This window comes from Bufo gargarizans, chromosome 4, assembly GCF_014858855.1.
Source record: "Bufo gargarizans isolate SCDJY-AF-19 chromosome 4, ASM1485885v1, whole genome shotgun sequence".
Lineage (NCBI taxonomy): Eukaryota > Metazoa > Chordata > Amphibia > Anura > Bufonidae > Bufo > Bufo gargarizans.
This window is the reverse complement of record NC_058083.1, coordinates 242,847,154-242,919,242: the sequence shown is the minus strand read 5'-3', so window position 1 is coordinate 242,919,242 and position 72,089 is coordinate 242,847,154.

Here is a 72,089-nt window from a genome sequence, read left to right as displayed (position 1 = left end):
TCTACTGTCTGGGCATTGTAGAACCTCAGGAAACAGGACAGGTGCTCAGAAAGTCAGAGCTGCTTCAAAAAGCGGAAATTCACATTTTTGTACCATAGTTTGTAAACGCTATGACTTTTACCCAAACCATTTTTTTTTTTACCCAAACATTTTTTATTTATTCTTTTATCAAAGACATATAGAACAATAAATTTGGCAAAAAATTTATATATGGATGTCGTTTTTTAAAAAAATTTTACAACTGAAAGTGCAAAATGTCATTTTTAACAAAAATGAAAAAATGTCAGCAGCAATGAAATACCACCAAATGAAAGCTCTATTAGTGAGAAGAAAAGGAGGTAAAATTCATTTGGGTGGTAAGTTGCATGACCGAGCGATAAACGGTGAAAGCAGTGTAGTGCAGAAGTGTAAAAAGTGCTCTGGTCATTATGGGTGTTTCTGCTAGGGGGGCTGAGGTGGTTAAACAGGCATAGAAAATGGTAAATGCGACGGGCCTACCCGCCCGCCCCTTCCCCTCCCACTTCATGCCCACTTTTTTTTAGACCTGACGTAAGCAGAGAAAGGTTGCATATTGTGACCGACCATTGTATAAAAATCAGCACCAGAAATATGCCCAATTTAGGCGAATTTCTGTTTCATAAATGACCCCGTATATATACTGTATATATTGCAGACCTTCTCATGGGATCACTTACATAATCATGGAAATGTACATACTGTATATTGTACTTTTGTTGGTTGCTGGATTTCTGCATGGAATCCCCTTGAAAAATGTGTCACGTCTGCATCACGTAGCATTATGTAGTAGGAGTAATGAAATAAGCAGGTTTGGATTATTGTGTCTTGCCAGGATAAAGACACCTATTGTAAGGTGGGTTGAATACTACTTAAAGTAAGGAACAAAACACAAATTGCAATTTATTGACAGTTTTTGCAGATATAGTGCGTCTAGTATGTGCTGCTTTTTTGTTGATATATGTAAATGATTCCCGGTTTCATAAATGGCTAGATGTATAGGTGGAGATGTTTCATACACCTGTCCTAAACTGAATGTGCCAAATTTATTAAGAGGCGTATGTCTCTTACCAAATTTCATGCACCTTTTGCTGTCTGGAAGAAAATGAAGTCTAGATTTGCTCTGCTTTTTGTGACATTTTCTGGCTTAATACTTTTTCAAAAGTGGCGAGAGGAATGAAAAGTCACAAATTACTGCACCAATAAGACATGTGCCATAATTGGAACATAATTGGATCAAAACACTTGATAAATGCCCCCACCGTTTATGTACCTAAAAGATTAGCTGACAGTGTCCAGTGTCATGGATTAATAATTAACAGAGCGGAATACTGTTTATGAAGGGTCAGAATGGGCCTGTATGACTCCACACATAATGATCATGTCATTTATCCTGTAAACTATTACCGGAGCCTGAACATGCTCTAGAGCGCCAACATTGCAAGTTTGACATTGCTCTATATTTATGTTAACCTCTCAGAGAACAATATGCAGCAAAGAGAATACTCCACAATATCCCAAAATAAAAAGTAGAGTATTGGATATTTGCTTATATATCATTTTCCTTCATTAGGCTACCTGCCAGTTCATAAAGAACCAAAGTAATAGGTACAACTCTGTTCACACTTTTATAAGGCTGAGTTTTGTTGGGTTTCCGCCGCTTTTGTACGGCAAGAACGTGTCCCATAGATGTTAGGGGGATCCGTTACACAACAGATCATGCATATCTGTCATGACACCCATGGCAAAATAGTGTGAACAGAGGTGAAGTTCTAGTGCTGCAGAGCCCCAGTGTTATATACAGTGTCCTATGTACAGTGCCAGCTACTATATGCCTCCATCCATGATTAGCAGAAGTGGTTTGTGACAGAAAGAAAAGACAAGAGGAAACCTGAAGTAGACAGGATTAAAATATGAAACACAATTGAGTATTTTTCTGACTTAAAGTAAAGTAATCAGAGCATTAAACACCTTAGATGAGTGAAGTATGACATTTGCTTTAGTGTGCCTCCAAAATTCTAATAATTCTAATTTACTTTGAATCTTGAAGCTAGCAGATCAATTCTACCATCTCTGAATAATTTCAGCATTTTAATATTTATACAAATACAGCTACAGATTTTATTTCATGAATATTTAAATAAAATACACCATCTAGTGGTGATATGCACATATAGCAAGTAAGTTGTTTTTACAATTATTCATTACTACTTGCATTGGTACATGTAGTTCTCTAAAGAAGAGGTCACATATTACGGTGGCCTTTGTCACCTATAGGATACTATGTTAAGAAAGTATACTTTTTATTTACTCTACCTTATAAAATGGCACATTGTAGTCCACTATGTTGTTTCAACCTATAATTGCCTGAGGCAGGGGCGTTGCAAGGGTCTCAAAAGATCCAGGGCCCAAGCCCCAATGAATATGGCCCAATTCTCGCTGCTGCTTATCCCTGTACACGGATGAAAACATCCAGTGTCGGGGGGAGCAGCCAATGGCAGGCGGGGACAGGGACGAGCCTACCTAGCATCACCACCATCACCATCCATGTAAAGGGAGAAGCAGCAGCAGCGGTGCCAGGACCAGGAGCGGCGCTAGGAGCGGGGTAGGTATATTACCTGTGAGGGGCCCGGCACATGGGGGGGTCTGATTGAGAACTTGGATAACCCCTTTAAGAATTATGGAGTCCACTGTGCTCTTGGGAACATTTAGTGCAGCAGGAATGTTTTGTACCCTTAGGGTCCATTCATACATCGGTGTGTGTTTTGTGGATCCGTGGATCCGCAAAACGCGGACACCGGCAATGTGCGTTCCACATTTTGCGGACCGCACATCGCCGGCACTTAATAGAAAATGCCTAATCTTGTCTGCAATTGCGGACAAGAATAGGACATGTTCTATTTTTTTCGGGATCAGAATTGTGGACCCGGAAGTGCAGGTCCACATTTCCGGATCCGGACAGCACATCGTGCGGCCCCATAGAAATGAATGGGTCCGTAATTTCATTCCGCAAAATGCAGAACAGAATTGCGGACGTGTGAATGGACCCTTAGGGTCCATTCACACGTCCCGATTTTTTCCTTTCCAGATATACGTTCTGTTTTTTTGGGGATCCGTGTTTCTGCAAAAAACGTTTGTACCAAAGTGCTTCTGAATCCGTTCGGTTTTTCTGTGTTTCCGTTTAAATAAAAAAAAAGGGAGGAGGAATAGTTGTTGCTATAGGGTACCACAGAAAAAAATAATACATTTGTTAAAACAGAGGACAAGTGATATAACAGGCGCCATTTAATTGTGCTTTTGGTGTCGTTTGGAGCTGTGTAAGAAACCTCTGCTTGGCTGGCATAGTTTTCTACCATTTTCTCAGCGATCATCATGGCAGAAGACCTGAGGAATAATGTACTACTTCACTGGTTTATTTCTTGGTGATTCGGATTGCAATCAGCAATGCTGGACGAAGAAACGGGGAGGAAGACGAGACGGCAGTGGGTCCATCCGATAGTTGCTCAGCGCCTTCAGAAAGGACAATTCCACACCTTGTTTAATGATCTGCGACAGGACCAGATTCCTTGCTACTGGGAACTAATTCACTTCTTTGCATTTTGAGTTTCTCCTTGGAATCTCTACAATCTCTGGGATTGTCTGCCATACCTGCAAAGTTATATGGCAGCGTCTCAGAGAAGCGGTGATGCCCACCCCCAAGGCGGAAGATTGGCTACATATCGTTGAAAGAAACCACCTCACTCAGGTCCCAGTACTTCAAATACAAACAATATTTTTTCTGTAGTGCTGATGGCCCTTGCTGACAGTAACTACAGGTTTGTAATTGTGGATATCGGGGCCTATGGGAGCACATCAGATGCCCGTATCTTTAGTGCTTCCAGAATGGGTGAGCAGCTTCAGACAAACCAGCTTGCCCTGCCAGAGCCCAGTAGACTTCCCGTATCTGCAGGTCCGCCAGCTCCATTTGTGATCGTGGCAGAGGAATGATATGCATTGTCACCCCACATGATGCGGCTCTTCCCTAGACGCGATCTGGATGACCGGAAGCGCATCTTCAACTATCGATTGACTCGCACCCGTCGGTATGTGGAGTGCGAATTGGGCCTAAATACGACATCTCCTGTCAGTTTAGACCTCAGCCGGCCTGGAACAGGTGGATTAGATGTTCGGGAACTCTATGCCGACTACTTCTGCAGCCCTAAGGGAGCATTGTCGTGGCAGTTGGATGCCATCCGTGGAAGCCGTTGATTTCCGCTGGAATCTGGTTTCAATTTTTATTTTATTTTTTATTTTATTAGTTTTGTTAGATCCCCTGTTGTTAGTTTAGATTAGAGACTCGCAAGAGAATGAGGACCCTTGACGTGGGCTTGCGGGCTGAGGTATTTTGTAATATCCAAATTTTTGGTGTAAATACCTTCTAATACCTTATTTCTAAATACATCTTAATAAAAAAAAAGTTCGATTTTTAATTTAAATTTACTTCTTGTCCAGGTTCCGAGCTGAACTTAAATATGTCCAATATCTAATAATTTTTTAATGGGATATGTCTGGGTTCATCTTTGAAGTTGAACAACACATGACGTAATCAGACCCACAATCCACAAAGAATTAACAAGGTAAGTATAGAACATCAGCATTTAAAGGAGACAGCACGTGATGATTTTTATTGTTTGTATTAGGCTAAATTCTGTACATGCATTGTAGTGATTTAAACATTGCAAGCCATCATGTACTGTATCATTTAAGGGTACTTTCACACTTGCGTTGTTTGATTCCGGTAGACAGTTCCGTTGCATGTCATTTTTCTGACTGATCAGGCATTTTTCAGACTGATCAGGATCCTGATCAGTCTAAAAAATGCCTGATCAGTCAGAAAAATGCATTGCAATACCGGATCCGTTTTTCCGGTGTCATCAGGCAAAACAGATCCAGTATTTTTTTCTTCTCATTTTTAAAGGTCTGCGCATGCGCAGACCGGAAGGACGGATCCGTCATTCCGGTATTTTGAATGCTACGGTTTTCTCTTTTGCCTGATCAGTCAAAGTGACTGAACTGAAGACATCCTGATGCATCCTGAACGGATTGCTCTCCATTCAGAATGTGTGGGGATAAAACTGATCAGTTCTTTTCCGGTATAGAGCCCCTAGGACGGAACTCTATGCCGGAAAAGAAAGACGCAAGTGTGAAAGTAGCCTAAAGCTGATATTTCGTCTAGAATACATTAAACATTTTATTTTTCATTTTATGTTATTGACCTACACAAATAGTAGTTCATTAATATAAAATGTAGTCCCAAATATTTATTAAAATTTGAAAATTTACCGTCAGCTGCATGTTCCAGCGGTGGTACAGCCAGCCGAATCCATGCAGAATCTATACAACTGTGCTGCTAGATTTTTGCTCCAGCCCTATTCACTGTAATGGAATAGTGCTGGAGTGAATGGGGCCAGTGCAGAAATCAAACACCACATTGATCTACCTTAATGGATACAGAAAGCTGATCCCCCACAGGAACACGGATCCTGTTCCCGCCATTGTGAAAGTTAATTAAAATATAAAAAAAAAGGATGTTAGATATCAGATATTTTTTTTTATTAAACATAAAACTTTAACAATATATTAATTTAAGATAATAATATCTTGAAATATAATTTTTTAAACAAATATTTAACTAACAGACAATTCCCTGGTAAAAGGGCCCGAAGTCTTCATAACAGGGGTTCTGGCCTATTCAATCTGTATATTGGTGTCTCGATATTAAGACTTTGATCTCTCAAAAGTTCCATTCTATGGACTATGTCAATAGGTTCCTTATTGTTTCTATAAAGATCAATTGCTGACAGACAATGTGTTTGCCGTTCTTCAGGCACACTACCGAGACTTGCTGCAAGACTTCTTAATGCTTTTTCTTCTATACTGTCTGACCGATTCTGATTTGGAAATTGGAGAACCCGAGCATCAATCAGGTTCCTAATCTCTAAATCAGAATTGGCCACGGGTCTGCGCCGTCATCAGGTTGTTCTGGAAACGGAGTACTAAACACGTTAGCAGAAATTTCTTGCGATGTCCTTGTCATGGGTTCGGTAGTATTCTCCGGAATTTCCTCTCTAGTATCTTTAGGTGGCGCTTGAGAGGTCTCTCAGGAAAGATTCCCTGTCGCTTTTGGAATTGGAGTGGAATCTGATGAAAGATTATCGACAGTTCTATAAAGAATTTTTTTCAATTATAATTCTATATAAATATACATATAAATCAGTTCAAATAACGTGCTAAAATTGAACAGTAGTAGCACAGCTTTTTGACTGGACAGTGCATAGCGCGTGCACAATAAAATAATATAAACAAACTTACGAAACCTGAAAAAAAAGATGGTAAACTATAATTTTTTAATTTATAAAATATGTAAATAACAGTGAAGCTCTATTCTTCATCATTTTCTGCCTCGCTGCAGCAGTGGTCTTCCTATAGGGCAGTCATGTCCAACCTGCGGCCCCTCCTGCTGCAGTAAAACTACAACTCCCAGCTTTCCTGGATAGCTTACAGCTATTAAGCCATGCTTGGAGTTTTGCTGCAGTTCGAGGGCCGCAGGTTGGACATGACTGCTATAGGGGCTTTGTGGTATATACGGGAAGTCAGGCTCAGTGGCGTCTCTAGCTTTCAATTTTTTTTGGGGGGGGGGGCACACTGGGGGCCAGGACAAAAGTAGGGGGGCAGCTATAGCAACGATACATTTACACAAGTACGCTTAGAAATGCTGCGATACTTTACCCAATACCTAAAACCGCAACAGGAAAGAAAGGCCCTGCTGTCTGTGGTTAAAAAAAAATAATATAAAATATCACTCAGATTTCAACATGTCCTAGCTGCCTGTGGATGACACTTTTATAGGGAGCGGGATCTGTGGATGACTCTGCTATGGGGGGATCTGTTTATGACACATACCGTATATAGCATCTTATGCTATATGTGTCATCCACAGATACACCCCATGACAGTGTCATCCCCATTTCCCTCTCCCCCGCCTCTCACAGGAGTGTACATTTGACATTTCTAAACTGTAATCCATATCCTGCAGTAACTTAAACTTTAAATCAGGATTAAGCGGCCACTCATCTCTACTAGTGCCTTAACCTTACACCACTCGGCTAGCTTCGGTAACAGGGCCAGGCTACAGTCTACAGGTACTGCCTGTTAGTTGTTACTGAGCGAGTGCCGATTTCTGCAGGTCAGAGGAGACGGATTACAGTTTAGAAGAAATGTACACTCCTGTGAGTGGTCCAGAGCTTGGTCTCGGGAGGGGCACTTCCAGATTATTTTCTGTCCGCCGCCACAAAACAAGGGTGCTTTTAGAACTATGAAAACTTACAGTTACTTGGAGTGGCTCTTGGGGATCTCGGACACCACTTCAACACTTTGGCCGGGGGCTCGGCGGAGCTGATGTTGTGTTTCATCCTAATGAGAAAGATTTCATAATAAGGATTTGGAGAAGGGGCAGAGGGATAGCAGAGCAGGGAGAGGCTGGTGCTGCTACTAGGGGGTCATATCATGGGGAGTAATAAAGCCCACCATAATGCCCCCCCAGTAGAAATAATTCTCCTTATAATGTGACAGTGCAAAAAATACCCCTTGTAATGCCCCTAGTTGAGCTAATGTCACCCATAATGTGCCAGTATAAAATACCCCTATATAGTGCTCCCAGTAAATGCCCCCATAGTGCTCCTCTCCCCCCTTCCTCCTAGTGCCCCCCATAATGTACCAGTATAAAATGCCCCATATATCGTGCCCCAGTAGATGCCCTCAGTGTCCCCATAATTTGCAAGTATAAAATACCCCTTCTTAGTGCCCCCCGTAGATGACCCTATAGTACTCCTCTCCCACCTTCCCCATAGTACCCACCATGTGTCCCAGTATAAAATTCTACTGTACAGAGCCCCCCATATAAAATACCCCTTCTTTGTGGCCTCAGTAGATGTCCCTATAGTGCCCACCAATAATGTGCCAGTAATAAGTGCCCCCAATAACGTGCCAGTAATAAGTGCCCCCATCACGTGCCAGTAACACGAGCGCCCCAATGTGCCAGTAATAAGAGCCCAGTCCCCATCACGTGCCAGTAATGAGCCCCCCATCACGTGCCAGTAACAAGACCCCCATCATGTGCCAGTAATAAGCCCCCCATCATGTGCCAGTAATAAGCCCCCATCATGTGCCAGTAATAAGCCCCCCATCATGTGCCAGTAATAAACCCCCCATCATGTGCCAGTAATAAGCCCCCCCATCATGTGCCAGTAATAAGCCCCCCATCATGTGCCAGTAATAAGCCCCCCATCATGTGCCAGTAATAAGCCCCCCAATGTGCCAGTAATAAGCCCCCCAATGTGCCAGTAACAAGAGCCCCTCCTAATGTGCCTGTAAAACTATTGTAAAAATAACAAAAAACACTTATACTTACCTCCATGTCTGCGATGCGGTGCAGCCTCTTCCGGCCCTCAGTGTAAACTGTTCTAGTGACTCACTGTTCTTTTAACTCAAAGAATCGAATGAGTCTCTAACTAGTTCGGATCTTTAGATGACTCATTCGATTCGTAGACTCCCTCCTGTACAGTGTGTGACTCAGAGCTGCTTGCCTGAGCTCTGATTGGTTGCAGGCCGGGGTGGGCGGGGCTGGCTTCCACTCTAGGATCAGATTACACTCCTCCCTGCTGCAGCGTCTCTCTGCTCTGCTATCTGACTGAGCTGTTTACACGGATCGGCTCAGTCAGGTGAATCGACTCAGGAACCGGACATCACTAATCTCCCTGTGCCCGACTGCGGCGGCTCACTTTGGGGGCCATTTTAGTTGGGGGGGGCACATGGGGGGGCACAGCATGATGTAGAGGGGGCCGTGGCCCCCCCTGGCGATGCCACTGGTCAGGCTGCTGACACCCTGCTATTGAACTTGTGTGGCCCTGTTCACATATCAGTTTTTTGATCACTTATTTCTATATTGAACCAAAACCAGGTGTGGGTCAAAAACACAGAACAGGTGCAATTCTTTTCATTAATCCTAATCTCTGAGTAGCCTCCACTCCTGGTTTTGGCTCACAAAAACAGATGAAAATAACCGATCAATTTAATGATTAGTGTTGATCACGAATATTCAAATTGCGAATTTTAATCGGGAATATTGGCACTTCGAGAATTCGCGAATATTTCGAATATCGCAATATAAATATTCGGAATTGCGAATATTCGATTTTTGGGAAAATACCAGTTCATGCAAATTTGTATGCGAAAATTTGTATGCAAATTTTTGCAATCAAGAAAATAATGCCTGGAGATCATGAATTTGTGAATTCTCGAATATATGGCGAATATTCGCAATATATTGCAAATTTGAATATTGCCCCTGCCGCTCATCACTATTAATGATGTGTGAACAAGGCCTGTCTGAAGCGCTATGTCCGTATAGGTCGCCCGCTGTGCATGACCAGTGTAAAACTGGGTACACATACACGGACACAGCGCTTTCACACAGAAATTTTATTACATTGGATATATAATTAAAAAAATAATTATAAACTCTTACCTCCTTAATTCCATAATGGGTTTTAAAAAATCCAGTTGACGTGTATATAAATAGGTTGGTTTTTTTAATGACCCATCGCCACTGCGTTGCTTTAGATTTAGTTCTCTCCGATATTGGTCTCGGCAAGAGTACCACCTTTTTTTCAAGTCTTTGACTGTAAAAAATAAAAATAAAATTGTTGTTAAAAAATGTATAAGAGACACAATCAATTCAAAAACAATTTTGCTATAATGCATCCATGAGCCATCTAAATAAATGATAAAATCCATATGACCCTATCAGCGCCTATACCACATATGTCCAACCTGCGGCTCTCCTACTGTTGAAAAACTACTACACTCTGCATGCCCTGTCTTCCTACAGCAGTCAGCCTACTTTAGGGCATGGTGGGAGTAGTAGTTTTACAACTGCTGGATAGCCCCATGTTGGCCAGCCCTAACCAATACTATCACAGACATCATTCTATATAAATCCAGAAAAAGGCCTATATTAAAATTTATTTTAAACCTGAAATTTAAATGTATGCTATAATAAGGATTTTATGTATTTGAGAATAATTTAGACCACGGTTGCTATGCAACTTCTGGTTTTAATGCATTGCACACAAGGAAAAATCTATGTATGCAAAGCAATAAAGACTAGGCCTTGTACAATAAAATCTAAACCAGGGATGCTCAACCTGTGTTCCTCCAGCTTTTGCAAAACTACTACTCCCATCATTGCCATATAGCCTACAGAAGGGCATGGTGGGAGTAGTAGTTTTACAACAACTGGAGGTCCGCAGGTTGAACATCTCTGATCTACAAATCGCTATGATTGTCCATGTCCTGAAGCAGCATAGAAAATGTTCAAATGAGCTCCCAGATATCACTGACACTCAAATGTATACTATCTATGCTGTTCCAGGACGGATGCGACACTAAAAAACTGACCTTATATCTGAATCTGTACCCAAAAATTACACATTACATATTATATACAGTATATACTCACTAATTTTGTCACGTTTGGCGATGTTAGCGGACTCCCAGGAAGAGGTCATCAATTCTTTTGCTATCTCTTCCCAACAGCGGTCCTTCAAAGCACGCTTTTGATATTCTTCCTTCCTTGTATCCCACAAGGATTGGCGCTCCTGGATCAGGATGATCAACTTTTCAACCTCATATGCCATGTTTTTGGAGACACTTAGCAGAGCAGGCAGGATACAGCTTTCCTTGGTACTGAGAGCACATGGTACAGGGGCCTGGCCCTGGCCTTTTTTTTCTTTATTTATTTCCTGTCAACGGATCTGCAAATGCGGATGCTTTTAGCATGTCTTCCGCATTTTTTGCGGATCCATTGACTACAATGGGATGACGGAAAGGATATAAGGATATAAGGAAAAACGGCTTCAGATTCAATGTAAGTCCTCTAAAACTTCTCCTTTATTTTGGTAATAAATAGTACAGCAGACACATCCACTTTGCATACAGTGATTGTTAACGCATTGTCTCCACATTTGGGTTTCCAGATTCTGGCTAAACAAAAACCGCACTGTGTGAACAGCACACTACCTTATAAAACATATGGTAACTTACACTTATATGGCCTAAACCGTACACCATAGAGAACCATCAGAGATCCATTTGACCAGCTTGGGAAAGACATCTATTCACTAGCATTCGCCACATATTATTGATAAATATTCATGAGCTCCTTTTTCAAATTCAGACCTGCAGGAACTCTGCTGTTAAGCCTAAATATCCAATACGCCTCACGAAGGAGGAGTTTTTTATGGAGGAGTTTTTTACGCGTTAACAATCACTGTATGCAAAGTGGATGTGTCTGCTGTACTATTTATTACCAAAATAAAGGAGAAGTTTTAGAGGACTTTCATTGAATCTGAAGCCGTTTTTCCTTATATCTTCTGCGCTGCCTTAACTGGGACTAACCCAAGGCTTCAGCAGTCGTGCGCAATACAGACCGGACAGATGAGCTGGAAAAAGTATGTGTGCTACCCAAGAGTTTGTAATAGTCCAGGGAGTACCGGCAGGAGCAGCAATGTGCGCTCCTGCCCGTACTCACAGCACTGCTGCTGCCCATTGAGAAAATGTACTCCGTACGCCGCTGACAGCTCAGCAGTGTACAGAGAACAGAGTTTTAAGCGCACCAGTGAATGGTGCGCTTTAGGTAGGAAAAAAGCAGTAAAAATAGAAAAATCATTAATAAAGTATAATAGAGTTAGCATTATTAAGGCATTAGGGAGAACATATTAAAAGTTTAGATAAATTCCCTTTGTTTAATTTTACACCACCTATTGGTTGGTAAACTTTACTCCAAAGTTTTGCACAGAATGTTGGCATGTCAGTGTAAGCCATGCAGCTTTTCCTACTGTTCTATGCCATTTCTGGATCCTTTCCTGGTAAGCCATGCCCCCATGTTCTTCTGACAAAAAGTAAGCCAGAATTTTGATGCATTTAGCTCAGGGCCGTCTTTAATATTGATTGGACCCTGGGCAAAAATTTACTTGGGCCCCCTGGATCCCGCCTTCCCACACCTTAGCAGGCAATCACGCCCTCCACCACAACACACACACAAAAAATCCACACATCTCGTAGAGTCCAGTGAATGACTGTAAATACTTCCAGTTCTGAAGACTCCAGCGGCTCAGGATCAGTGCTCTGGGCTGGAAGTGGGCACCGCTCTGCAGGAAGGAGACCAGGGCTCGTCTCACCCTAGTGTTACAGTGCACCCCAGCACCCCACCGTATGCATTATAGCACCCTATAGTATACAGCACCACACAGTATGCAGTTTAGCACCCCACACTATACAGTACCCCACAGTATATAGTAGAGCAGTATAGCACCCCACAGTATACAGCACCTCACGGTATACAACACCTCACTGTATACAGCACCCCAAACTATACACGATACAGCCCCCCACACTATACAGTACAGCAGTTTAGCACTCCCCCCCACTATACAGGCCCCCCACAGTATACAGGCCCCCCACAGTATACAGCCCACCACACAGTATACAGCCCACCACACAGTATACAGGCCCCCACACAGTATACAGGCCACCCCCCCCCCCCCACAATATACAGCACCCCACTATACAGTAGTTTACAGTATATTAGCATAACAGCCCCTGTCACCTTTTTCTGATGTAATCTTTACACAAAAAAGCTCCACAGTTAACTTCTGCAACACTCAGTAGGACCTGTGATGACCTCATAGCCATGTGACCAGTAATTGCTAGGTTACTGGTCACATGGTAATGATGTCATTAAGGTCCTAGAGCAAAACTCATTAAGGTCCTAGAATTAAGATCATTAACACAGTACGATCATGATGCCTGTGTAGCCGACAGCCTGACACCTGGGGCAGTAGCTAGCAGGGCTCAAGAGGCAGCTGCCTTGGGCCCCCCAGGAGCAACTGGGCCCAGGGCAGCTGCCCCTTTTGCCCCTTGGTAAAGACGGCCCTGATTTAGCTTACTAAATCTCCATCAATCTCCCTCTCCTGACATGCCTGTTTTAATAACTGCTGACATTCAACATGAAATAACAATTTTGGAGCATCTATTCTTATAACTATATGTTGTGTCATTCATCTATTATTCCTACTAGAAGTTTAAATGAATGAATGAAATCCAATCAGTTTGCAATAAGGTCTATCTGGGTCTTACACTTTGGGCTGTGTCTCTACATAGTCTGGCACTGTCCAGTTAGTGTTGGCAGTGGCAGACTGGGCATGGACACAAACCCAACAGGTGAAACCAATGTGGACCTTTATTGCAATTCATTAATAAATATTCTAGTAGAAATAATAGAGGAATGGTAAAACATAGATAAAAAGAGGCTCCGGAATTGATATTACATGGGGAATGCAAGAAGTTGCTAAAACAAACTTGTCAGGAGCGGATATAGGTCCTCTGTAAATGAATTCAGGGCATTATCATGTGTTTGCATATACACCGTTCTTTTGGATTAACAGTAACATTCATGTTTGGTTAAAGTATATATTCTAACGTACATTTAAAACGACAGCTTTGATAAAATGATTGCTGCGCATTTTATTCAGTTTTCAACAGCTATTGTTACTGACCTATATTTTCAATGAATCAATCACCTGCAGAGAAGGTTTGGATGACAAAAAAAGGAAAGGCCGAGAGCATTTTGTTGATTTACATTCTATTTCAAGGTAAAATAACGTGTAGATTGAAAGCTTTTTGTGTGCGCTTTCTATTGTATGCTGTTCTCTGTGTTAGTAGCTGAAATGTGAAAATTAATTACAAATAATTATCAACATGGAAATTAAGGAGTGTAATAGAAAAACCTCTGTACAAAACCATCAATGATTGATCTGAATTGCAACCATTATTTTCTACAATAACTCATAAAAAGAGGTCTAAAAGCCTCGCATATTCCTGTCATTTCCAAGAAAAATTGCAGTGAGTATAATTAGAACTGTCTTATGGTGCACAGCTCCCTAACAAAAACAAAACAAAAAAAAAAAGTGCCGTATAACAATAAGCTCAATTAAGTCATCACGGCAGTAGGGCATCGAAATGTAAAAGGAAAGCACATTTCTCTTGTGAACACAGCACGGCCTGCAGTGCACCACCAAAATTGCTGACTCTTATTCCTTTTGGTCAGAGAAAATGATTATAATTGTTATAAATAAAGCTCTGCAAAATACGCACAGCAGGCATGACAGTTGAAAAAAAAATATTATTAAATTAATATAATATAAAATTTATGAGTATTGGAGGGGAATATTACTGTTATATATACCATAATATTCGAGGTGTTAGTACTTTGTATACAGCACTTAACCACATGTACTTTACATGGCTGTATAACATTAGGGCTGGGGCTACATGGCGACATGTGTCGCAGAAAAGTCGCGCAACAGAAAAATCTGTGCAACTTGTCTGCAACTTACTGTTGCGTGAATATTCTGGAGCTGTTATTGGGCTGTCAAAACACCGACGAGTCACAAAAAAGTTGTAGGCAAATCATATGTTGGCTTACTTTAAAAAGGACCTGTCACCGATCCAAAAAAGTAAGATGTTTATATCTTCTAGCTGGCCATGCTTTCCTGAGTATGGCATACTTTAACTTATGAATATGTGTCCCCCCCCACAAACACACACACTCTCCCCCCATGTCCATTGAGATTTCTGGCACCACACGTCAATCTGAACACACCACAGGTGTGTGGCTAGTCAACCCTCTTCTTCTATAGGTTTCTCCCCACTGTGACAATCTCCGTCCCACATCCTCATGATGCAGCATGATCTCGCAAGAACTGGGACTTCTTGCGAGACCACTCTGTACCATACCTTTTGACAGGACAGTGTCTCACTGAGACCTGAGTGAGAAGGTCGCTGCAGGCAAGAGTCCAACCACTGCAGAGAGGGTCCTTTTCTGTGGCGGCGTCTCACTCCGGTATAAGTGAGGCGCTGCCCTGTCCGAAGCTATCCTACAGCTTGGTCTTGTGAGAATTTGCAAGATCTCTCAGCATCAGGAGGCTGTGCGATAGAGAACCTCACAGCAGGGAGAAACCTCCTCTAGCAAAGAAGAGAAGTGACTAGCCACACCTTTCTGTCCACACAATCTATCATCAAGTCTGCTGCCCAGTTGATCATCTCTCCCCTTGTTTCTCCTCTGCCTCTCCCCTCTGCCAGTCTCTTCACTGTCTTCCCATTGCAGAAATTTCTAACTGTTAATCTATTTCAAACATCTGTGGCCTTATTCACACAGTCAGTGCTGGTCAATTAATTTCATCAGTCAAAACAAGAGGTAGGTCAAAACCACAGAACAGGTGAAATTCTATCCATTATACCTTATTTCTCTGTACACTCCACACCTGGTTTTGGCTGACATTGACTGATGGAAATCATTGGCCATTGGAGGTTGTACAGTATGTGCATAAGCTTGAATATCCCCATTCAGATAAATGGGACAGATTTTTTTCAGTTACAGAAATCTCAGCAAAAACTGTGCCACATATCAACACACCCCATGCTGCGGTACATGGCATTTCTTTAGGTACACAATCCTGCATTAGTAGTCAGATATAGCCAGAACCAGTGAAACACATGGTAATTGATGTGTGAACACCTGTTAATCCGGTTTCTAAATAAAGACTTGCGTTCAAATCATCCAAATGTGTAATTGTTGGGGAGGGGAACAATGCACTGCCAGACAGATGTGGCAGCACTATCTCTCGGTGGAAGAGTGAATCGGGCTTATTGATATCAAACATGCTAGATCCTTCTTATAGTGAACCATCTGGACACTCCCCCATACACATTAGTTCAGGGGTTCACAACTATCTTGTTGTCTGAGGGCCATATTTTGCAACTTCAAGGCTGCCTAAAACTCTATTTTTTATGCAACCTATTAAACATAGTTTATAAGGTTGAAAAACGACATCTGTCCATCCAGTTCAGCTTTTATAGCAGGCATCCTCAAACTGCGGCCCTCCAGCTGTTGTAAAACTACAACTCCCACAATACCCTGCTGTAGATTGATACCTGTAGGCTGTTCGGGCATGCTGGGAGTTGTAGTTTTGCAACAGCTGGAGGGCCGCAGTTTGAGGATGCCTGCTTTATAAGGTAGAAGAAAATTTTCCATATTTTAGGGGGAAAATTCCTTCCCGACTCCAATCAGGCAATCAGAATAACTCCCTGGATCAATGGGAAAAATTCCTTTTCGACTCCAATCAGGCAATCAGAATAACTCCCTGGATCAATGGGAAAAATTCCTTCCCGACTCCAATCAGGCAATCAGAATAACTCCCTGGATCAACGACCCCTCTCTAGTAGCTATAGCCTGTAATATTATTACACTCCAGAAATACATCTAGGCCCCTTCTTTTAGTGAACTCACCTTCGCCACCTCCTCAGGCAGAGAGTTCCATAGTCTCACTACTCTTACCATAAAGAATCCTCTTGTAATGGGGAGTCGGCGCCGCGCTTCCTCCTTGCGGCGCCGCCAGCATCCCGCAACTGTGCAGGAGCGAGGAGCGCAGCCTGTGTCCTTGTCTCCATGGGGACCAGGGGCAGTGAGGACCCGGCCGCGCACGCCTCCTCAACATGGCCGAAATCCTCCTAGCTGAAAGAGGTACTGAGCGCCGATCGCAATTTATCGGCGCTCAGATGTTTTGGGCTGGACTTCGGTCACGTGATGCTGGCCACGTCATGTGACCCACTTATTCTGCTAATTAAACAGGCAGCGTGCTGGCCACAGGTTGCCTGTGACTGGTCTTGCTACCCTCACCAGCATTTTTGTATTGTGCCTTCTGTGCGTTTTTGACCTCGGCTCTGTTTTTGACCTCGACCTTGTGACCTCCCTGGAATTGACGTGACCTCTTGGCTTCAGACTCCATATTGTGTTTTGACTTTGTTGTGTACCTGCGTGACCTCCTGGCTTTGACTTTGGCTTGTCTGACTCTGTTACAGTACTTCTGTTATCTTCTTAGGCCCCTGCACATATCTAAGCGAGGGACTGCCACCAAGGCAGGGACAGAGGTGGGGTGGAGTTTAGGGCTGCACTTATCCCTACCCTCTGTCATGAGTCCTCTTCCATGTTTGTGTACAAACTTTTTTTTATCCAGAAGCAGAGAGTGTCCCCTCATCACAGTCACAGTCCTGGGGATAAATAGATGATAGGAGAGATCTCAGTATTGGCCCCTGATATATTTATACATAGTTATTACATCTCCCCTCTGTTGTCTTTTTTCTTAACTAAATAACTCTAATTTTGACAATCTTTCTGGGTACTATAGTCCACCCATTCCAGTTATTACTTTAGTTGCCCTCCTCTGAACCCTCTCCAGCTCTGCTATGTCTTGAGCACAGGAGCACAGAATTGTACACAGTACTCCATGTGTGGTCTGACTAGTGAGGACTATGGGGCAGATTTACTAATAGTATTGTACTTCACACTGTCTAACAATATGAATCACAGTCTTAATTATGTCTCTGCATCCTTCTAGTCTAAGTTTATACCACGTGGACACTTATTGGTACCCCTCTATTCAATAAAACACCACAATGGTCACTAAAATAGTTTGAAACTGACAAAAGTAATAATAACTAAAAATTTAATATAAATCAACTAATAAAAATTAGAAATTGCTTTCGAACTGTGGTTTAACAGAATAATTTAGAAAACAAACTAATGAAACTAGCCTGGGCCCTGGACCTGTAATTTTATATTTTGTTACACAACCTTTTGAGGCAATCACTGCAATTAAGCCATTTCTGTTACTCTCAATGAGACTTCTGCACCTGTCCACAGGTATTTGGCCCACTCTTCAGGAGGAAACTGCTCCTCAGGTTTGAAGGGTGCTTTCTCCAGACTGCATGTTTAAGCTCCTTCCACAGATGCTCGATAGGATTTAGCTCATGGCTCATAAAAGGCCACATTCAGAATAGTCCAATGCTTTGCTCCTAGTCATTCTTGGATGTTTTTAGCTGTGTGTTTTGGGTCATTATCCTGTTGGAGAAGCCATGATTTGTGACTGAGACCAAGCTTTCTGACACTGGGCAGCACATTTTGCTCCAGAATGCCTTGATATTTCATTGTATCCTGCACAGATTCAAGACACCCTGTGCCAGATGCAGCAAAGCAACCCCAAAGCATAACTGTTTTTTTCTTTGTATGCTTCATTTTTGAGTCTGTGAACATAGAGCTGATATGACTTGCCAAAACACTCCAGTTTTGTCTCATCTGTCCAAAGAACATTCTTGCAGAAGCTTTGTGGCAGTTGTCTGTCATTAAAGGGAACCTGTCACCTGGATTTTGTGTATAGAACTGAGGACATGGGTTGCTAGATGGCCGCTAGCACATCCGCAATATCCAGTCCCTATAGCTCTGTGTGCTTTTATTGTGTAAAAAAAGCGATTTGATACATATGCAAATTAACCTGAGATGAGTCCTGTCCCTGACTCATCTCACGTACAGGACTCATCTCTGGTTAATTTGCATATGTATCAAATCGCTTTTTTTACACAATAAAAGCACACAGAGCTATGGGGACTGGGTATTGCGGATGTGCTAGCGGCCATCTAGCAACCCATGTCCTCAGCTTTATACACAAAATCCCGGTGACAGGTTCCCTTTAAGTCCACTTTGGCTGAGACAGCGACGGATGGTGCGATCTGACACCTATGTACCTCGACCTTGGAGTTCACCTCTAATCTCTTTGGAAGTTGTTCTTGGCTCTTTGGTTATCATTTGTATTATTAGTTTCTTCAATTTGTCATCAATTTTCCTCTTGCAGCCATCCAGGGAGGTTGTCTACAGTCCAGTAGACCTTAAACTTCTGAATAATATGTTAAACTTTAGTAACAGGAACATCAAGCTGTTTGGAGATGGTCTTATAACCTTATCCTTTAACATGTTTGTCTATAATTTTCTTTCTAATCTAAGACAACTCTTTCCTTAGCTTTCTTTGGTCCATGTTTAGTCTGGTACACACCATGATACCAAACAGCACAGTGACTACTTTTCATCCTTTAACCACTTCCAGACTGGGCCTTTTGCTCCCTTCCTGACCAGGCCTAATTTTGCAAATCTGACTTGTGTCACTCTTTTTGGAAATAACTTTGGAATGCTTTTACTTATCCAAGCAATTCAGAAACTGTTTTCTCGTGACACTTTGTACTTCATGTTAATGGTAAATTTAAGTCAATATGTTTTACCTTTATTTATAATATAAAAAAATCCAAAAGTTAACGAAAATTTGGAAAAATTCACAGTTTTCTAAATTTGAATCTCTCTGCTTTCAAAACAGAAAGTGATACCTTATAAAATATTTATTACTTAACATTCCCCATATGTCTACTTTATGTTGGCATCATTTTGTAAATGTCATTTTTTATTTTAAAGATGTTAGAAGGTTTAAAATTTTAGAAGCAAAATTTCCAAAACCCACTTTTTAAGGACCAGTTCAGATCTGAAGTCACTTTGTGGGGCTTACATAGTGGAAACCCCCCATAAAGGTGTAGAAAATACACCCCTGAAGTTACTCAAAACTGATTTTACAAACTTTGTTAACGGTTTAGGTATTCCACAAAGAATTAAAGGAAAATGGCAGATTTTTTATTTTAATCCAAGTTTTCTTTAACACATCGAGGGTTAACAGCCAAACAAAACTCAATATTTATTACCCTGATTCTGCGGTTTACATAAACACCCCACATGTGGTTGTAAACTGATGTACAGGCACACGGCAGGGCGCAGACGAAAAAGAGCGCCATATGGTTTTTGGAAGGCAGATTTTGCTGAACTGGTTTTTAGATGCCATGTCCCATTTGAAGCCCCCCTGAGGCACCCTTACAGTAGAAAGTCCCAAAAATTTACCCCATTTAGGAAACTAGGGGAGAAGGTGGCAGTTTTATTGGTACTATTTTTAGGTACATATGATTTTTAATTGCTCTATATTATGTTTTTTTTAGGCAAGGTAATAATAAAAATTTAGTTTTGGCACAGCTTTTATTTTTTTACAACATTCAAGACAGGGTAGATCCTGTTCTATTTTTATAGATTTTTATGATATCAAATATGTCTGCTTTCTTTGTTTTACATAATAAAGATTTTTTTTATTTTTTTTATTATGATTTTTTTGCAAATTATTTTCAAGCTTTTCTAGGGGTACCATCATTTTTGCCTAGGCCAGTTTCATTAGTTTGTTTTATAAATTATTCTGTTGAATCACAATTTAAATGCAATGTCTGATTTTCATTAGCTGATTATTAGTAAACTTTTATTTATTACTACTTGTCAGTTTCAAGTTACATCAGCAACCATTGTGTTTTCTCTTTTTTTCTTTAACAGAAGTGTAGCAACAATTTTGTCCACTTATGTAAGGTGGCATAGTTTTACTTTAAAAAATACCCTCAAATTTTGGTGCACGTGAACATGTTTAGGGCTCGCCTCCTTTATACTAAAACCACACCCCTTTCTAGTGATGTCCTGCCCTCCTGTCAGTTTAGGCAGAAAAAGCTTAGAAATGTGTGCAAAACGGTTAGTAAATGCGATGCAAAGGATGCATGCATAAAAAGTGGTGCATTTTCATTAGTAAATCTGCCCCTATGTTCTCTTCACATGCATCTATCCCCTTTTTGATAGACCCTATAATCTTATTGGCCTTGGCAGCAGCTGTCTGACACTGGTTGCTACAGTTAAAGGAATTGACAAGTTTCCTCAGTATACATCATCAATATCTTCTTGGCAGGGGTCCAACTCCCGGCATCCTTACCGATCAGCTCCACTGTCCACATTCATTTCAATGGGAAGTAGCAAATGGTAACTGCGCCTTCCCATTGAAGTGAATGGGACAGAGGAGCTGCAATTACACCTGCTTGCCGCTGTGATGTTGACAGCAGTGAAGAGAAGACAGCGCTCATACAAGTGCTATGTTCTTTTCTCACAGCAGATCTGTGGGGGTGCCCGTAGTCGGCCCATGTCGATCTGATATTAATGACCTTTCCTGAGGATGGTGTGAACTGTTCCTTTAAAATTACAATTCCATTATTGGTGGCCTCTCTGACAAATGTAAAGTTATCATGTAACACAGTGGGGGGATGCATTCTCTTTCTACACCACTCGCATACAAAAGTAAACATTTTGGTGCAAGTGCTATTTTGCTGCAAAATTTGCAACATTTTAGTACACCCTAGAGCAGAAATCTTTTTCCAGTGCATAGGACTCCAGACAGTGCTCTAGAATTATTACCTCTTACCACTAGACTTCTTATGATGCTTTCCTAATTTTCCTGGTCTTGATAAATAAAAAATCATGATTATAGTCTTGATAAATGATTTCTGAGTGTATTCCAATTTCCCAAATCTTAAACCAATTTGCTGTATAACTAGCACAACATTTTAAATGTTAATATATAACTCCTTTCATGTTCTGCAAAGCAGCATCTGACTTGTCACTGCCTACTAATCACAGCATCCCCACAGTATTAAAGGCTGTGTGCGCCAAATAAACACTTCTACAGGCTTCATCACGAGGAGTGGGCTGTTTGAAGGAATTTTACAAAAACAAACCATTCATTACTCAACATACTTGAAATTAAAAATGCATTTTTTACTTAAAGGATTTTATATGTTTTAGCTTTTATAAATTTTAGGTGTCCAGCGACGCCTTTTGCATAAATGTAAGGTAGTCAGTTTGGTTAAGAAATGTAGATTCATAGAATATAAGGAGTTCCACGGGAAACAGATTTCTACAATGCTCAACTAAATACGGAAGCTAAAAACAGAAGTATATTGAATTGTATCATTTTTAAAATCATTAGGAGACCTTTTTTTTACTAGTTTAGAAAGCCTTATTAAACACATCATAGGCTATCATGTTTGTTTGGACTCCATGAGCATTGCAAATTATGTTTAGATACTATTATAACATTGCATACTAAGAGAATTCAGTCAAAGCATACCTCTGGTTACAGAAAACGTATGTTTAAAAGAGGCAAAAATGATGGTGCAATGCCAGATTTGCAGCAATATTTTGTGACTTTCTTATCTCTTTTTGAAAAGTCATGAGAAAAGTGGGTTGGGATTAGCAGCAACAGGCATGGCCACCCACATCTAGTCAGATTTACTATAATTTAGGGCAGCAGCTGTATATGCAACAAGGGTGGGGGGTACACAGGAGGAGTTCCTATTGTTAAAACATACAGGGATTTTTTTAAATTGATTGTTTTTGTGTCACTTTAAAGTCTGTCTTTGGGTTCATTTCTTGCGCCATATTTATGAACAAGGAGCACAAGTTTTATAAATTCAGCACACAGTCTTCCCATCGGACATCATATGGCAGTGGCCATTTTCTGTTAATAGTGTTCTCCTTATAAGGGGGAACATCCGCCCACTATAGGGGCTTGACCACAGAATCGGCTGTTCAGAATGAAGAGGTCCTGGCAACTAAGCTCAATCTTTTTGTACTGTACAGACCACCAGGGGAGTGTCCTGAGTGTGACGTAGTGTAACCATAGGAATCTCATAGTGCGTCCCCTATTTAGCAATCATCAGGGTATATTGATCAATCTCTCATATTATCACATGTGATCAGCACTTGGCGTATCCTGAATTATGCTTGTGCTCGTAGATCAGGGAGGGGGAAGGTTATTTCTGCTGCAGGTGAGTCAACACTAAAATCTCAGGTGACTCAACACTAAAATCTCGCAAGTCCAGAGACTCCCCATATAATAATTAGATCAGTAGTACTAAGAAATAATAGGTGTATATCAATGTATAGCCTAATAATCCTAAATATGCAATCTGTTATAAGTGGCATCCAGTCAAGGGTAAGAGATGCAAGTCACCAAAATATAACTGATGTTACAGCCATAACAAAGAGGAATGGAAAAATATAAATGGCTATCTGGGCCAAACAAAACTGACTGGATATGCAATAAAAGTATCACAGTGTAATGGGGGTAACACAAGAGGCATAGGTGAATGACTGGCTGCAATGCGTAGCTGAATCACAAGGATATCAACATATTACAGAGTGACCACAAGCACTGTACTTACAAGCATTTAAGGAAGTGACCAGTAATAATACTGCACATTAGGAATGGCACAGGCATGCCATAAAAAAGCACATAGGTCCTGATTTATCATGCCTTCACTCCAGAATACAGTGGTCCCTCGAGTAAAAATATTAATTAGTTCCAGGACAACCATTGTATGTTGAAACCATTGTAACTTGAGTTCCAGAGCCCAAAATGTCACTGGAATATATTAGCCAGATCTCATCCCAAAATTGAGGAGTTTCAATCACCCATTCTTTCATGTACTCGAAGCTCTAGGAACCTCCGTGATCAACTTGTTAGGGCTGATATAGGCTCAAATACAAAAAAATTAAGACAACAACTCCTAGAGACCACAAAGAAAGGCACCTTTCCCTGTCTGCATTGTGCACAATGTTCTAATATACAGAAGGGAGATAAGATAAGTCATCCAAACACAGGTAAAGAATATCCCATTAAAGGCTACTTTACTTGCAATACAAGCTATGTAGTCTACATTCTCAAATGCCCGTGCGGTCTATTATATGTGGGGGAAACTACAGAAACCATTTGCGGCAGAGTTTGTCAACATAAATCAACCATACGTTGCCAAAATGTATTACTTCCAGTGCCAGCTCATTTTCACAAACACAAGCATAACATATCACAACTATGCTTCCAGATCATTGAAGATATAGCGACTCCAAGACGAGGGGCAGACAGACAGAAAAAATTTAAACAAAGGGAGTCTTTTTGGATTCACACACTCCAAACACTTGAACCAAGGGGCCTCAATAGGGATGACAAATTATTATCTTTTATTTAATTTAAGGTTTATGTGTTTGATACTACCTCATAAGTATAACTTTATATCTCTGTTTTAAAGCAACGATAATTATTAACCTGATCCCCAGCACCATTGCCATTCTTTAATATCCCTTTTCCCCCATTTATTTCCTCTGTAAGTATACACTCTCCCAAAGTATTTTACCTTGTTTATTATTATCTGTTTTACCCTTGTACCTATTTCACCTTTTTACCTCTCCTCCCCCCTTTTCCTCCATGGCCACCACATACAGTGGATATAAAAAGCTACACATCCCTGTTAAAATGTCAGGTTTCTGTGCAGTAAAAAAATGAGACAAACATAAATAATTTCATTTTCCACCTTTAATGTGACCTATAAACTGTACCACTTAATTGAAAAACAAACTGAAATCTTTTAGGTGGAGGGAAGAAAACAAAAAAAACTAAAATAACGTGGTTGCATATATAATAACTGGGGATGTAGCTGTGTTCAGAATTAAGCAATCACATGCAAAATCATGTTAAATAGGAGTCAGCATGCATCTGCCATCATTTAAAGTGCCTCTGATTAGCCCAAATAAAGTTGGGAGTCAGGAGAAGGGTACAAAATAATTTCCAAGGCATTAGATATACCATGGAACACAGTTAAGACAGTCATCATCAAGTGAAGAAAATAAGGCACAACAGTGACATTACCAAGAACTGGACGTCCCTCCAAAATTGATGAAAAGACAAGAAGAAAACTGGTCTGGGAGGCTACCAAGAGGCCTACAGCAACATTAAAGGAGCTGCAGGAATATCTGGAAAATACTGGCTGTGTGGTACATGTGACAACAATCTCCCGTATTCTGGGCTGTGGGGTAGAGTGGCAAGACGAAAGCCTTTTCTTACGAAGAAAAACATCCAATCCGGGCTACATTTTGCAAAAACACATCTGAAGTCTCCCAAAAGCATGTGGGAAAAGGTGTTATGGTCTGATGAAACCAAGGTTGAACTTTTTGGCCATAATTCCAAAAGATATGTTTGGCGCAAAAACAACACTACACATCACCAAAAAAAACACCATACCCACAGTGAAGCATGGTGGTGGCAGCATCATACTTTGGGGCTGTTTTTCTTCAGCTGCAACTGGGGCCTTAGTTAAGCTAGAGGGAATTATTAACAGTTCCAAATACCAGTCAATAATGGCACCAAACCTTCAGGCTTCTGCTAGAAAGCTGAACATGAAGAGAAACTTCATCTTGCAGCATGACAACGACCCAAAGCATACACCCAAATCAACAAAGGAATGGCTTCACCAGAAGAAGATTAAAGTTTTGGAATAGCCCAGCCAGAGCCCAGACCTTAATCTGATTGAAAATCTGTGGGGTGATTTGAAGAGGGTTGTGCACAGGAGATGCCCTCGCAATCTGACAGATTTGGAGTGTTTTTGCAAAGAAGAGTGGGCAAATCTTGCCAAGTGAAAATGTGTCATGTTGATAGACTCATACCCAAAAAAACTGAGTGCTGTAATAAAATCAAAAGGTGCTTCAACAAAGTATTAGTTTAAGGGTGTGCACACTTATGCAACCATATTATTTTATTTTTATATTTTTTCTTCTATCTACCTAAAAGATTTCAGTTTGTTTTTCAATTGAGTTATACAGTGTTTAGGTCACATTAAAGGTGGAAAAGTCCTGAAATGATTTATCTTAAGTATTCTTGCTCACCATACTAGGCCATCCTATGGTTATATCCAATATGACACAGATAGTGTCACGGCTGAGGATGGGGAAAAACCCTCAGCCGTGCGATGCCGGAAGATGTTGGTGGCTGCTCGACCAGAGAGACAGAATTAGGGAGCAGGTCACCTCCTAGAGCTTCCCTAATCTGACCCTGACTCCTAGCTGCATGAGCCAACCTTGAAGGTAGGAGGGCTCATGCTCAGGAACCTCGGATCCCTACTGACCCTCTGCTGATCCCTGAACTAGGAGCTGGGTAGACTACCTGTTCCTCCTGGATGCGGAGAAACAGGAGTCTAAACTGGCAAGGGGATATAAACATGAACAGCCTATGGATATGGCAGGAGGATGAAAAGTACTTCCATACCTACCTGCCACAGACACACAGACTGGATCCCATGCAATACAAGCTAGTGTACACACCCCAACATAAATGGACACAGCAAACACACAAACACACAGGAACCCAGATCCATAGGTGCATAAAATATGAAAGAGAAAAGAACATCAACTAAACATCATGTATAACATTTATGACCACAAGGGTGGCCCCCACTGGCAGATGGTAAACCACCAGGAGGATGACTCCAGCAAGCATGACTGAAGTATCCCTCAGATACTGGCAACAGCTAGGAGCTAAATAGCCCCAGGTAGCCACACCCACACTCAGACACACCCAGTGCACACACACTAGGACGGAAGTTAACCCTTCCAACACCAGGGAAGGGAAGACAGCAACTTAAAGGGGAATACACGCACAATAAACCCCATGCACACCAGACAAGGAAAGTGCACACATATAAACACACGTTGCCAAGTGCAACCGCATGTACAACATAGCAATCTGCCTCACAACAGCTCAGGCTGCTATGCTGCCACATAAATAATGTTGCCAGCGGCAACCACAGGTGAGGCAACATACTACAGCCCTCACCTGTGATTGACAACCAGACCTAGACGGCAGGCAACTGCATGCGACCATGGTCGTGACAGATAGATGTTGTTATACTAGATTTCAATGTTTTGTAATCCTTTTATTCTTATATGTATTCTTCTGTAATTTGTTATCCAGTGTTTGAAAAAGGTCCATGTAGGACCGAAACGTCACATGTACATGAATAAGTAGCCTTGAATATGAAAACCAAATAAAGATCAACACGATACTTCAAGCAATTCCTAAGGAGTGCCTACGTTTATTTCATTATTGCTTGCTTCGTGGGTACTACCCCACAACTAGAGCACCCAACCGACAGGACACGAGTGCCACATCCTACCAAAAATGATATTAGCATACACTGATAGAAGCAGGGCGTAGGAGTGGTAATGCCACTCTGGGGCATTACACAGGCACATATGAACATGGGACCAACACAGATGCCTTCAGCTGCCAAGCGCACATGTAACAGGTCAGCCAGTTTCAAAGGTACAAGTCTATTGACAGATGTCCTTTAAGAGGTTCACATCTGTGCAAACCTGAAATCTACACCAGTAAGGGAGCAGGTTTAGATTTCAGGTATAATCTATGCAACTTTCTTGGCATAGATCATAATAAATGTGCCAGCTGGGCTACGTCCAGCTCTATACTGCACCCTCCACGCTTCACTTCTCCCATTTTTTGCAAGAATGGTTAGCAGGGCATAAAAAGTCTCAAAAACTTGTGTAAGCAGGGCATATGCCAAACTTTACAGATTTTTTATACTGATTTTCTGTTGAACAGGTGATGATAAATGCACCACATATGCCCTCATTATACCAGTGAAGGCCAAAAGAGTGTTCTTTTGGCCTTTGTTTAATGGTATCTGACAGGTTTTCCATTTCTTTTACTGCATAGAATAGTGCAGCAGACTGCATTGTTCCATACAATATGTGTACCATGCTGTATATGCTTTTTTAAACAGCAGTGTTTATGGGCAACAGGTAGAGGTGATAAAGATATTGGCCAACATTAAACCTAAATCCAACTTATGATTCATTTTTTAAGTTAAATAAAAATTTATATTTAGCGGCCATGCTATGCAGGAGAGGGGCTGACTACTGACACTAGATCACTACTTCATCTCTGAAATAACATTTATATAAATATTAATAATACGGTACAAGCAGTTCTCTCTATAAGGTGCATTTCATTAGCGGTTTACTTTTAGGGTTAGTGGCCCTTTATATAACTAAGGGACAGTCAATGACTGTGGATGTGCAACATAATCATAAGTGTTAAGAAGTCTAATGCATGCTTGTATAATGGTCCATAAAATCCTTTTGCCAGGCTACGTCAGGTTTCTAAATAATTGAGAAGTATCACTACATTATACAGTACCTGTGAATAAAAAATAGGCCTAAAAATAAATCTGTCAGAAGTGGGAAGGTAGCAGAAACAAGAATAAGAAATGAAACAAATGAAGTTTGATGACTGCACGATTGATAGAACATTTTCCTAGATGATTATATGTAACTCATAGAACCTATTGAAATACTAAAATTCTTTAAAGTTGTACAAAACCTGGAGAATCAGTGCCTTCTATTTGTTAGGTGTGAACAAAAGACCTTTCTGAATAATTATTTTCCAATGTGATTGTTCTTAAAGGTTCACATGATTCAATATTTACATAGAGTGGTAGGTGACAATGTCCAATTACGATCCGAGTGTGACAAAGTATTATTTACAGTATATTTCCTACTTAAAATGGGCAATGCTGCCTTTGAGTTCCCATTTCACCTTTAGTACAGTAGTGTGTATATATTTCTGCTGACATTTAGATAGCAGTCATAGTGAATGATATTTAGCCTTTGAAGATCTTGCCCTTAAACATACATTGATATTTGCAGTTGTTTACTTGAGCACACCTTCAGAGAAAGGCAAAGGATTTTAAGGTATGAAATTTCATGCTGAGTTTTAGAAATTGATAAATTAAAGGAAAAGACAAGAAAGTGTCTTCTTGGCCTTTTTGGCTAAGATCAAGCATAGTATTTGTTCTTATTAGTGGTTGATCAGAGTCATGGAACAGATCTACACATGGAGTGGAAGCTTCTGGGTGTACGCAGGTTAGCTGATAGCTATCTGTAGATGATGGGGAGGAGTGGTGACCCTGGGGTGCCTTAACTCAGTGGGGGTGGAAGCCCACTTAATGATGGCTCCACATTCTCACTTTCTGACTTGGCAAAATGAGGAACTTTTATTTTTCTGGCCAAATGCTTTGGCCGGTATGGCACACATTGGCTTTATTTGTATATCACTGTGGAGGAGATTTGTCATCTCCCTATTCCATTTTTATGGTGAAAAGAAGTTGCAAGCCAAGTGTTTATGACTTTTTAAACACCACTTTGACTAAATTTAGTTGCAACTGGTGTTTCAATGCAGTCCTCACCACTTTCTGAGAAGGGGGCATGGTGCGGGCAGAGTTAGTGGGCCCAAAACACTTATCTTTTACACCGGTTTTCTGGAGTAAATGAAGACAGAAATTATATTTGGATATTTTTGTCTTAAATTTTTAGGGGCCTCTCTCACATTATACATCATATAGTGTGAGATCCTGTTGCATTGTTTCTATTAACATAAATGAAGACTCAAATCTATGGCAGCTAAGAACTGTCATAGATTTCAGTTTAAGTGCATTCATAAGTGCATCCTTTGGCAGCACAGTGGATAACAAGACCAGCGTTCCACATTCTGGTCTTGATAAATCATCCCTACTATTCACTTTTTATGTTTGTCATAAGGACTTTTCTGTGTATGGCACTCTTATGGGCTAGAGTGTGTGTGAGGGGGAGGGGTTGCAGTTATTTCTGGTGAAAGCGTATAGGGGCATAGTTCAGTACAACAAGAAAAATCTATAAGCATTTCACTTCTACAGTTATTTCTGGTGAAAGCGAATAGGGGCATATTTCAGTACTTCAAGAAATATATATATGCACTTCACTTCTACATTTTTTTCTGGTCAAAGCGTATAGGGTCATATTTTAGTACAAGAAAAATATATTCTCAATGCATTTCTGCAGTTAATTGTGGTGAAAGCATTTAGTTGGCTATTTTAGTACAAAAAGAAAAATATATTCGTTGCTTTTAGGGGTGTTTTAATTTCTGTTTAAATTGTGTAGTTCAGCTACAAGTATGTCAGGCAGTAAAGTGCCAGGCCATGCACAGAGGAGTGGCAGAGGTCTGAATGTTTCGGGTGCAAGCAGAGGTCGCAGCAGGAGTCCTAGCGAGAGGCATGAGCGCCCGTTGTCATCTAGCGGTTGTGTCTTGACCAGCAACCCAGCGGTTCTTCATTGGCTAACTCGGTCATCCACGTCATCCCAAGTGACATCAGACACCCCCAGCCAACAGTTGGTGGGTTTGTCAGACACAAAACTTAGTGGGCATGGCCCAGGAGCAGGCCCTGTACCCTCACCTGTCCTCAACCTGCCTATGTCCTTTGCTGTTCCCTCAGCAACAGTAGTATTGTATGCTGTGGGCTCATCTACACTATACAGCGAGAACGAGCTGCTAGAGAACAGTCAGCAGCTAACTCCCAGCCTGGAGGAGACATCCCCCGCTTCCTCCTCTAGGCGGGCAAGTAGTGGTAAGGAGAGTAGAGCAATGAGCTTGTGTTGCGAGCGGTCAGGCTCCTGACCCAGAGACCGTTGAGGAGGACATCAGTGATGTGCAGACAGTATTCGATGATGATGAATCCGATCGCACTTGAGAGCTGGGTGCAGAAGGGGCTTCATCTTCATCAGGAGAAGAGGGTGACAGCTTGCCTGAGCCAGCTGCGTGGTAGCATGGCTGGGAGTCAGCATAGGGGCAGCAGTTGCAGGTCGGGAGCCAAACGTGCCCGGGGTAGACCACCTGCTTCACAGCAGCCTACCTGCCAGGGAAGTAGTGGTGCAGGGGTTCATGGAGGCAGTGGCGGTAGCAGTCAGTCAGTGCAGACTGTTGGGGAAAAAAAATCACCTACTCGGCAGTGTGGCCGTTTTTTATTAAGCTGCCAGAAGAGGTTAACGTGGCCACATGTAGAATTTGTGGGGCCTGAAGGCGAAGCATGGCCAGGGTTATAATGTTGGCACTACGGCCCTGCATTAACATATGCAGCATCGCCATGCAGTGGCCTGGGAGAACCGTGGCTTCAATGTGGTGGTCCAGCCTGCCGCAGCTACAGCTGCATCACCCAGTGGCACGCACCCGGTTTCAGCCAGTCAAGGCTCCAACACCTCAGCCTAAGGGAGCTGTCTGTCATTCCCATCTTCTGCTGGTCCAGATGCTCCTACTCCTCCTCATTAGTCATTCTGTCAGCAATCGATCACCGAAGCGAATGCCAAGAGACAGTGGTATGCGTGCACGCATCCAACAGCTCAGAAGCTGAACGTGCTCCTGTTTAAGTTGCTGGTGCTGCAGTCCCTCTCTTTCCAAGTGGCGGACTCTGCACCATTCAGAGAACTGATGACTTGTGCCGAGCCAAGGTGGAGAGTCCAAAGCCTTCATTTCTTTGCGAAAAAGGCAGTACCAACCCTGCACAATTATGTCGAACAGAAGGTTGGCCTGTCCTTGAGCCTGTCGGTGTCTGAAAAAGGGCCCGGCAGCGTTGATGTGAGGGAAGACAAACTGAACTACTACAGAGACATCCTATATAGTCAGGTGGCCGCTACCTATCTGCGCCATCGTCCATCCTCTCGCAGGTCTGACCGGGGGGCTATGCGCTCACGTTCCACTGCCATGGCTGCTGGGGAGGGGTGGGGTGGTAGCAGCAGTACCAGCTCCATCAGCAGCAGCCTGAGTCTACAGTCGCTTATGAGTAGCTTTTTTCACCCGTATAGTGAAGAAACTACTCACCAGCAGCAGCAGGTAGACCTGGAACAGGACTTGAACCAGCAGGTGGTGGCATACTTGTACAGCACCCTGCCACCCAACATTGAAGATCCGCTTGACTACTGGGTAGCAAAAACCGGATTTGTGGCCGCAAGAGTTTGTCCTGGAAAAGCTGTCCTGCCCGGCCAGTAGTGTGGCATCAGAGCGGGTTTTTAGTGTGGCGGGGGCAATAGTTACCCCAAGGAGAACTCGCCTGTCCACCCAAAATGTGAACAGACTGACCTTTGTCAAGATGAATCAGACGTGGATCAGCCAGGATTTCCAACCACCAATTCCTGATGCATCAGACTAGATCATCCATGGTGCCACAACAACACTATGATAAAAGAGACCGGTTTCTTCTGGCTACATGCCTCAGCTACTACTCTGATGCTACAACCCGCCTGAAACATCTGATGCCAAGTGCTCCTTATTTCACCCACCTTCGTCAGTGGGTACTGGGTATTGCCACCCACCGCCCCACTCTGTTACCAGGTCACTTTGTGGTCTCCTGATGCAGCTGCTGCTGCAATCTCCAAACTATGTCACCTTGCCACTCTGTGGTCTCCTCATGCTGCTGCTACTGCCATCTCCACACTATGTCACCTTGCCATTCTGTGATCTCCTCATGCTGCTGCCATATCCACACTATGTCACCTTGCCACTCTGTGGCCTCCTGATGCTGCCGCCACCTACAAACTATGTCACCTTGCCACTCTGTGGTCTCCTCATGCTGCTGCCATCTCCATACTATGTCACCTTGCCACTCTGTGGTATACTCATGGTGCTGCCATATCCACACTAGGTCACCTTGTCACTGTGGTATCCTGCTGCTGCTGCCATCTCCACACTAGGTCACCTTTCCACTGTGGTATCCTCCTGATGCTGCTGCTGCTGCTGCTACTGCCATCTACACATTATGTCATCTTGCTACTATGTGGTTTCCAGATGCTGCTGCTGCTACTGCCATCTCCACACTATGTCACCTTGCCACTCTGTGGTCTCCTGATGCTGCCGCCACCTCCAAACTATATCACCTTGCCACTCTGTGGTATCCTGATGCTCAAGCCACCTCCAAACTATGTCACCTTGCCACTCTGTGGTCTCTTCATGCTGCTGCTACTGCCATCTCCACATTATGTCACCTTTCCACTCTGTGGTCTCCTGATGATGCTGTTGCTGCTACTGCCATCTCCACACTGTCACCTTGCCACTCTGTGATCTCTGGATGCTGCCTCCATCTCCACACTATGTCACCTTGCCACTCTGTGATCTCCTCATGCTGCTGCCATATCCACACTATGTCACCTTGCCACTCTGTGGCCTCCTGATGCTGCCGCCACCTCTAAACTATGTCACCTTGCCACTCTGTGGTCTCCTCATGCTGCTGCCATCTCAACACTATGTCACCTTGCCACTCTGTGGTATACTCATGCTGCTGCCATATCCACACTAGGTCACCTTGCCACTGTGGTATCCTGCTGCTGCCATCTCCACATTATGTCACCTTGCCACTCTGTGGTATCCTCCTGATGCTGCTGCTACTACCATCTACACATTATGTCATCTTGCTACTATGTGGTTTCCTGCTGCTGCTGCTGCTGCTACTGCCATCTCCACACTATGTCACCTTGCCACTTTGTGGTCTCCTGATGCTGCCGCCACCTCCAAACTAAGTCACCTTGCCACACTATGTGGTCTCCTGATGCTGATGCAAACTTCACACTATGTCACCTTGCCACTCTGTGGTATCCTGATGCTGCCGCCACCTCCAAACTGTCACCTTGCCACTCTGTGGTCTCTTCATGCTACTGCTACTGCCATCTCCACATTATGTCACCTTGCCACTCTGTGGTATACTCATGCTGCTGCCATAGCCACTCTGTGGTCTCCTGATGCTGCTGCTGCTGCTACTGCCATCTCCACACTATGTCACCTTGCCACTCTGTGGTCTCCGGATGCTGCCACCACCTCCAAACTATGTCACCTTGCCACTCTGTGGTCTTCTCATGCTGCTGCCATCTCCACACTATGTCACCTTGCCACTCTGTGGTATACTCATGCTGCTGCCATAGCCACACTAGGTCACCTTGCCACTGTGGTATCCTGCTGCTGCCATCTCCACATTATGTCACCTTGTCCCTCTGTGGTACTGATGCTGCTGCTACTGCCATCTACACATTATGTCATCTTGATACTATGTGGTTTCCTGATGCTGATGCAAACTCCACACTATGTCACCTTGCCACTCTGTGGTATCCTGATGCTGCCGCCACCTACAAACTATGTCACCTTGCCACTCTGTGGTCTCTTCATGCTGCTGCTACGGCCATCTCCACATTATGTCACCTTGCCACTCTGTGGTCTCCTGATGCTGCTGCTGCTACTGCCATCTCCACACTATGTCACCTTGCCACTCTGTGGTCTCCGGATACTGCCACCACCTCCAAATTATGTCACCTTGCCACTCTGTGGTCTCCTCATGCTGCTGCCATCTCCACACTATGTCACCTTGCCACTCTGTGGTATCCTTCTGATGCTGCTACTGCCATCTACACATTATGTCATCTTGCTACTATGTGGTTTCCTGATGCTGCTGCTACTGCCATCTCCACACTATGCCACCTTCCCACTCTGTGGTATCCTCCTGATGCTGCTAATTCTGCACTATGTCACCTTGCCACTCTGTGGTATCCTCCTGATGCTGATGCTGCTGCTACTGCCATCTACACATTATGTCACCTTGCCACTCTGTGGTCTCCGGATGCTGCCACCACCTCCAAACTATGTTACCTTGCCACTCTGTGGTCTTCTCATGCTGCTGCCATCTCCACACTATGTCACCTTGCCACTCTGTGGTATACTCATGCTGCTGCCATAGCCACACTAGGTCACCTTGCCACTGTGGTATCCTGCTGCTGCCATCTCCACATTATGTCACCTTGTCCCTCTGTGGTATCCTTCTGATGCTGCTGCTACTGCCATCTACACATTATGTCATCTTGATACTATGTGGTTTCCTGATGCTGATGCAAACTCCACACTACTTCACCTTGCCACTCTGTGGTATCCTGATGCTGCCGCCACCTACAAACTATGTCACCTTGCCACTCTGTGGTCTCTTCATGCTGCTGCTACAGCCATCTCCACATTATGTCACCTTGCCACTCTGTGGTCTCCTGATGCTGCTGCTGCTACTGCCATCTCCACACTATGTCACCTTGCCACTCTGTGGTCTCCTCATGCTGCTGCCATCTCCACACTATGTCACCTTGCCACTCTGTGGTATCCTTCTGATGCTGCTACTGCCATCTACACATTATGTCATCTTGCTACTATGTGGTTTCCTGATGCTGCTGCTACTGCCATCTCCACACTATGCCACCTTCCCACTCTGTGGTATCCTCCTGATGCTGCTAATTCTGCACTATGTCACCTTGCCACTCTGTGGTATCCTCCTGATGCTGCTGCTACTGCCATCTACACATTATGTCATCTTGCCACTATGTGGTCTCCTGATGCTGATGCTGCTATTGCCATCTCCACACAATGTCACCTTGCCACTCTGTGGTCTCCCGATGCTGCTGATGATACTGCCATCTCCACACTATGTCATCTTTCCACTCTGTGGTCTCCTGATGCTGCTGCTGCTACTGCCATCTCCACACTATGTTACCTTGCCACTCTGTGGTATTCTGCTGCTGCCATCTCCACACTATGTCACTTTGCCACTCTGTGGTATACTCCTGATGCTGCTGCTACTGCCATCTACACATTATGTAATGTTGCCACTATGTGGTTTCCTGATGCTGCTGCTGCAACTGCCATCTCCACACAATGTAACTTTGCCACTCCGTGGTCTTCTGATGCTGCTGCCATATCAACACTATGTCTCCTTGCCACTCTGTGGTATTCTGCTGCTGCTGCCATCTCCACAATATGTCACCTTGCCACTCTGTGGTCTCTTCATGCTGCTGCTACTGCCATTTCCACATTATGTCACCTTGCTACTCTGTGGTCTCCTGATGATGCTGCTGCTACTGCCATCTCCATACTATGTCACCTTGCCACTCTGTGGTCTCCTCATGCTGCTGCCATCTCCACACTATGTCACCTTGCCACTCTGTGCTATCCTCCTGATGCTGTTACTGTCGCCACCTCCAGACTCAGTCATTGTGCAACTCTGTGGCCTCCTGATGCTGCCACCTTCAGACTCTGTTTTTGTGCCATTTGTTTGCCTCATAAAGCTACTTCCACCTCACCACTATGTCATAGGGCCACTCTGTGGAAATTTCCATCTGTTCCCACCCTCCCCACTTCATGGCTGGGCCACTATTTTGCCTTTCTGTCTGGCTGACATAATGATTTATTTGACCTTTCTTCTGATCTGTCAGAAGGAAGGAAAAATTAGACGCACAACGGATCCTGTCTGTGTAGCAGATGTAAGGTCTGTATGGTCCCATCGGAATTGGCTTATGATTTGGTAGCCAAAAGTAGGAGTGGGTACAAAACACAGAAGACATGCAAATATTCCATTCACGTGCCATCTCTGTTTTACATCCACTCCAGTTTTTTTTGGGCTTTAGTAATACTGATTAATTATTGAGCAAATGCTGATCGAGTGAAGGCAGATGCTCTACAGACAGGATCCGTTCTTTGTGGGTTAATAATCTGATATATCAGAGGAAGGACAAATTAATCAGTGACATCAACACAAACTTACTGCTGACACTCTCTCCACTCTGTCCGGGGGTGCTCTACTTGTATACGTGTTTAATTAAAAAGGTTCTTTAGACATCTATGTGGAATCAGCTGGTGACGGTGTAAAAGGAGTGCTCTTCTTCTTGACGCTAACATTGACCTGTAAGGCTGAGTTCATACTTGAGTTATTTGGTCAGTGTTGGCCCTGTGACTGCCCAAATAAGTGAAGTGTGCAGTGATTCTAAGAGCACAGCCTGTCATGTGCTTGTCATACTGACTCACAGTATTGTTTCACTACCACAGCAGACTTCATATGCGTGTTACTGCAAGGCACAGTGTTCTACACCACTATTAAGGTTTCTCTGCAGCATGGAAATAGCCGTTTTTAACGTGATTTGCTGCGAATAAATTCGTATCGAAGCAGATTTTTCTAAAATATTCGGCTAACCGGCCGAATTGAATTTTTGAAAAATTTGCTCATCTCTAATGATCACCCTAGGCAGTGTCCAAGTCAGGGACAAACCAACAAACACGGAGAGAGTAGTCATATGAAAAAAGTGTCAAAATCCAGTCAGTCAATCAATACAGTACAGGTAACACCAGAGGCAAACAAGAAAACCAAAACACGCCAAAGAGTCAGAACCAGGAGATCAAATATGATACCAAATGCCAGGTGACGGCCTTTATAATAAGAAAAAGGCAGCTCATGCCTGCACGCCAGGTGTAGCTTGCGCCCTTACGTTTGGGAGCCCATGCACACTTCCTTGTTGGCCTGGGACTCTGATGTTAGTGAGGGCTGGCCACACTCCTGGTTCCCCCATCAAACGAATGCTGCTGCTGTACAAAGGCAGCAGCAGGAGTAACCACGACATACTGTTTCTTTCTTTTTTCTTTGTCCTGCTGACTGAGATGGTTACACAGTTTCATCCTTCAATTGCCTCTTGAGTTGTGATAAGGAGAGGGCTGCAGCAGAATGGACACTCCCCACTGCCGGTCTGACACTTACCGGGTCTCTGCTTCCAGTTTCCTGGCTCAACACACAGGAAATGCCTTGAGAAGGTCACCATTTTGCAAGCTGACCATTTCCGTTTGGCAACATGGGACCAGGGAGTGGAAACAAGCGAGGACCTGGTAACCATCTGAACAGTGTAGGTAAGATGAGTAATGCGTCATACAACCCTTTTTAAGTTAACATAGATGTGGTACTATATCTAAACCAATCATTTAAAAAGAAAGGATAGGAAAAAGAAAGGATACATTAACACTATGACCTCTACGGAGTTCATAACTTGCACATAAATATGATCTATCTCCTTAGTTGAATATATTTATTTGTGGTTGCGCAATACGGCATTATTTGTAACGGGGGATTCTGATAACTGCATTTTCTATTGAAAGGACCAATCATAAGATGAATGAATTATATACTCACATAAATAGCACTGAACACACTGATGCCATCATTCAGCCTGAAAAGAAATTGTAATAGTGTAAATTATGTTGATGCTGCATTTACAATGAAACTGAATAGAGCTTAGGGAAGATGATTGAGTGAAGTGAACAGTGAACAGCAGGGCTGGGACAAGGTCCACCACCAACCGAGGCTGAGCTGCCCAAGTGCACCCCCCCCCCCCCCCCCGCCATTTAGATATGTATGTTTGTTATCAATCATCATCTGGTGAAGCAGAACACATATTTTCTTTTACGTTGATAAAAAATGGTAGACTTGTCAGAAAACTCACATAGATGGGGACAGAAGTCGGCGTGTCGGCATACTGAATGAATTCTGTACACCCCTGCTCCCAATTCTGGCAAGTGTTGTAAATCTTTTTTGCAAACCCAGCCCAGCTTCTCCCCCTCTGTCCTGAGTGCCAGCGAATTTGCTTGCCAGATTTTCTTTGTAATAAATCAGGAATGGCCACAATGGTACAGTATGTATTGTATGCTCTTGTTAATAATTATCCTACCAAGCTTTGGGAGTCTTCGGGTAGGCGTAAATCAATAGAACCACTTCCTTAGCAGTGTACATGTTTTTTCTTTATGTATGTACAAATATGCAAGTGTATACAGTATATTGTAACTTCATACATTTCCATTGACAGTCATTTCAAACAAAAAACAGTAAGGCTATGCTCACATCTCCGTTGTGTACTCCGGCAGAGGAACAGGCTGCTGGATTTCACCATATCTTGCATAGGCAAATAGGCACGCACACTGCTGGATCCTCTTAGACTAGAAAATGGACAGACACTTTTTTCCATCCGACAAAAAGTTGTGCATGCAAGATTTTTTGTCTGGACGAAACCTGGCATTTATGCCCAAAAGTGTATGAATCCTCATTGGATCCCATTGTAGTCAATGGGGACCCGGCTGTCCGCCAACCTATCAGGCTATGCTGGATACGGGGAACTCCAGCAGTATGTTCCTATACTAAAACAGGCTTCCAGAATTTATAAAGGAGATGTAAACTTAGCTTAACGTACATTTTTTGTGCACCATGTTTTCTACAGTCAAGAAAGAGAAAACCTTCTTTTATAAAACCTTCTTTTTTCATGTGTTTTGTCCATACAAACCAATAGGCACATTATAGAATGGACAACGTTTTTGCTAACCAGCCCTAGCCTTCAGATGTAGCCCCTCGTTAAAATGATATTATTTAAAAGGGTTTTCCGAGATCTTTTGACTGATGACCTATCCTCTGGGTAGGTCATCAGTATCTAATCGGGGAGGGTGTGACACCCGGGACGTAGGCCGATCATCTGTTGGAATAGAGGACAGGTCACCAGTAAAAAGATCTCGCAAAACCCTTTGAAGTACATTTTCTTATATATTTCAATTTTGTTTGATTTTCTTTAGTTTAAATTTAAAGAATGTTAAAGTGTAAAAGATACTGCTGGCAGCTTTAAAAGCATTACACAGCCAAGTGAAAATATATGTGCTGTGTATGCAAATATTATCTTGGTTACTTCTTGGCAGCACAGCAGCCAAAAGTGAAAGTTTCAGTGTTGTTCCAATGCTTAAAATAAAGCTGTGACTGCAATCGATCCAGATTCCTGTGATCTGCTGATCAACCCTCCAACTGGTGTATCTTTATTTTAGCCGATATTTTTAGGTTCAGAGTCCTCATTACTTGTCCCTAAATGATTATTCTTAGGGTCCATTCACATGACTGTGTCCATTTCGCAGACTGTAAACCACATATCCGCAAAACATGGACACCAACTGTGTCGTCTCTGCATCCCACTGACTTCAAATATAAGACAAGTGTACTTCTGGATGCGGCTGTGCCACAAAAGTTAGAGCATGTTCTATCTTTGGTCACAACATGTGGATCGACATCAATGGGTTCACACCGCAATGTGGGGTGCACACGGCCGGTGTCCGTGTTTTGCGGATATGCAGTTTGCAATCCGCAAAAGAGACATGGCGAATGGTCCCTTATGGAGAAAATTTAAATATAGAGTGATTAAAAATATGCAGCAGGGCATTTCCAAAGTCTTGTTATAGCTATTTAAACCCCATAAATGTCAGTGGAGACTTATAATAGAGGTATGACATGTATACAGATTTTACATTCTTATTTTAAATCCATATTATGACCAATTTGATTGTATGAAATACCTATACAAATACAGTACATCTACAAAAACCCAGTTACAGAAAGGGTTTCCTGGTCTGGATCAAGCTTAGGGCTCATGGCCATAAATGTAAGGGCTCAGTGCCCGTGCTGCAGACCACAAATAGCGGTATGCAATGTACAGGCACTAGCCGTGTGCACTCCATGCTGTGGATCCATTGACTTGAATGGGTCAGCGATCTGCAAGATATGACAAAATATAGGACATGTCTTATCTTTTGCGGAGTGGAGGCATAGACCTGAGAGCCCATGGAATTGCTTCTTAGTGTAAATAACTGTAAATGATTTTGTAATATAATTAGTGTTGAGCGAATCAAAGTCCATGATCCGAAAATCGCCGCAAAGTCAAATTTCCTCGTGCTTTGTGGTAGCGAATTGATTTTCACAGAATGGTGCTAAAAAACAAAAAAATCATACTTGCCTTATTCATTTGCTCGCGACAGGCTGGCCACCACCATCTTGAATGGATGATCTCGCACAAAATCCTATGCCGGTTGGCATGATTACGTAATCACGGGCTGTGCGAGTTTTTGCGCTAGATCTTCAATTAAGATGGAGGCTGGATTTTCACAAGCAAATGGATGAGGTAAGCATGACTTAATAATTTTTTTACATTTTACATTCTGTTATTACTGTCAGATGCTGCAATCAACTATGAACGCGGCATCTGAAGGGTGCAATGACGGGGAACGGTCGCAATCGCCGCTCTCTGTCATTGTACCCACTACTTACAAAGAAATGTACTTTGTGACGAAGTTATTCATCACGAAGTAAATATTTTTGAATACGTACTTCGCTCAACGCTAAATATAATGTATTTGGGAATTATGTAAACTTTCATTAGAAACTGCTTATAAAGTGTCCCCTTAGAAAGACTATAGCTGATAGGAAATTCCATCTTCAGCTTCTACTGCTAAAGACGGCATACTATAAGAAGCAGTCTGCCTCTCCCTGTCACTGCCTCCACAAGTGTATTATACGTTATAAAAAATGTGGATTTTACTAAGCTTTCCTGCCTATTTCACTTGCTGCCAGGGATGATAGCTGGCAGCCCCAATCCCCGCTATCTTCCCAGTGCAGCCCTGGTTAGTTAATAAGCACTGGGAAGATACAGCACAGTGGAAGTGCCAATGATCAGCACTCCCAGTCAGTGCTGTACAATTACTGTCAGCACTGATCACTAGCAGCCCTGCTCCTTATCTTCCCAGTGCTTGCTAACTAACAGGGGTTATTCCGGGAGGATAGAAGGGGAGTGGGGCTGCCAGATCAAATTGGCAGAGAATCAGTAAAAAAAAAAAAAATAATATATATATATATATATATATATACATATATGTAACTACAATATGTTCTATACAATATGCAGTACAGACCAAAAGTTTGGACACACCTTCTCATTCAAAGAGTTTTCTTTATTTTCATGACTATGAAGGCATCAAAACTATGAATTAACACATGTGGAATTATATACATAACAAACAAGTGTGAAACAACTGAAAATATGTCATATTCTAGGTTCTTCAAAGTAGCCACCTTTTGCTTTGATTACTGCTTTGTACACTCTTGGCATTCTCTTGATGAGCTTCAAGAGGTAGTCACCTGAAATGGTCTTCCAAGAGTCTTGAAGGAGTTCCCAGAGATGCTTAGCACTTGTTGGCCCTTTTGCCTTCACTCTGCGGTCCAGCTCATCCCAAACCATCTCGATTGGGTTCAGGTCCGGTGACTGTGGAGGCCAGGTCATCTGGCGCAGCACCCCATCACTCTCCTTTATGGTCAAATAGCCCTTACTTTCAAAGTTTTCCCAATTTTTCGGCTGACTGACTGACCTTCATTTCTTAAAGTAATGATGGCCACTCATTTTTCTTTACTTAGCTGTTTTTTTCTTGCCATAATACAAATTCTAACAGTCTATTCAGTAGGACTATCAGCTGTGTATCCACCTGACTTCTCCTCAACGCAACTGATGGTCCCAACCCCATTTATAAGGCAAGAAATCCCACTTATTAAACCTGACAGGGCACACCTGTGAAGTGAAAACCATTTAAGGTGACTACCTCTTGAAGCTCATCAAGAGAATGCCAAGAGTGTGCAAAGCAGTAATCAAAGCAAAAGGTGGCTACTTTGAAGAACCTAGAATATGACATATTTTAAGTTGTTTCACACTTTTTTGTTATGTATATAACACCACATGTGTGAATTCATAGTGTTGATGCCTTCAGTGTGAATCTCCAATTTTCATAGTCATGAAAATAAAGAAAACTCTTTGAATGAGAAGGTATGTCCAAACTTTTGGTCTGTACTGTACATTAGGGAGAATTTAAAGATACCTAATAGAAGGGAATGGGACGGAGGAGCTGTAATTGCACTTGTTTGCCACTGCAAGGTCGACCACGAGCAGGTAAACAGAGAGGAGAACACAGTGCTTGTATGAGTGCAGCATTCCCTTCATACATAAGCCTACAGCAGGGCATGGTGGGAGTTGTAGTTTTACAACAGCTGGAGGGCCACAGGTTGAGCATCCCTGACCTTTAGGGTAGGTCGTCAATATAGGAAAAATGGAGAGCCCCTTTAACTAGAGGCAGTCCACATTAAGTGTAAGTTTTCTTCTCTATGATTATTTTAGGCTTTGGTTTTTGGCTGTAGATGTTCTAAGCTGCGTCTTCAACTTAATTTGTATCTGGTTGAACATATCTGACAGAAAATTATTATCTTAACAATTTATACAATTCAGTCATTGATATGTCACACTTTGTACATAAAGCAGGTTAGTCATTTCAGTAGATTTGGCACCGAGTTTAGAACAGAAATGACAAGATAATTGCTCCTTTTGTGTAGAAACATAATGAAATCACAGTAGAAGTTTAACATTTAATTCATGAAACATATAATGTACAAATGGGACAGAAACCACTTGGAACAAACCATGGTCACGCCATATTTTTCCTGCTCCTTTGCCAATATTTCTAAAAGCCAAATTCCATAAAATGAGCTGCTAAAATACAATTTGTTGAACCATACATCTGTTATGCTAATGAGTTATGCATTTGCATATTTGAATGTATTATTTTGCACTCATGAAAAGTTTCATAACTTGGAACAATGAAGCAAACACTGGCTGGTGTAATACTTAAATTGTGGAGATGGATCATTTAATCTAGCTGCTAGAAATACTCTTTATTTTATTGGAAGTGAACAGATAACATAATTTTATTTCACTTTTTCAAAATTCTGTAAATTCTGCACAGCCTCTGGCGTTGCCTTGCCTCAATGTCTAATTGTGATCACCTTTCATGTGTATAGAGCAGCAGTATGAATGATGAGCTGAAACAGTCATAGAAGAAAAATAAGTTATCTTTGTAACCATAGGTCACAGTATGAAGAAGTACCATTTCAGCACATCACTAAGGAAATGAAACATTTGTCATATACAACAAATAACACCTGTCGGATATATTCAGGCTGAAAGGAAACAAAATCTTGTTATTTTCTGTCAGGCATGCTAGGTCATAGCAAGCAACCAGAGTTATTAATATTACATGACAGCACAAGTCAAGTAACTACTGCCGCTGGGAACATCATTTTGCTTGTCTGCCATTTTTGACAAGTGTTTACTGCAGCCTGCTGTTAATAAACTGACACTTATAAGCTACAAATAAATAAAAGTGTTATTTTCAGAGGGTTAAAAGAAGAAACATCTGCACTAACATCACAGGGAAGACAAGTGAATTAATTACTGCATATACATGTTGTATAGTGGATATACTTCTAAGGTATCTCCGACGTTAGACTGCTGTAACCCAGTGTGAATGCCAGCTGCTCAGTTTTGACTAGGACACTATATGCATGGTAATGGCATGTTCTTCTCTGTATGAGGGTTTTCATAATAAGACCAATGGAGAAATGTAAAGAAAAAATGATCAAAGTTGTCACTTATGTAGTATCTAGTGCAAGGTTATATTGGTAGAGACACCATTGTCCATTGTTGATAACATGCAAAGGCTGCGTCCAACTTAGAAAAATATATATGGACATTTTTGTACCTCTCTGGTTTGAATCTCTAAGGCCATTGGGCTTGCAGTTTGGCCTAAATTTCAGCATGTCCTATTCCTTGTGATTTTCTCATGGCAAGATTGCATTTGATACCTTCTGATGTTAAGAGGAAAGCACAAACACAATAACAACTGCAGGCAAGATTTTGCCGTCTTTGCACGGCACTGCAGAGAAGATCTACTGTGTAGTTCCCTTAGAAGCATTCGCTAAAGATATTGCCCCACAAAAAATATTCTACATTTTTCTATCCAGCACCTGGATCTCAATAGTTTAGTAATTGCATGTATATAAAAATGTTGTATAGTCACTGAGTTACTCAATAAAATGTATTTACAGTGGATATAAAAAGTCTACACACCCCTGTTAAAATCTCAGGTTTCTGTGCTGTGAAAAAATGAGACAAAGATAACTCATTTCAGAACTTTTTACACCTTTAATGTGACCTATAAACTGTACCACTCAATTAAAAAACAAACTGAAATCTTTTAGGTGGAGGTAAGAAAACCAAAAAAACTAAAATAATGTGATTTCATAATGTGATTTATAACTGGGGATGTAGCTGTGTTCAGAATTAAGCAATCACATTCAAAATCATGTTAAATAGGAGTCAGCATACACCTTCCATCATTTAAAGTGCCTCTGATTAACCCCAAATAAAGTTCAGCTGCTATAGTTGGTCTTTCCTGAAATTTTCTTAGTTGCATCCCACAGCAAAAGCCATGGTCCACAGAGAGCTTCCAAAGCATCAAAGGGATCTCATTGTTAAAAGGTATCAGTCAGGAGAAGGGTACAAAAGAATTTCCAAGGTATTAGATATACCATGAAATACAGTGAAGACAGTCCTGGAGAAAATATGGCGCAACAGTGACATTACCAAGAACTGGACGTCCCTCCAAAATTGATGAAAAGACGAGAAGAAAACTGGTCTGGGAGGCTACCAAGAGGCCTACAGCAACATTAAAGGAGCTGCAGAATATCTGGCAAGTACTGGCTGTGTGGTACATGTGACAACAATCTCCCGTATTCTTCATATGTCTGGGCTATAGGGTAGAGTGGCAAGATGAAAGCCTTTTATTATAAAGAAAAACATCCAAGCCAGGCTACATTTTTACAAAAACACATCTATGGTCTCCCAAAAGCATGTGGGAAAAGGTGTTATGGTCTGATGATACCAAGGTTAAACTTTTTGGCCATAATTCCAAAAGATATGTTTGGCGCAAAAAGAAACACTGCACATCACCAAAAGAACACCATACCCACATCTGAAGAGGGCTGTGCACAGAAGATGCCATCGCAATCTGATAGATTTGGAGTGTTTTTGCAAAGAAGAGTGGGCAAATGTTGCCAAGTCAAAACGTGCCATGCTGATAGACTTATACCCAAAAAGACTGAGTGCTGTATTAAAATCAAAAGGTGCTTCAACAAAGTATTAGTTTAAGTGTCAAACCATATTATTTAATTTTTATATTTTTTCTTTCCTCTAAAAGATTTGTGTTTGTTTTCAATTGAGTTGTACAGTTTATAGGTCACATTAAAGGTGGAAAAAGTTCTGAAATGATTTATCTTTTTTTTTTACAACACAGAAACCTGACATTTTAATAGGGGTGTGTAGACTTTTTATATCCACTGTATCTAGTGTCCCCTGCTGATTGTCGTTTTTCCCGATTTCTCTGTCCACTATAGTAACATAGTTGAGGTGGACGCACATGCTCAGTTCCATCCTTAAACTGCCACTAGCCAGATCTACTGTTACAAGTGACAGTTACAGGGAGAAAGCTGCAACAGAAAGGAGACACCCCTTAGAAAGGACATGCCTCCTGAGCTGCCAGCTTGAATGAGGAATTGGAGCAATGAATGGGGAGATCTCCGGATACATGTGAGACATAGTGACAGGAGTTATAGGTTCAAATCCAACCAAGGGTGCTTTCTATTAACTATGTTTTTTAAGTCTCTGTGGCTCTTGATATACTGTATACAGGTGAAACTTGAAAAATTTGAATATCGTGCAAAGTTCATTTATTTCAGTAATGCAACTTAAAAGGTGAAACTAACATATGAGATAGACTCATTACATGCAAAGCGAGATATTTCAAGCCTTATTTGTTATAATTTGGATGATTATGGCTTACAGCTTATGAAACACTAAAGTCACAATTTTGAGGTACCCTTTGCTCAGGGGGTATGGATTACTTAGCTGACTAGAGTGTGACACTTTGAGTCTAGAATATTGAACCTTTTCACAAAATTCTAATTTTAAAGGGCTTCTGTCACCCCACTAAAGTGTTTTTTTTTTTTTTTGGCTAGTTACATTCGTTATAGTGCGATATATGAGAATATAATGTTGTTACTTACTTTCACTTTCATGCGGCCGTTTCTTGAGAAAACGAAGTTTTATAATATGCAAATCCGGTCTCTACCAGCAAGTAGGGCGTCTACTTGCTGGTAGCCGCCGCAAAAAACCGCCCCCTCCTCGTGTTGATTGACAGGGCCAGCCGTGATCGCCTCCTCCGGCCGGCCCTGTCAGTATTTCAAAAATCGCGCGCCTCTGTTCATTCGGCGCAGGCGCTCTGAGATGAGGAGTCTCGTCTCCTCAGAACTCCCTCAGTGCGCCTGCGCCGATGACGTCTTCTCTTTCTCAGAGCGCCTGCGCCGAATGAACAGAGGTGCGCGATTTTTGAAATACTGACAGGGCCGGCCGGAGGAGGAGATCACGGCTGGCCCTGTCAATCAACACGACGAGGGGGCGGTTTTTTGCGGCGGCTACCAGCAAGTAGACGCCCTACTTGCTGGTAGAGACCTGATTTGCATATAATAAAACTTCGTTTTCTTAAGAAACGGCCGCATGAAAGTAAGTAACACCATTATATTCTCATATATCGCACTATAACGAATGTAACTAGCCCAAAAAAAAAACAACACTTTAGTGGGGTGACAGAAGCCCTTTAAGCTGCGTTAATGAAATTCCTTTTAATTCGCATTAGGCCGAATGCACACGGCCATTTTTCACGGCCGCGAGCGGTCCGTGGAACCACGGGCTGGATTCCTGCTGAGAGCAGGAGCGCACGGCGTCATTGGTTGCTATGACGCCGTGCGTTCCCTGCTGCGGCCACAGTACAGTAATGCAATGGTATAGATCATACCAGTGTATCACTGTATTGCGGCGGCATCAGGGACCGCACGGCGTAATAGCAACCAATGAGGCCGTGCGCTCCTGCTTTCAGCAGGAATCCAGCCCGTGGTTCCACGGACTACTCACGGCCGTGAAACACGGCCGTGTTCATTCGGCCTTACTGAAATTAATGGACTTTTGCACGATATTCAAATTTTTTTAGTTTTACCTGTGATTGTATATATATATATATATATATATATATGTATAGCCAGATGAAGGGGCTAGTCCAGTGCACAAATGTTTAAATGGTTAGCCTTTTTTCTACAATAACGTTTCATGTTACTATCTACAATCCGGCATGTCAGCAGTGCTGTTTCATCTCCATTTTCTGTCCATTAAAGGGGTTGTCCAGGCTTTTTCTATTGATGACCTATCCTCAGGATAGGTCATCAATATCAGATCATCGGGGGTCCGACACCTGACACCCGATCGGCTGTTTGAGGAGACGGTGTGCGCAGTGTGCACGTGCCGTCTCCCTTCTCGCTTCCCGTTCAATGTTGCCGTCCCATAGATGTATAGCAGATAGCAGGAAGAGAGAAGGGATATGGCACGTGCACACTGCGGGCACCATCTCCTCAAACAGCCGATCGGGTGTCAGGTGTCGGACCCCCGATGATCTGATATTGATGACCTATCCCCCGCCAATCTGACATTGATTACGATTCCCGAGGATAGCTCAACAATAGACAACCTCTTTAAACATGGCACAGCCCTTTTAAGACCTTTTATAGTTTACTTTGTTCCTCATATTTTGACAGGTTATTACAGGTAATTTAAAACATTAATACCCAATAATCTAAATTGAACCTCATTATTCATTGCATTCGTGACTAACTGCAGCTTGCTTACATAGAAACATAGGATGTGTCGGCAGATAAGAACCATTTGGCCCATCTAGTCTGCCCAATATACTGAATACTATGGATAGCCCCTGCCCTATCTTATATGAAGGATAGCATTATGCCTATCCCATACATGCTTAAACTCCTCCACTGTATTTGCAGATACCACTTCTGCAGGAAGGCTATTCCATGCATCCACTACTCTCTCAGTAAAGTAATACTTCCTGATATTACTTTTAAACCTTTGCCCCTCTAATTTAAAACTGTGTCCTCTTGTAGCAGTTTTTTTTCTTTTAAATATTCTCTCCTCTTTTACCTTGTTGATTCCCTTTATGTATTTAAAAGTTTCTATCATATCCCCTCTGTCTCGTCTTTCTTCCAAGCTATACATGTTAAGGTCCTTTACTCTTTCCTGGTAAGTTTTATCCTGCAATCCATGTACCAGTTTAGTAGCTCTTCTCTGAACTCTCTCCAAAGTATCAATATCCTTCTGGAGATATGGTCTCCAGTACTGAGCTCAATACTCCAAATGAGGTCTCACTAGTGCTCTGTAGAGCGGCATGAGCACCTCCCTCTTTCTACTGGTAATGCCTCTCCCTATACACCCAAGCATTCTGCTAGCATTTCCTGCTGCTCTATGACATTGTCTGCCTACCTTTAAGTCTTCTGAAATAATGATCCCTAAATCCCTTTCCTCAGATACTGAGGTTAGGACTGTATCACTGATTTTATATTCTGCTCTTGGGTTTTTACGCCCCAGGTGCATTATCTTGCACTTATCAACATTAAATTTTAGTTGCCAGATTTTTGACCATTCCTCTAGTTTTCCTAAAATCTTTTCCATTTGGTGTATCCCTCCAGGAGCATCAACCCTGTTACAAATCTTTGTGTCATCTGCACAAAGACACACCTTACCATCGAGGCCTTCTGCAATTTCCCTGATAAAGATAATAAACAATATGGGTCCCAGAACAGATCCCTGAGGTACCCCACTGGTAACAATACCATGGTCTGAATATACTCCATTGACTACAACCCTCTGTTGTCTGTCCCTCAGCCACTGCCTAATCCATTCAACAATATGGGAGTTCAAGCACAAAGACTGTAATTTATTGATAAGCCTTCTATGTGGGACAGTATCAAAAGCCTTACTAAAGTCTAGATAAGCGATGTCTACTGCACCTCCATCTATTATTTTATTCACCTAATCAAAAAAATCAATAAGATTAGTTTGACATGATCTCCCTGAAGTAAACCCATGCTGTTTTTCATCTTTCAATCCATGGGATTTTAGATGTTCCACAATCCATATGCTTGCACTACAGGATAAGATAGAATGCAATAGAAACCTCTATTATTCTGATGATGAACACACAGCCTGTGTATTAGGAATGTGCCACAGGTTTGAATTTAACTTCATATTGAAATGTGTCCACCCATGTTAGCAGCACATTGTAACACTACTCGGTGTAATTCTACAAACAGCAGTAGGAAGGAATGTGAGGGTTTTTTTTTTAATTACTGAACACATGTAAGGCACAATAGTTTAATTTAATACTTTTATAAGTCATTAGCGTATGCGTTGCTCATATAAAGTTGTTGACCTTTTTGCTGTTTTCCAAATGAATGCTTTGCCCTAATTTTGCTAAGCAGATGGACGGAGATGTTTTGGAGCAAAGGATTGGCAGGCACTCAACTCCATTCAGGGAATACAGAACACTAAGTGTTTGTTTGTATTTCAGGAGTACTGAACTATGGTAATGAATATAAAATATCAGACTGTAATAACTGCCATGTACAGTTACATATTCCTTTAAAAATATCATTCATTTTTAATAGTAAATATGGTTTTATGTATATTTTTAGCATCTATATTTTATTCTATTTGTCTGTTACCATGGAGAAACATAGGTCTTCATCAGTCCAGTAGAAACAAAATGTATTTAGTTGCATGGTCATATCCTTTAACCTACATTTTCTTTCTATCAAATTGTAAATCTGTTTTAAACCTTGCTTGAAGCTCCTGAACCCTGATGTAGCTGCCTCTCAGTTATATATAATTTATAGTGCTGCTGTGCTTTTATGAGGCAGTGAGGTCTTCTGGGCCCCCTCAAACACCATGACCCCAGTGTGACTACAGCCTCTGCACCCTCTTTACTCATGCCACAGGGCTGTAAATACTGTAATGTTAGTGCTACTAAACCACCATAAATTCTGTAGGCACAGGAAGGTTCACATAATTAAACTGTGTAAGTGTAGTTTGATATTTGACAGATGCATTGATTGCTTTGGCCTTAACACCCTCTCCTCATTCTCCATTGTCCATGCTTGTTTACTATTAAGAGCAGACCACAAAGACATTCGTTATGAGCATGTACAGTAGATAAAAATAAATTAAAAAAAGATACTGTAAGTATCTAATTAGATTAGGGATGTTGTAAGTGTATTCAGAAACTCTTAATATGTTTTATCAGTTAAGCTTCAATTTATAAAAACGTTTCTCAAATCGGGGAATTTCAGCCTAATTTTGTAACTATGTAAATAAAACCATGCACTAGATGGCAGAAATGAGCCATTTACGTTCTGTGAGAAGATGGAAACACCTGCAGCCAAGACATGTTTTTTTTTTCTTATCTTCACAGCTCATTTGCCATCTAGTAGTCTAAGCAATTGTATAACCCATCATACAAATGGTAAACATAGTGTAAGTGCCATTAAATCCATATTGTTTGACTTTTACTTCTCTAGAAAATAAAAATTGTTGTTTAAGACAGGCTATAGTGTCACCCTGGAGCAGTTTGGCTGCAAATTTAATAAGAAATATAAAAAAATTAGTAGCCACCTGCTTGTTTTATGGTTCTTTACTGAATTATTCTGTCATGATATTTTTTTTTTTGCAATGACAATCCCACTGTTTGCCTCCAAACCATCCAATTTTTCTATGTAAACTTGCACACAGTTTTTGTAAGAACTTGGCAGAGGGGTTGTTCAAACCACCTTGGGAACTAACCACATATCTTTTGTGGATGTAGTCTTGTTCCAATCCTTCTGTTTCTTTATTTAATCCCAGACAGACTCAATGATGTTGAGATTAGGACACTATGGGGGCCATATAATCACTTCCAGGACTCCTTGTTCTTTATAATATTGACTATATGTTTGGGGTCATTGTCCTGATGCTAAATAAATTGTGAGACAATTAGACACCTACCTGATGCTGTTGTATGATGGATAAGTATATGCCTCTATTTTTCAGCATCGACTCCACTAATCCTCACCCAATTCCCAATGTCATTTGCTTAAATGTAGCCCCAAACTAGCAAGAAACCTCCACCATGTTGCACTGTTACCTGCAGACACTCGCCATTTTCCAGCCGTTTAGCAAACAAACTACCTTCTGTTACAGCCAAATATTTCATTCTTTGATTCATCAGTCCAGAGCACCTATTTGATATTTTTCTGCACCCCAGTTCCTCTGTCTTTGTACATAGTTCATTTTGAAGGTATGCACATGTGGCCACAATTCTTCCATGAAGACCACTTCTGGACAGATTTCTCCAAACAATAGGTGTACCTGGGTCCTTCTGGTTTCTGCTAGTTCTGAACTGATGGCACTGCTGGGCATCTAGCGATTTCGAAAGGAAGTAAGCGTGATGTGTTTTATAAGTTTGTAGATCTCAGCATCATCATATCTGTTTGGGATTAAATGAAGAGACATGACAATGAGTCAGCAGAATTGATTTTATTTTGAACTGAAAGGATGACCACACCAAATATTGATTTGATTCAGAGTTGTGTTTTGTTCATTCACTTTAAATTTTAACTGCTAAAATAGACTATAAAACCTCTATTTTTTTAATCATTTTTACTTTGCAGCATTTTCCACACTTGCCTAAAGCCTTTGCACAGTACTGTATATTCAGCAGGATCAAAAAAGAATGGTGCAATTGTAAAGGCATGTATGTAGTTAAATTAAGCAAATTATGCTCTTAAAAAATGAAAGCTGTGCTGTGATTGGTACCTGTGGACAACAATATCAGTTTTTCCTCTAGACAGCTTTCATGAATCTATAAGCATGATGGGCCTCCTATTCATTTCCATTTGGATGTTCTTCGGTAGCGGAATGAAACTCCACCAGACTAAATGATTCATCATTGTTATGTTGGCTTTCACAATCACCAGATCTAACACCCTACGACTTTCTGTGGGGCTACATCAAGAACTCAGTTTATCTGTTCCCACTTCCCAACCACAGGATCTGAACAACCTGAGATAGCATAATGTGGGGATAGATTGCTGTGTATCCTGCCAGCACCCTATGGCACCTTACCATATTCCTGCATCTTCCGTGCTAGCTATTTCAATTAGCACTAACAAATAAGACACTGCATTAGGGTATCCATTTTAGCCATACTAACTTATGGACATCCCCTCCTCCTCCTTCCTTATGGGCATTAGTATATCATACAATATTTATGTTTTTGGAGGGAGTTGTTTCAGCCAGTGTTATTATCAGACATCTGGAGTAAAACCTTTTTCTCATTATAGAAATCTATGTATTCAATAGATTGCAGGTGCTCAAAGGCTATCTAGAAGGATTGGCTCCTGATTTACATCCTATATATATACTGCCACTTTTGAGTATCTGCATTATGCTCAGTGAATATATATTGCTACCTTTTTCTGTTATATACACACACTACGATCTCTTTTTATGACTGATCCCCTGATGAACAAATTATATTGGGAAACTCCGGATCTTTGGAGGTTGCTGAGCTGTATAGTCATTCATTGACCCTGTATATAAGTGTAAAATCTGATGCTGCTTTTTCACACTCCTAATATGTCCATGTTCCTAACATTATGTTATGTGTATGTTGTTTGGGTATGTGTGGGTATTTGTCAGACCCCAAATTGTGAATTCTAATCTCGTTCAGTACAATAAGAATAATGAAGTACAATCCAGCACATTATAAGAAAAAGCTTTGGTCTCTCTGGTGGCCGGGATTGTGGGAGTGTGCATCGGCAAGCATAGGCACGCATGTGCAGAAGCTCCTGTCCCTGCCACCTCGTATCTGTGCTGCAGCGGTGGCCATAACTCCTGGAAATGAGCAGTGTATAATGTAATGGAAAAATCAATCCAGACAGCAAAGGAGGCAATATGGACAATCACAGTACATTAGTAAGTACCTTGTATCAACTTTGTCTACATGATAAATTCCATTGCTGAAGTGAGAAAACCCCTTTTATTTCAATAGGCTATACAATTTAGTATTTAGCAGTATTTTGGAAGATTTTTATTTTATTTTATTTTATCTTATTTTATAGTTATTTTTGCTCATCAATACCATAAGTTATACTTCAATGTAATGTGCAAGATAATAAAGGTTGAGGGCAAAATAGTAAATGTAATCCGAAGGGTAAAAGTAATTTTCAATGTCATACACACATTTTTCTGGTTGCCAGATGCACAGATACCATTTATCAATCCTTAAAAATACTTAGCACACTGGGGAAGATTGATCAATGTGTTGTGATAATAAACTGGTGGGAGAGGGTTTTGACACCTGTCAAAGGTGACATACTTCATATTTATTAAAAAGCTAAGGCCAAAACCCCCACATGCTAGTATTAGAGACATTTATCATGAACAGTATGACAAAATCACATGCTACAAACATTGCTCATATTAATGGCATTGTCTACATAGCACCAAATCTTCCCCATCCATCAGCAGCACATAAGTTCACACTTTATAATTTGAGCTGCAATGTTTTTCATTGTTTCTAGTTATATGTGTGCTATCAGCTACATTTTTTACACTTTGATTAAAGTGAATTGATTTTTAAGAAATTCAATTTACACGCTACTGCAATTTAATAGGATTTCCGGCATGTATAAATGAGGTTTAGTAAGCTTAAAATGGTTGTCTAGGACATATTAAGTGGGCACCATGCAATGCTTAAAGGGGTATTATCATCTTAAGGATCACTGTTAAATCTGTTAATGATTTAACAGTGATCATTTTTCTAAATATATTTCATTAACAAATCCCCACCCCCTAGAAAAAAATAAACCTATACTTACCTGACTGTTGTCTTCCATCACCCCTGGTTACGGACACCGCTCTTCTCAGGAATCGCGGTGGCCGCGCGGGCACAGACATCTTCTTTTCTTCTCCCGGCCGGCCGGCCACGCGTTGTACTGAACGCGCACGCCGAGTCCGCGCATGTGCCCTGGTGACTTCTTCCTGGCAAGTATACTATACTGGTCAGGAAGAAGTCACCAGGGCGCATGCGCGGACTCGGCGTGCGCGTTCAGTACAGCGCGCGGCCCAGCCGGGAGAAGACATCAATCAAGATGGAGCCCGCCCCTTGCCGAGTGCCGAAACCAGGAAGTGGACGGCGCGCTGGGATCAAGTAGGTATAAACTTGCGTGTTGAGAAAACCCCTTTAAAGGCTACTTAAACCTTTAGTTGAATTTAGTTTTAAATATTGCATTGTACCTTTTTTGGGATAAAAGACATTTTTTCCAGTTGGTCTTCATTAACCATTTTTTATTGTCCTCTACGGCATGCAGAATTTCACTCACTCTACAGACTGTTCTGTCCCCTTCGCATTCAAATTTGATGTAGAGGTCAAGCATTTGTAAAGACCAAGTGGAAAAAAAGCACATGGATTTTTGCAAGCTCCATTCAAATAAATGGGACACTTATAGGCATTTCTGCAAAAAATATTGTGCGTATCTCATCAGTAAAATTTGGAGCTCTGTATCTGCAAACAATTAATTTCAGATCCTTATAAAGATATACACTATATGGATAATATAAGCCAAAATAATTGACATATGTCTTAACCCCTTAAGGACGCAGGGCGTACCGGTACGCCCTATTTCCCGAGTCCTTAAGGACTCAGGGCGTACCGGTACGTCCTAACTTTAAATGCAGATTCCGGCGCCGCGGGGGTTAATGGGAACGGGATGCCGGCTGAAATCATTCAGCCGGCATCCTGTGACAATGCCAGGGGGGTCATGTGACCCCCCCTATCGGCGATCGCCGCAAACCGCAGGTCAATTCAGACCTGCGGTTTTCTGCGCTTTTTGCAGTTTCTGATTCCCGCGCTCCCTGACCGCGGGGATCAGAAACTTTAGTGTCCCTCAAATATAGATTTTTTGCCGGCGGGTGGTGCAGGGGGGGAGTTATGGGCGGTGTGGGCGGTGCGGGAGGCGGGCGGTGCGGCAGGCAGGATCGCGATCCCCCGCCCGCCTCCCCTTGAAAATTCATTGGTGTAGAGTGGGTATACCAGGGTGCCAGCACATTGCTGACACCCTGGTATAAACGGCTGACATCGGTGATGCGATGTCAGCCGTTTAACCCTTTCCATACAGCGGTCCGTACGGACCACTGTATGGAAAAAGTTAACAGTAAGAAGTAGTTCCCTCCCTCTCCCATCGAGGGGCTGCTGTGCCTTTGCAGCCCCCCGAATGGAGAGGGAGAGAGCTCCCAGACAGCCCCCCGAAGCCCAGTCGTTACCCTTCCCCGTCTGCGCAGTTCTGGCCACTACTGAGCAGACGGGGAAGGTTCCCATGGCAACAGGACGCCGTCTCAGGCATCCTGCAGTCCATGGTGCTGAACAGATCTGTGCTGAAGGCAGAGATCTGTTCAGACAAAGTGTAAGTAAAATACAGTACTGTACAATATATATTGTACTGTACTGTATTATACAGACATCAGACCCACTGGATCTTCAAGAACCAAGTGGGTCTGGGTCAAAAAAAAGTGAAAAAAAGTGAAAAAAAAGTAAAAATCAAAAAACACATTTATCACTGAATAAAAATGAAAAAAATAAAATTCCCTACACATGTTTGGTATCGCCGCGTCCGTAATGACCTGATCTATAAAACGGTCATGTTACTTTCCCCACACGGTGAATGCCATAAAAAAAAAAAACTATTAGGAAATTGAAATTTTGCCCACCTTACTTCCCAAAAAAGGTAATAAAAGTGATCAAAAAAGTCGCATGTACGCCAAAATAGTACCAATCAAACCGTCATCTCATCCCACAAATATCATAACCTACCCAAGATAATCGCCGAAAAACTGAAAAAACTATGGCTCTTAGACTATGGAAACACTAAAACATGATTTTTTTTGTTTCAAAAATGAAATCATTGTGTAAAGCTTAAATAAATAAAAAAAGTATACATATTAGGTATCGCCGCGTCCGTATCGACCGGCTCTATAAAAATATCACATGACCTAACCCCTCAGATGACCACCGTAAAAAAATAAAAATAAAAACGGTGTAAAAAAAGCCATTTTGTCATCTTACGTCACAATAAAGTGTAATAGCAAGCGATCAAAAAGTCATGTGCACCCCAAAATAGTGCCAATCAAACCGTCATCTCATCCCGCTAAAAATGAGACCCTACTTAAGATAATCGCCCAAAAACTGAAAAAACTATGGCTCTTAGACTATGGAGACACTAAAACATTTTTTTTGTTTTAAAAATTAAATCATTGTGTAAAACTTACATAAATAAAAAAAATTGTATACATATTAGGTATCGCCGCGTCCGTGACAACCTGCTCTATAAAATTACCACATGATCTAACCTGTCAGATGAATTTTGTAAATAACAAAAAAACGTGCCCAAAAATCTATTTCTTGTTACCTTGCTGCACAAAAAAGTGTAATATAGAGCAACCAAAAATCATATGTACCCTAAACTAGTACCAACAAAACTGCCACCCTATCCCGTAGTTTCTAAAATGGGGTCACTTTTTTGGCGTTTATACTCTGGGGGTGCATCAGGGGGGCTTCAAATGGGACATGGTGTAAAAAAAAACCAGTCCAGCAAAACATGACTTCCAAAAACCGTATGGCATTCCTTTCCTTCTGCGCCCTGCCGTGTGCCAGTACAGCGGTTTACGGCCACATATGGGGTGTTTCTGTAAACTACAGAATCCGGGCCATAAATAATGAGTTTTGTTTGGCTGTTAACCCTTGCTTTGTAACTGGAAAAAATATTAAAATGGAAAATCTGCCAAAAAAGTGAAATTTTGAAATTGTATCTCTATTTTCCATTAAATCTTGTGCAACATCTAAAGGGTTAACAAAGTTTGTAAAATCAGTTTTGAATACCTTGAGGGGTGTAGTTTCTTAGATGGGGTCACTTTTATGGAGTTTCTACTCTAGGGGTGCATCAGGGGGCTTCAAATGGGACATGGTGTCAAAAAAACAGTCCAGCAAAATCTGGCTTCCAAAAACCATACGGCGCACCTTTCACTCTATGCCCCGCTGTGTGGCCGTACAGTAGTTTACAGCTACATATGGGGTGTTTCTGTAAACGGCAGAGTCAGGGCAATAAAGATACAGTCTTGTTTGGCTGTTAACCCTTGCTTTGTTACTGGAAAAAAATGGGTTAAAATGGAAAATTTGGCAAAAAAATGAAATTCTCAAATTTCATCCCAATTTGCCAATAACTCTTGTGCAACACCTAAAGGGTTAACAATGTTTGTAAAATCAGTTTTGAATACCTTGAGGGGTGTAGTTTATAGAATGGGGTCATTTTTGGGCGGTTTCTATTATGTAAGCCTCGCAAAGGGACTTCAGAGCTGTAGTGGTCCCTAAAAATTGGGTTTTTGTAAATTTCAGAAAAATTTCAAGATTTGCTTCTAAATTTATAAGCCTTGTAACATCCCAAAAAAAAAAAATATCATTCCCAAAATGCTACAAACATGAATTAGACATATGGGGAATGTAAAGTCATCACAATTTTTGGGGGTAATACTATGTATTACAGAAGTAGAGAAACTGAAACTTTGAAATTTGCAAATTTTTGTAAATTTTTCAAAATTTTGGGTAAATATGGTATTTTTTTTATGCAAAAAAATTAACTTTTCTGACCCAATTTTAGCAGTGTCATGAAGTACAATATGTGACGAAAAAACAATCTCAGAACGGCCTGGGTAAGTCAAAGCGTTTTAAAGTTATCAGCACTTAAAGTCACACTGGTCGGATTTGCAAAAAATGGCCAAGTCCTTAAGGTGAAATAGGGCTGAGTCCTTAAGGGGTTAAAGGGAACCTATCACCTGAATTTTGGGTATAGAGCTGAGGACGTGGGCCGGTAGATCGACGCTAGCACATCCACAATATCCATTCCTTATAGCTCTCTGTGCTTTTATTGTGTCAAAAAAACTATTTTATATATATATGTAAATTAGGCTACTAATGTTTCCGGAGCCCAGCCACGGCCACTGTGAAGGAGCCCAGAACCACCCCGGATACTCCGAATCTCCTTCTTGCTCCCTGACATCACAAAGCTAGAGCGCCATAATCTCGCGATGCGCAAGCTAGTGCATGCGCAGTGTCGGCATAGTGTTCCTTCCCTGTGCTGGCATCAGCCTCAGGGAATGAACGGCGCATGCGCTAGCTCGTGCATCGCTAGATTACGGCGCTCTAGATTTGTGACATCGGGGAGCAAGGAGGAGATTCGGAGTATGCAGGGCGCTGCTGGGATCCTTCACAGTGGGCATGGCTGCACTCCGAGAGTCAGAGAACGCTGGACTCATCTCTCAAGCATGGAGGAGACAGGACTCATCTAAGGTTCATTTACATATCTATAAAATTGCTTTTTTGGCACAATAAAAGCACAGAGAGCTATGGGGACTGGATATTGCGGATGTGCTAGAGGCGATCTAGCGGCCCATGTCCACAGCTCTATACCCAAAATCCAGGTGACAGGTTCCTTTTAATCATTGAATTCAGATATTTTATTCAGTCTCATTGTACTGTACAGTCGTGGCCAAAAGTTTTGAGAATGACACAAATATTAGTTTTCACAAAGTTTGCTGCTAAACTGCTTTTAGATCTTTGTTTCAGTTGTTTCTGTGATGTAGTGAAATATAATTACACACACTTCATACGTTTCAAAGGCTTTTATCGACAATTACATGACATTTATGCAAAGAGTCAGTATTTGCAGTGTTGGCCCTTCTTTTTCAGGACCTCTGCAATTCGACTGGGCATGCTCTCAATCAACTTCTGGGCCAATGGGATTAAGATCTAGGGAGTTTCCAGGCCATGGACCCAAAATGTCAACGTTTTGGTCCCGAGCCACTTAGTTATCACCTTTGCCTTATGGCACGGTGCTCCATTGTGCTAAAAAATGCATTGTTCTTCACCAAACTGTTGTTGGATTGTTGGAAGAAGTTGCTGTTGGAGGGTGTTTTGGTACCATTCTTTATTCATGGCTGTGTTTTTGGGCAAAATTGTGAGTGAACCCACTCCCTTGGATGAGAAGCAACCCCACACATGAATGGTCTCAGGATGCTTTACTGTTGGCATGACACAGGACTGATGGTAGCGCTCACCTTTTCTTCTCCGGACAAGCCTTTTTCCTGATGCCCCAAACAGTCGGAAAGAGGCTTCATCGGAGAATATGACTTTGCCCCAGTCCTCAGCAGTCCATTCACCATATTTTCTGCATAAGATCAATCTGTCCCTGATGGGTTTTTTTGGAGAGAAGTGGCTTCTTTGCTGCCCTTCTTGACACCAGGCCATCTTCCAAAAGTCTTCGCCTCACTGTGCGTGCAGATGCGCTCACACCTGCCTTCTGCCATTCCTGAGCAAGCTCTGTACTGGTGGCACTCCGATCCCGCAGCTGAATCCTCTTTAGAAGACGATCCTGGCGCTTGCTGGACTTTCTTGGACGCCCTGAAGCCTTCTTAACAAGAATTGAACCACTTTCCTTGAAGTTCTTGATGATCCTATAAATTGTTGAATGAGGTGCAATCTTAGTAGTCACAATATCCTTGCCTGTGAAGCCATTTTTATGCAACGCAATGATGGCTGCATGCGTTTCTTTGCAGGTCACCATGGTTAACAATGGAAGAACAATGATTTAAAGCATCACCCTCCTTTTAACAGGTCAAGTCTGCTATTTTAACCCAATCAGCCTGACATAATGATCTCCAGCCTTGTGCTCGTCAACATTCTCACCTGAGTTAACAAGACGATTACTGAAATGATCTCAGCAGGTCCTTCAATGACAGCAATAAAATGCAGTGGAAAGTTTTTTTGGGGGATTAAGGTAATTTTCATGGCAAAGAAGGACTATGCAATTCATCTGATCACTCTTCATAACATTCTGGAGTATATGCAAATTGCAATTATAAAAACTTAAGCAGCAACTTTGCCAATTTCCAATATTTATGTAATTCTCAAAACTTTTGGCCACGACAATAAATGTACAATAAATCTGTTATTAAAGATGGGCATGCACATTAGATAGAAGTAGGTTGACAGTTGAACAATTGTTGAACAAGCAATTCTCTGGTACAGTATTGTTTTGTAGACATAGCCATGCACATTTTTAGTCCATATTGGCCGTTTTTCAAACTTATAATACTGCATATTTTGGACTATAAGACACACCTATAAGACTATAAGACTTAACCGAACTTTAGATAATAAAAAATAAAAACGTATTTTCTACTTATTAAACCTAACTTGGTGGTTTAATGAAGTGCAGGGGTCAAGGTCACTAACTTTTGGCTTTAGCGTAGAGGTGCTTTAATTGTGTGTATTGTAACACAGTAGGAACAGACTATGGGGTCTCGTCTATCTGTTGTGGGGGATTCTGCTGCTGATCCTGGTTTGGGAGATCTGCTGTTTACATACTGTTATGGGGGATCTGATACTGACATACTGTTATGGGGACACTTTATTGGTGGACACTTTATTAGGCTTACACATGCATAGGGTATCTTAAGCTGATACCTGAACACTCCCAGCGAGGCAGTCACGTGCTGAGGTTTGTAAAGGCAGATAAGGCACTTCATGTGGAAGGAAAGCCTGCACTCGCCTACCGTCTCCATCCAGCAGCAGTCAGCAGTGCAACTGCCCACCAGCTTTCCTGTCCACTCTGGTTCAGGGGACAGGAGGAAAATGTCATAACTCTGCAGTGTGTGGGACAGGAGGACAGAAAGATTAATACACATACCAGTGCATCGCATGCATATATTACAGGCTGCTCTTCGTATGCCACATAGCACAGCCTGTGATGGGTGACCACACATGTGATGGGCCGGCTATGTGTCATATTTACACTATAAGACACACAGACATTTTTTGCCTACTCTTGGTGGGGAAAAAAGTGCATCTTATAGTCTGGAAAATACAATACATGTGCAATGACACCGGGGAAAGGACGAATGATTTTTTGGGTTCCTTTCTTTCAAAGAGCAATCTTTTAACGGCAAACACAAATTAAAAAAATGGCCAAATTATTTTCAGATGATTTTCTGTTATTGATTCATTAAAACGTGTTAAATTTTACCCAGACAACATTGTACTTGAAGTCATCTGTTATGATCAAATTTAGACTAATGTGAATGGGTACCATAACTCACCTCTTACGATAATTAACTAATTCTCCTAATTCATATCCAGTCAATACAGCAAAGCTAACAAGTGATAGCTGGCAATGTGAAAACTAGAATATTTCAAGATTGTTTTCTGTATAATTGGCACCTAAAATTAAAAAAAAAGTTTTGATAAAAAAAATTTAAATGGCATTTTCTGATTATGTGCCCTTATCAATTTTATCTTATTTTTGTATACAGAGATGATTCTGTGATTGTAGAGGAAACACCATGGATAGGATTGAATATTTAACTTTCTTTTCTATTGGTCTGTGTGAATCTGCTGCACTTAGTACTGTATGTTCCAAAGGCTTGAGAGATTCTACCTGTTGGGAGATAGTAGGAACGATAATAGAAAATATATTTCCTTTACTGTTTAAACATTTTCTTTTATTACATCATTATTTGTGACAAGACAGACTTTCTTGTATTGAACACCCTGTCCAGTTACTGAAATGGATTTTCTATTATATTTAATGAAGCATTATTTAATTTGCCTCAGTTTAAAGAACAAAGCAAGACAGTGCAGATTTAATATATGCCATTATAATCGCTCACACACAATTATTGCTCTTTTTTTCAGTACATTTATTTCCAGATTGTATTTGATGATTTCAAGTCACGTACATTAAAGGGATCAGCTCTGCAGTTATAGTTATTCATCACATAAAAAACGAAAATGTACAATATTTTATGGTTATTACACTGCCTGTCCAAAAAAAAAGTTGCCACCAAAAAAAAGCCTTTAGCTTTGATTACGGCATGCATTCGCTGTGGCATTGTTTCGATAAGCTTCTGCAATGTCACAAGATTCAATTCCATCTAGTGTTGCATTAATTTTTCACCAAGATCTTGCATTGATGATGGTAGAGTCTGACTGCTGTGCAAAGCCTTCTCCAGCACATCCCAAAGATTCTCAATGGGGTAAGGTCTGGACTCTGTGGTGGCCAATCCATGTGTAAAAATGATGTCTCATGCTCTCTGAACCATTCTTTCACAATTTGAACCCGATGAATCCTGGCATTGTCATCTTGGAATATGCCCGTGCCATCAGGGAAGAAAAAATCCATTGGTGTAATAACCTGGTCATTCAGTATGTTCAGGTAGTCAGCTGACCTCATTCTTGGAGCACATACTGTTGCTGAACCTAGACCTATACAACTGCAGCAACCCCAGATCATAGTACTGCCCCCACAGGCTTGTACAGTAGGCACTAGGCATGATGGGTGTATCACTTCATCTGCCTCTCTTCCTACCCTGATGCGCCCATCACTCTGGGACAGGGCAAATCTGGACTCATCAGACCACATGACCTTCTTCCATTGCTCCAGAATCCAATCTTTATGTTCCCTAGCAAATTGAAGTCATTTTTTTCTGGTTTGCCTCACTGATTAGTGGTTTTCTTACGGCTACACAGCTGTTCAGTCCCAATCCCTTGAGTTTCCTTCGCATTGTGTGTGTGGAAATGCTCTTACTTTCACTATTACACATTGCCCTCAGTTCTACTGTTGTTGTTCTTCGATTTGATTTCACCAAACGTTTAAGTGATCGCTCAGGATTTTTTTCCTCCCACATTTCTTCCTCAAATACGATGGGTCCCCACTATCCTTCCAGTTTTTAATAATGCATTAGACAGTTCTTAACCCAATTTTAGTCGTTTCTGCAATCTCCTCTGCCAATGATTTGACCCTTCTCAAACAGACTAACATCTTTTCCACGACCACGAGATGTGTCTTTCGACATGGTTGTTTAAGAAATGAGAAGCAACTCATTGCACCAGTTGGGGTTAAATAACTTATTGCCAGCTGAAAGATAATCGCCCATGCAGTAATTATCCAATAGGAAGCTCATAACTATTTGCTTAGTTAAATCTAGGTGGCGACTTTTTTGGGGGACAGGCAGTGTATTATAGTGCATATTTTTTTACTTTTCTTATACAGTTTTATCATAAAGTACCCCAGTACCAGGAACATAACTATAATTCATATATTGTATTTTGCTATGGGGCCCTATGAATTACAGGCCACCACCACCTAGTGTAAGATAATTTCAACAGCAGCATAAATAGCAATAATTAAATGTATGTATAATAGCACAATATATCAGAAAACCCATATTATAGCAAAAAACCCTTCATATTGTTGTTCTCCACAAAAAGTACCTTTTTAGTCCAAGTACCTAATGAAAGAATAAATAAATGTTAGTTCTAATATGTCTAGATTGTCTACTTTTTACTGCTGTCAGAGGGTGAAAATTCTGTGCAAAACAGTAGCACACTATTTCACTAGGTTCAAACAGAATGACTAATTTCAATAAAGCATTGAAAAAGACCAAAATACTACAATGGCTGCTACATTAAAAGTAATGTCCAGAATCAAATTTTATTTAATTTTTTTACCCAGAAACATTGATATGCTTGCTTATGGTTTGCATATATCAGTAGTACATGTGAATATATGGTACTTAGTAATATATCTTGAGGTTACTGTGATGTTTTCCACGGAGTGCGGTCATGTACTGAAGTCTCTGAAGTCCTGCCTTCCCCTCACTCCTTTGTCTGTATGGCAGTAAGTTACAGCATCCAGAACTTTATATATATTGTGACATGATTCATGCAGCAACTCTTTTGGGTTAGACAGGAGGAGGAGAAGGACATGTAGAAAGGTGCATAGGCAGGAAAAAGGCTCTAAACAAGGCTCTAAACACCATGAATATTTTCCTCTGCTAAAATGTGACAACAATCTGCATGAGAGGTAATATGCAGGAGAGGTAAGTACTATGATAATCTGTAGGAAAGGTAAGTACTATTCATCTGCGCCCTAGGGGGAGTAACAATGAGAGAGTAGGATTTGGGTGTAATTGTAAGTCATATACTAAATAACAGCTTGCAATGTCATTCAGATGCTTTTAAGGCTATCATGATGTAGACATAAAAGAGGCATGGACTCACAGGATATGGAATTACCACTTTACAAACTTTGGTGCGGCCTCATCTGGAATATGCAGTTCAGTTCTGGACACCAGTTTATAGAAAGAATGCCCTAAAGCTAGAAAAAGTACAAAGGAGAGCAACTAAACTGATAAGAAATATTAAAAGAGATTTTGAGAAGAGATGTCTAAAGGAGGACATGATTAACCTATACAAATATATAAATGGGCCGTACAAAAAATATAGTTATAAGCTGTTACATGTCCCCTCCCTCAAAAGTTCCTTTACTGTAAAAACTGTAAATCTGTGTTATAGACTACCTCAGGTTCTAACAGTAGAGACGGTGGATGGTTTTTGAAAAGGCTTAGAAGAATTCTTAGAACTAAATAACTTTTTTATTAAAATGGGTAGGTATTTTGGCTTCTCACTCCCTTCCCCTTAATTCACATCCCCACCCATCCTTTGGTTAAACTTGATGGACAGATTTCTTTTTTCAAAGAAAAATGTGTTTGTAATGTGCGTATATATGTGTGACTGTGTGTCCTATGCATGTATGTGTAAGTAATGAGTAATAATGTTTGTGTAATGTGTGATCATCCATTGTCTGCTTGTAGTATCTCCAGAAATGTTTGGAAACAGCCTCACTCTCCTAAAGTAATTTTCCAGTCACACTGTCAGTTTTTCATGGCCATTTTTCAGCCATTTTTGAATCCGGCTGTCTGGCTGTTGTCTGCACATGCAAGTGGATGAGGTGAGTATTTCCTTTTATTATTTTAACCCCTACAAGGCCATTTTCCACTAGTGAAACCATTTTTAGCGGCCGTTAGACGGCTGCGCTGCTGTCTAACAGCTATTAAAAATGGCCCCATTGATTTAAAAAAAAAAATGGCCAGTAATAGGAAATGTCCTATTTATTGACGGCCACTATTCATTGTCCATTAAAAAACGGCCATGTGAATAGCCCCATGAAATAAAATTTGTTAAAAAAAAACTGTGTGAATCCAGTACAGACAATGAAGAGAATAGAGGAAAGATACAATATCTCTCCCTCAGTGTCTGAGTAAGACTGGTACTGTGATGGGGAAGGGAGAGGGGGATCATGCTACAGCCTCACTGTCTCAGCCTGTTTGTGAAATTCATGTTGTGAAAGGGGAGCATGAACTGCAGTGGGGAGACATCTATGACATTAATCTGGTTGGTTATACATTTTGTGACATTTGCAAAATAAGATCAAGATGCACTGTAAAAAGCAAAACTGAGCTATCATTCTATGCAACATAATTGACCTCCATTGTAATTGCTGTATCTTATGAAAATATATGAGTATAATTACCAAGCGTATCAATGCATCAATTCTGCCAAAGCAAGAGTCATGAACTAGATACTTTACATACACAGACCGCCTAAGGATAAATTCTTTCTTATCCCTTTGACCCTATAACAGTGTACATCTGCATCAGAGATAAATGTGATGCCTATTTTTATCATGTTTTGGTAGTCATAAGTGCTTGTGTTTTCTATTTCTCACATAGGAATGGGTAAAAAGCCCACCCACAGTTGGTGCTCTTTAAAATTGGTTCTTTTCTGTCAGATTTTTCATCTGCTTTGAACAAGATGAACATAAAAGCTGCACTGGAATATCTCCCTATCTCCCATTCATATCTCCATATTCATATGAACAACCTCATTCTTTTATTCAATAGCAGCTATACTGTGTATGCTTTTCAGATCATGCAAATGCGATCCATTGTGATTGTAACTGTATTGTTTAGTTTATTTCAATTTCCCAGAATCCTAAAATGAAATTACAACATTTATAATGAAAATATACATTAAACTGGATAACTTCACAAAGTTTTGGCTATGTAACAAACACACTTTAATTCCTTGATGAACAATTTTTAATATACAGCATACCTTACAGTATGGCATTGGGCTCATATGAAGTGAAAAAATTTTCATCTCACTTTCCATGATGTAACCTTGTCATTGTCAAGCAGTACAAAAATACTTTCCCACATAATAGAAACTGTAGATAATGGCTGATGATGAAGAACTGCAAGAATAAAGAAGATCAGAACCTACATACAGTGTGTAATTCTAGCACTGTACAGGGTGGGCCATTTATATGGATACACCTTAATAAAATGGGAATGGTTGGTGATATTAACTTCCTGTTTGTGGCACATTAGTATATGTAAGGGGGGAAACTTTTCAAGATGGGTGGTGACCATGGCGGCCATTTTGAAGTCGGACATTTTGAATCCAACTTTTGTTTTTTCAATAGGAAGAGGGTCATGTGACACATCAAACTTATTGGGAATTTCACAAGAAAAACAATGGGGTGCTTGGTTTTAACGTAACTTTATTCTTTCATGAGTTATTTACAAGTTTCTGACCACTTATAAAATGTGTTCAATGTGCTGCCCATTGTGTTGGATTGTCAATGCAACTCTCTTCTCCCACTCTTCACACACTGATAGCAACACCGCAGGAGAAATGCTAGCACAGGCTTCCAGTATCCGCAGTTTCAGGTGCTGCACATCTCGTATCTTCACAGCATAGACAATTGCCTTCAGATGACCCCAAAGATAAAAGTCTAAGGGGGTCAGATCGGGAAACCTTGGGGGCCATTCAACTGGCCCACGACGACCAATCTACTTTCCAGGAAACTGTTCATCTAGGAATGCTCTGACCTGACACCCATAATGTGGTGGTGCACCATCTTGCTGGAAAAACTCAGGGAACAAGCCAGCTTCAGTGCATAAAGAGGGAAACACATCATCATGTAGCAATTTTGCATATCCAGTGGCCTTGAGGTTTCCATTGATGAAGAATGGCCCCACTATCTTTGTACCCGATATACCACATCATACCATCAATTTTTGGTTCCAACAGTCTTGGAGGGATCTATCCAATGTGGGTTAGTGTCAGACCAATAGCGGTGGTTTTGTTTGTTAACTTCACCATTCACATAAAAGTTTGCCTCATCACTGAACAAAATCTTCTACGTAAACTGAGGGTCCTGTTCCAATTTTTGTTTTGCCCATTCTGCAAATTCAGTGCACTGATCTGGGTCATCCTCGTTGAGATGCTGCAGTAGCTGGAGTTTGTAAGGGTGCCATTTGTGAGTAGCTAATATCCGCCGAAGGGATGTTCGACTAATGCCACTCTCCAGTGACATGCGGCGAGTGTTACGCTGTGGGCTCTTGCTGAATGAAGCTAGGACAGCCACTGATGTTTCTTCATTAGTGACAGATTTCATGCGTCCACATTTTGGCAAATCCAACACTGAACCAGTTTCACGAAACTTAGCAAGCAGTTTGGTAACTGTAGCATGGGAGATGGGTGGTCTTGTAGGCTGTCTTGCATTGAAATCTGCTGCAATGACCCGGTTACTGCGTTCACCAGACATCAACACAATTTCTATCAGCTCCGCACGTGTTAACCTCGGCGACATGTCAATGGCTGTAAATAACTCATGAAAGAATAAAGTTACGTTAAAACCAAGCATTCTTGTGAAATTCCCAATAAGTTTGATGTGTCACATTACCCTCTTCCTATTGAAAAAACAAAAGTTGGATTCAAAATGGCTGACTTCAAAATGGCCGCCATGGTCACCACCCATCTTGAAAAGTTTCCCCCCTCACATATACTAATGTGCCACAAACAGGAAGTTAATATCACCAACCATTCCCATTTTATTAAGGTGTATCCATATAAATGGCCCACCCTTTAGATAAGTCACATTATTATACTGTAGGCAAGCCTTCAAGAGGACCTGTCACCACTTCTGACATTCCCCATGAAATAACTCTAGAGAATGCCCTTATAACTCTATTTTGGCCCTCACTTTGGTATTCCTCCTAGAATAAATTGACAGCTGGGTATTAGTAGTTACGGGTGTCTCCCTGCACAGTTTGACACGATACAATCAGTGCTAAGGTATTTATACACCCACTAAAAATGGCAAAATTGAATTTTTTTTCAAAGGATGCTTTCTAAGAAACAAACATTAAAAACATTCCTCTTCAGTCGTATGGGTATCATTGGTCTATGAAAATGGGAAAAATAGGACATGTCCTATTTTTTGACGCCCACTGGCATGTGAATTTGGCCCTAAACTTCCATTGTGATGAAAACAGCCGTGTAACAGTCATTAAAAATTATCCATCATATGGCCATTTTTCACTGGTGCGTGAATGCAGCCAAAACCAAGGAGAATGGTAACACTCAGTTGGCATTTTAATCATACAGTTATAGTAGGAATAGCAGATTAACAGCACAACATACAGTTATAAATAAAGATGCTCCACAAATGTTATTTTTTTTATATATATATTCTTTATTTTCCTTCTTTCAGAACAGCGTTCAACAGATTAACATCACACTTGTACAGAAGTTTTCTTTTCTTAACAATTATATGATATGCCAAGTTTAAATCAAGCGTTTATCCTAGTAATTACATACAGAACCAACTCTACGTCTAACTAGAGGAACAGCTCTATCCGAATTCGCAGAGATGTGTCTAAATAAGTATGCGCTATAACAGGTTTAAGGCAATGTGGTTGAAACATAAAATACAAATATGCAAGGTTATACGATGCAAAGCATGAAAGATTCCAGAAAGAAAATACTCTCAGAGATAAAAGGATTGAGGGAGATCAAAAGAAAAGAAACTAAAGGAAAGAGTAGGAGGGATGCGCGGGGGTGGTCACTCAGGAGAGTGGCGGAGCTTAATCTCCAATTTATTCTATTAAGATTTATTGTTGTGTCTCTGGGTCACTAGCAAAAGTTAGCCAGGGTTCCCAGGTTCTGTAATATTTGGCTGTGGCTTTATGCGTAAAGGCGCTCAGGTCCTCTCACCTGGCCACTTGACCCAATTTCTTAAACCGGTGAGAGAGTGCTGGCGTTATCATTTGTTTCCAATATAGAGGGATTAGCTACTAGTATCATATGTCTCCAGAGTTGATTATATTTGTTCATAGAGTCAGGTAGGATATTTAGGAATAGCATAATTGGTGTAATCTCTGGTGAACCTGTACATACTTTTTGTAATACTTTCCCTACTTTTGCCCAGAAGGGGGTGATTATGGGGCAGTCCCACCATAAGTGCATACATGAATCTATACCCGTGAGGCACCTCCAGCAAGAGGAGGGAATGAGCGGATTCATAGAGTGAAGTGCAACTGGAGTTTTGTACCATCTACTGACGACCTTGCATGAAGTCTCTTTAATAGTGATACATCTGGATGGACCACAGGCATTTCTGTAGATAACTCTGGTGTCATCAGAGGACAGTTCAAGGTTCAACTCTTTTTCCCAAGCTACTATATATGAGGGTTTAGGACAACCTACAGAACCCACAATCATTTTATATATCGTAGATATCAGCTTAGGAGGAGGGGATCTAAGTAAGGCCTCATGCACACGACCGTTGTGTGCATCCGTGGCCGTTGTGCCGTTTTCCGTTTTTTTTCGCGGACCCATTGACTTTCAATGGGTCCGTGGAAAAATCGGAAAATGCACCGTTTTGCAGCCGAGGCCGTGATCCGTGTATCCTGTCCGTCAAAAAAATATGACCTGTCCTATTTTTTTGACGGACAACGGTTCACGGACCCATTCAAGTCAATGGGTCCGTGAAAGAACACGGATGCACACAAGATTGGCATCCGTGTCCGTGATCCGTGGCCGTAGGTTGCTTTCATACAGACAGATCCGAAGATCCGTCTGCATAAAAGCTTTTTCTGATCTAAGTTTTCACTTTGTGAAAACTCATTTCCGACAGTATATTCTAACACAGAAGCGTTCCCATGGTGATGGGGACGCTTCTAGTTAGAATACACTGCAAACTTGGTACAAGACTGCCCCCTGCTGCCTGGCACCACCCGATCTCTTACAGGGGGATATAATAGCACAATTAACCTCTTCAGGTGCGGCACCTAAAGGGGTTAATTGTACTATCATATTCTCCTGTAAGAGATCAGGGCTGCCAGGCAGCAGGGGGCAGACCCCCCCCTCCCCAGTTTGAATATCGTTGGTGGCACAGTGTGTGCCCATCGCCCCCCCCTTCCTCCCTCTATAGTTAAAAATCGTTGGTGGCACAGTGTGTGCCCATCGCCCCCCCCCTTCCTCCCTCTATAGTTAAAAATCGTTGGTGGCACAGTGTGTGCCCATGGCACCCCCCCTTCCTCCCTCTATAGTTAAAAATCGTTGGTGGCACAGTGTGTGCCCATCGCCCCCCCTTCCTCCCTCTATAGTTAAAAATCGTTGGTGGCACAGTGTGTGCCCATGGCACCCCCCCTTCCTCCCTCTATAGTTAAAAATCGTTGGTGGCACAGTGTGTGCCCATCACCCCCCCCTTCCTCCCTCTATAGTTAAAAATCATACTTACCTGCTTGCTGCTGCGATGTCTGTGACCGGCCGGGAGCTCCTCCTACTGGTAAGTGACAGTTCTTTAGCAATGCACCGCACAGACCTTTCACTTACCAGTAGGTGGAGCTCCCGGCCGGTCACAGACATCGCAGCAGCAGGCAGGTAAGTATGAATCTTCTACAATTGTACTATTGCTAAGTAACCATGGCAACCAGGGATGCAGTAGCTTCCTGGTTGCCATGGTTACCGATCGGAGCCCTAGCGATTAAACTGGGACTCCGATCGGAACTCCGCTGCCACCAATGATGGGGGGGGGGGGGAGATGGAGGGGGGCGATGGTGGGCGCACACTGTGCCACCAACGATTTTTAACTATAGAGGGAGGAAGGGGGGGGGGCGATGGGCACACACTGTGCCACCAACGATATTCAAACTGGGGAGGGGGGGGGTCTGCCCCCTGCTGCCTGGCAGCCCTGATCTCTTACAGGAGAATATGATAGTACAATTAACCCCTTTAGGTGCCGCACCTGAAGAGGTTAATTGTGCTATCATATCCCCCTGTAAGAGATCGGGTGGTGGCAGGCAGCAGGGGGCAGTCTTGTACCAAGTTTGCAGTGTATTCTAACCTGAAGCGTCCCCATCACTATGGGAACGCCTCTGTGTTAGAATATACTGTCGGAAATGAGTTTCACGAAGTAGCTCATATCCGACAGTATATTCTAAAGTAGAGGCGTTCCCATGGTGATGGGGACGCTTCAAGTTATGTTCGGGTGTCCGCCTGGCCGTGCGGAGGCAAGCGGATCCGTCCAGACTTATAATGTAAGTCAATGGGGACGGATCCGTTTGAAGATGACACACTGTGGCTCAATTTTCAAACGGATCCGTCCCCATTGACTTGCATTGTAATTCAGGACGGATCCGTTTGGCTCCGCACGGCCAGGCGGACGCCAAAACAACTTTTTTTTCATGTCCGTGGATCCTCCAAAAATCAAGGAAGACCCACGGACGAAAAAACGGTCACGGATCACGGACCCACGGACCCCGTTTTTTCGGACCGTGAAAAAAAACTGTCGTGTGCATGAGGCCTAAGGCAAATTTTTCAAACTCGTAGTTTTCTCTTCCCATCATCTCTCCCAACTTAATGGTTTTAAAATTGCTTATAAGTTGGGCATGTGTGAGGTAGTCTAATTTGAGGGTCGGAAGTTTGGTTTGCAGGGCGAGTAGGTCTAGAAAGGCCTCATCTATCAGTATGTCGTATAGTCTGTGGTCTTTCAGCAATCTTTGTTTGTCAAACCAATGGGAAGAGAATGGGTCTGTAAAGCCCAATAAATCTCCAACAGTCAATAGTGGAGAGGGATGTGCCCACAGGGAATGCATGTGACAGGTAGTCGTCCACACTGACAGTGGGGCCCTCGTCAATAAAGGTGTATTAGTGGGAGGGTGTTTACCTAAGCCGACCCCAGTTAATGCTTGGGTCAATGAAAAAACAGCGTTTTCTTCCTCAATCTTC